This window comes from Choloepus didactylus, chromosome 1 (assembly GCF_015220235.1).
Source record: "Choloepus didactylus isolate mChoDid1 chromosome 1, mChoDid1.pri, whole genome shotgun sequence".
NCBI lineage: Eukaryota > Metazoa > Chordata > Mammalia > Pilosa > Megalonychidae > Choloepus > Choloepus didactylus.
The window spans coordinates 144,795,569-144,846,934 of NC_051307.1; the positions used below are offsets into that span (position 1 = coordinate 144,795,569).

General features: G+C 37.5%; 1 pseudogene; it reads left to right on the top strand.

Moving 5' to 3' along the window:
• The first annotated feature begins 15,250 nt into the window (after positions 1–15,250).
• On the top strand, positions 15,251–21,185 carry LOC119526055 (annotated as a pseudogene).
• Positions 21,186–51,366: the final 30,181 nt, after the last annotated feature.

Below are 51,366 nucleotides of genomic sequence, written 5' to 3' on the forward strand. Positions count from 1 at the left end.
ATCCCATTTTATCACTCTTGGGACATTAATCTGTCAAGTTCTTTTATCTATTTGTGGAAGAATGGATGATGGTTAGCAGGGGGTATTTGTTTAATTGTAGAATACGCAGAATATAAAGACTTTAAGATTCTGGGGACAAAAACCCATTCTCCATAAAGCTACTCAAAAGAGCTCCTTGTGAAACACATTTTGAAAACCAGCACAAGACTTTTGAAAGATGGAAGTCATATTCAGGATTTTCCTTTAAATTTCAGGTTTGGGCCTTGTCACCCTTTTACTTAGAAAGAAAGTCTAAAGAGATTTTGCTCACATTTTATCACATAGCTGATTTTTGGGATGGTCCTGCATGCTCAGACCAGGGAAATGGGACTAAAGAGTTAGAGGGATGAAACAGTTGGGTGGGATAAAGGCAGGAAAGATGTCTTCTTCATCTGGCTTCCACAAGCAGCTGGCTCTCCTTTTCACTCATTTATGTCTTTGTCTGTGAGGCAAGAATGGTGTCCCACACGGAGAGGCACTTGACTGAGGCAGTTGGTCTTTCAAGAAGAAGAGAGTAAAGGGGTGGGAGGAAATGTGTGGAAAGTGTTATCTCACAATGTAGGGAGGAATGAAAAATTTTCAAGGGACTGATAAATTTGCTCTGAACTTTAATGTGAGTAGAATTCTTGTTGGAATTGCTAGGTTGAAAGGTATGTGAATATTTATTTAATCAGTATCATGCAGTCTTAATTTGGTGAGCCAGCCAGGAGACACTTCTCCTTTCTGACTGGAATGATGAGTCATGGCTATTGACTGGGAGGCTTGGCTGTGTGCCTTTGCTTTTCTTCTCAGTTGGCTCATTGTTATCCTCTTCTGTATCCTCCTGCAACACTAGATTTCTGGGGTTCTGACCTGGCTCCCCCAGGGCATAATCTTAGTCTACTCTGAGTTCTCTGGCTCTCTCTTTAGAGGAGGCAGGAGCTTATCTCTGTGCCATGCAAATCCAAAGAGAATCAGAGTGGTGGGTGATACTGCCCTGAGACCTGACTGAAGCTTCTCTCCATGTTGTGCAGAAGTCCATGGGAGACAAATCAAGCCCCCCATTTTTCTCTCTTTCCTCAGTTCTCTGAGACTTCCTCACACTCTCTCCTTTCCTCTCTCTGAGAAAAACCTTTAAATCCTCAATTGCATGATGGCATTTCCTTGCCCTTCAGACCCTTCCTCCTGCTGTATCTGTTCTTCTTTTCACCTCCTCAACAGAGGTCCTCTCTCCTGCCTCCATGAGAGTCTCCTTCTTTACCCTCTATCTGGCTTTTGATGCCTTCTGAGACATTCCATCTTCTGAAACACAGGATTCTGAGCTAAAGATTCTTGTACCAAACCAGGTGTTGTCTTTGCCATTCTAGGGAGTCACCGCTGGTCTATACCCATGGGAACTGAGTGCTTTCCAATGGGGGTATCTCCCCTCCAGGCCTTGAGCCTATAGTCTCTATTGAGACCCATTGCAGTTGAATATAAGGCTCCCCTTCTTCTAGAGCATGCTTACCTTTTAGCCCTCAGGAAACAGAAACTAGAGGACAAAAGTATTCCAAGGAGTCTTGTCCTACATTTCTCTCAGGTGGAGAGGGCCCTCACCTCAGCAGTGTAAGTCTGTACATCTGGGGAGGAACATCCCACAGATGCCCAGAGACTTCACTCCCCATATTTCCAAGGCATTGGGTCAGTGAAGAGGAAGGTCTCTTTGAGAGCAGTGTCCTGGAATTCTTCTGGGCAAGACCTGGGAAACCCCTGGAAGCACAGATAGAGACATCTCTCAGGAAAAGTGTCCTGGGGATGCTTAGTGACTTTACTCCCCATGTTCCTAAGACATTGGGTCAGCAGAAGGAAAAAGCTAGCGCTGATGCATGTTGGGATGCCAAGCAGTCATACTGGCATTAGTGAGGCTCCTCTATTTCCTTTTCCAGAAAAAAATGGGAAATGCCAACAATCATTTCCCCATGGAAGATGCTGGGTCGAGATTCATCCCTGGGAGTCATATCGTGCATTGCCTAAGAGTTACACCCCTGGGAGTCAGTCCTTAAGAGAGCTCAGGGGGAGAGAGAGAGCTCAGAGCCAACACAGACCCAGACACTTGGAGATGCAAACAGAAAGATATTTGGAGACAGCCACTGAAATCAGAACTAGGAGAGAAGCTAAGAGATGAAACCCAGAGTTTGCCCCAGAGAAGGTAAGAGAGGACCCCCAGATGCTTAGAGAAAAATGTCCTGGGAGAATCAAGCAAGGACCCACAGGAGCTGCGACAGAAGCCCAGAGACATTTTGGAGAAACTAGAACAGGGGTCCAACTTCATTCTTTTCCATGTGGATATCCAGTTGACAGCACCATTTGTTGAAAAGAGTGTATTTTTCCCCACTGAATTGTCTGGGCACCCTTATCAAAAATTGACCATAATTGTGATAGATACCATTCCACTGTACTATATGTCTGTCCTTATGCCCTTATGCCAATACGCACTGTCTTGATTACTGCTGGTTCCCAGTAAGTTTTGAAATTGGGATGTGTGATTCTTCCAACTTTGTTCTTCTTTTTCAAGACTATTTGGCTATTCTGGGGGGCTTGAATTTTCATATGAATTTGTCAGTTTCTGCAAAGAACTCAGCTAGAATTTTGATAGGGATTGTGTGGAATCAATTGTGTGAACCAATGTGGGGAGCATTGCCATGTTAATAATATGAAGTCTTCTGATTCATGAACAGGAGATGTCTTTCTCTTTATTTAGGTCTTTAATTTTTTTTTAACAATATTTAAAGTTTTCAGAGTAAAGTTTTGCATTTTTGTTATACTTATTCCTGAGTATATTATTCTTTTTTAATGCTATTGTAAATAGAATTGTTTTCTTAATCTCATTTTTAGTTTACTTGCTGCTGCTGTATCAAAATATAATGTATTTTTTATATCGATCTTGTATCCTACAACCTTACTGAACCCATTTATTAGTTCTAATAGTTTTTTAGTGGATTCCTCAGTATTTTCTATATACAAGATCATATCATCTGCAAATAGAGAGTAATTTCCTTTTTAATCTGGATGGCTTTTATTTCATTTTCTTGCCTTATTGTCTTGGCTAGAACCTTCAGCACAATGTTGAATAGAGCAGACATCTTTGTCTTATTACTGATTTTAGGAAGGAAGTGTTAACATGATAGTGGCTGTGGGTTCTTCATAGATGCTCTTTATCAGTTGAGGAAATTCCCATCTATTCCTAGTTTGTTAAGTGTTTTTATCATCAAGGAGTGTTGAAGCTGTGAATATTCTTGCATATTACTTCTGCTGAACTTGGATATACATTACACACTAACTTCTGCTGGGTATACATGAGGGAGTGGAAAGACTGGGTCATAGGGGCTGTCTAAGTTAAGCTTTAGTAGATTCTGTCCGAAGTGCTTGTACCAATTAATACTCCCATGAACAGCACATGAAGATTCCAACTGCACCACAGAATTGTGCTTTATTAAATCACCAGCTGAGGGAGCCACCTCCTCACCTTTGCCCTCAATGACAGCTGCTTCTCAGTCCTTCTACATACCCAGCACTTTGGCTGGGGGGCAACAGTTGCCAGACTTGGGCAAATGCAGGAGATGTCCTAATTCACCATTCCCAGGGGCAACTTTGGTGGGAATTCAATTTGTAGGGTGAAAGAAATGGTCAGTTTTAATCTTTGCTAACATAACAACTTATTTTTATTTGCCATTTCTTTTGCTATTAACAATATCAAAACACATTTTCATAGGTTTGTCAGTAGTTTGTATTCTGTGATTTTTCTGTTCATATCCTTTACCTTTTTTAAAAAAATAAGATGTTTGATTTTTTCTTATTGGTTTTAATTGCCTTTTGGGTTTTAAACTTTGGTAAGGGCCATACTAATCGCTGCACTCTTATTATGAGAGCATTGCTACAGATTTTGAAGAAGTTACCCCTCTTTTTTTTCTGATTAAAATGGTAACACTTGTTAATTGTAGAAAATTTGGAATCATGAAAATACCTAAAACCTAAAATCAAAATGGAGAAATTATACTCACCTCTGCTCTATTCAAGTCTCTGTCCTCACTCCACTCCTATGTGTTACACACTGTGGTACTTTTCCATGACCACAATTTCAGCTCTTCTTTCCCGTTATCAAGTGAATTGGGGCTCTGCTGACCTCAGCTTAAATTCCAGAGAATGCGAATAATCTTTGCTAACAAAAGAATCACAGAGTTAAAAGAGGCCTTGATGAGATTTCACCCCCCTCATCCTTTTGACCTTGCACAAGATTGCACCAACAACCTTCCAGAAAAACACTATTTCCTGCAATCTCCACCACCTCCCTCCAGAACCTTTCATTTGGTAATCCTGAAGACAGAAATTTTTTTGCAAATATTCATCCCCAATCTCTCTGATGAAATTTAAGCTCACCCCTTCTTGTCACTTTCTCAGATACACAGGCAGCAGCTGCTCACCATCTTTCATGGAACATTCTTGCATATACTTCCATGCTTTCGCTGTAATGTAGGGTCAGAGGAACAGTCTCTTGCAGGACAACAATTGTGTCCCTGAGTTGACAGGGAACTTTTTCTTTTAAACTCATCTTTTTCCATTGAAAAGTTTTTACTTTAGCATTTACGAATGCAGATGCTGAGGCAGACGAACTAGGCTTTATTTTTGGATGTCAGCCTCTCTTTCTCAGCATCAGTTTTTTCTCAGCAAAAATAAAAACATTGTTATTTCACCAATAGACACTGTCTAATGGAACTGTTTTTGGTTCCAGGTATAAAGATAAAAAGTGTAGGGTTCTTATGTGACATTTTGGCTTTTTTTGGATTATTTTTGCTGTGAGGAATGTTTACATTACTTAAGGACAAAATACATTTGAAGAACAAATAAATAGATAAGGAATTATGTGCCTCTTCATGGTATTCGTATTTAGTCTAAGCAGAAATTCATTAAAGAAAGTCTCTATTGCATTTTATTTCTGTGTCAGACTTTGTAACCCTCTGATCACTTGTGTTGTCCTCTTTATATTCCTCAGTTCTTCTGTGTCCACTGTCCAACTATGAACCACTTGGCAAATTTGGGACAATTTAGCTGAGGGTAAAGAATTACTTATCAGCATGAAATATAGCCATTGATCAGAGGTACTATTTTTTCCTAGTTGAGATTTTATGTAACACTGCATGTTTGCAAAGTGCTGTTGGTCACTTTAATCAGGTAAGTATCAGAAAAGTTCTCTGAAGATTTGTATTTTTATTAAATTCAGTCTTATGCCCTGCACTGGATAGTGAAATCTCCAGATCTAACAGAAGACAAGGAGACAGGGTTTTTCACAGTCTGGGGGCAGAGGGAGAGGGGAGGAGAGGGAAGGAGTGAGGCCAAGCGTCTCAACACAGTTTAATGAAACTGACATGCTACAAGGTAAAATTTTCTCTGAGACCTTTAAAAATATAAAGGCAGCATTTGAACACATGGCTTCAAGTTCCTAATCTACTCCTCAGCTGTGTCTAAAGTTCAGTGAACAATACTTTGCTGCCTTAAAGAAAGCACGTCTACTGAGCATTCTTCATCATTGCCAAGGGAGCCAATAAAAATCAGATGCATCAAAAGAATGCAGCCAATGCCCAGGCATCCTGCGCAAACAGTCAACAAAATGACTTCCAAATTTCCAAGAGGAAATTCAACCCCAGAAGGTAACAAATGCAGCAGCCTCAGTGGTTAGTCACAGATCTTGCCTGGGCCTTGTCGATATCTTGATTGTCAGTAACCTAGATTTTAAAAGCACCTGTCCCCAAGGAATAGCTGAACAAAATTCACAGTAGGGCTCAGTGTCTCACCATGCACTGGTGAAGTGTTGTATTTCACAAATCAGCTGCCTTCACATCTCTCACCACTTCATCTTTTCTGACTCATTTGCCTGCTTATCCTTAACTGATTATTTATTCCTCCTAATGGGTGCCCAGGATTCACATGTTGTTATTATAACCTTGCCACCCAAGCTTTCCCTCTAACCTCCATTGTTATCATCCTGAACTTTAAATATTTTGTCTTGGGACTTTGGTTTCCTGTTCACTTGGCACCTCCTCTCTGCATAGCCTGATCCTTACCATGACCAGTTTTCAATCACCTGATCATTCCATTTTAAGTACAGAGTTGACCAGCACAAGATTATGAATTGACCTGGCACTTTTACTGCTTTTTCCATAATGCTAAAAAGCTGAAGGGGAGGAAGCTAAGAGTTAGGAACCTTTGTGAATAGAATTAATGTCACTGAATTATACACTTGAAAGTGGTTAAAATGGGAAATTTTGTATTGTATTTAAATTATCACAATAAAAATGAAAATAAAAACAAAACAAAAACAATAGAACTGTACAAAGAGTGAATCTTAATGTGAACTATGGACATATTTAATAATATAATTATAATAATATTGGTTCATCAATTGTAATGAAGTTAGTGCACTAACGCAAAATGTTAATAATAAAGAAAATTGTGTGTGTGGGGGAGGGTAATATGGGAACTCTGTACTTTCAGCAAGATAATTTCTATAAACCTACAACTGCTCTAATATAAAAAAATAAAAATAAAATTAGGATCCTAAACTTTGGATCACCACTATGAAAGGGCTATTCCTCCAGGGCAGATGGTCTCAAACATCAGCTCACGTCAGAATCACCTGAAGGGCTTGTTAAAGCTCAGATTATTGCTAGTAGCAGACCCTCAGAATTTCTGATTGAATAGGTCTGGATTGGGCTCAGAGAATTTGCATTTCTAACAAGTTCCCAGGGGCTGCTGATGCTGCTGGTCCAGGAACCACACCTTAAGAATTAATTTTGGAGGGTAATAATGCTAATACCAGAAAGAACCACACCTCACAGTTATTGGCCACATATTATATAAAATAAAACAGTGTTCTAAGTGCTTTACTCGTTTTGCCTTTACAACCATTTTTGTTTCCTATTTTCAAATGAGGAAACTGAATCACAGAGAGGTTACTTATCTTTCCCAAAGTCACCTTGTGAGTAAGTTCTGGTGCTGGATTATGAAACTTGATAGTTCCAGAGCCCATGGGTTTAAATTAATTCCTGTAATATGAAGTAACATAGCTGAGGGCTTAAAATGAGTATGTTTCTATACACTTTGCATTTATTCATATATGAACCTACAAAAATTTCTCAGCGATTCTTAAGAAAAATAACCAATGCTGTTAATTTTAAATCAGTTGTTTCATTTTCTCCAGTTCTATACCTTTTTACTTACCGAACCCCAGGGTGATGAAAATGATGAAGAACGAGGCATATCTTAAACATTTTATAATTGAACAATTTAACAAAGTTTTTCAAGTTGAAATTAGGAGTGTTCTTGCATATTTTTCTCTTCTATTTCCCGTTTTGCAAATCCTAACCAGTGTTCAGTAACAATATTTATTTCATGTTCTTCAATAACCTTTGAGGATATGGCTTTTTACTTTTCTTCTCCCAAATGAAGGGCCTTGTCTCTCTCTCTCCCACTGAGGTTTTAATCTGCGCTATTCCAAGAGCTGAAACTGAAAAACATTATTGATTTAAGAGTTTACTGCTTGACTCACTATAAATGGTGACAAATTAGCTCCTCTTGAGTGTCCACACCAGTAACCATGACAATTTAGAACAGAACAAAGAAAGATCTTGATATAATACTACTGTATTTAGCTGAATGAATCAGATATAATTAGCTGAATGATACAGATATAATACTACTGTATTTAGCTGAATGAATCAGATGCCACTGATTGTAGAAAGGACCATTATTTTATGTATCACTAAGAAAGAAAAAAAATGCTGCCAATTAAACCATGACACAGTGTCTTAGCTCTAGTCCTTCTGCAATAATTGGTTACACCAAACTATCATTGTTTGAGAAGTCCTTAATTTATTCTGAAGGCTTTAATCAGTGCTCCAAATTCCTTCAGGTGCCTTTCTTGGCATGGGATATGCCAGTGCTTCTCAAACTTGACCAGGCATACCTAGTCACCTGGGCCTCTTGTTAAAATGCAGATTCTGCTTCAGAAGATCTGGGGTAGGGCTGAGCTTTAAACTCCCAGGTGATGTCAGTGGTGCTACTTGCAGACTACCACACTGAGTAGCAGGTGGACAGGCGATCTTTTACTTTTATCTTCTTAAAATGTTACTCCTCTTCATCTACTCATGGTATCTTCCTTTCTGAAGTCTTGTGAAGCACCTGCTTGTTGCTTTGCAAGAAAACATGAGAGTAGCTCTGAAAGATATGGTGTCACATCTTCCCTAAACTTATGGGGAGTCCCATAAGCAGCATCCAGCTCACTGCATTCAGAGTGCAATGGTTTTCCGAGGGGCCTGATGGTATTTATTTGTTCATTAGTTTGTTCACTTAATAAAACATAAGTGAAACAATAGTAGGACTCTCAACACTGTGTAATCCAAATTTTGAATCTATGTTAAAAACTATGAATACATTTCAAGTTGACTTTTGCAGTGGCAGAAGAATGGAGGTCTGGAAGAACACTGGACCCCAGTAGAAAGTAATCCCAGAACTAAGTTTGAAAATTAAGGCTTCTTCTTTCTTGGTTCCTGTAAAAAAGCAAAACAAGAAAAGAAAGTTATAGTCCCACTATTTCCTAGTATTCATAATAATTAGTTTTTTTCAGTTTGAAAATATTTTCTAATTAAAGAATCTTATTTCATGTTCACGGGAGAGGAACTGAAATGAATTTTTTTTTTTCCAGTTCCATTAAGGGTTTGTGCTCTGATTCCCACCACCAGGGAAAACTAAATAAAATACTCATAGCATCTGCTTTAAATTGAACTTGAGCATATCCTTACTCTAAATCAGGGGCAGGGAGAATTTTTTGTCTTGTGAGTCATTGAACTACTGGAGGGGTGTCATAGATCACAGACTACATGCAAATCAAAAGCAAACACAGTTTTTTGAAGAGAATCATAATGTGTTCAAATTGATTAATTTTAAACTTAAATTTAAAATTGGGCAACATGAATATTTAAAATAAATTTAACAAAACTAAATATATTTCTGTGCTATATTATGGCCAGTTAGAGGAGGGGGTAGAGAAGTAGTGAAAAACAGCAAAAAAAAAAAAAAAAGGTAGGGGTTTAGGGGGTGGAAAGAGGAAGAGAAAAAAGCATACAGACAGGCATACACAAAGTGAAACACCAAGTGAGTGGCTGGGGCTGAGCTGAAGTGAAATAGACACACAGAGCAGGAGCCAAGTCCCATTGTCTGTTATGGGGCAGCCCGGTTTTGATCCTTCTTGTCCTTGTGCACTGAGGGTATCCGGTTCAGCAATCCCGTAGAGCTCTTCCAAAGGCTGATTAAACTCCAAGCATCCTCCCCGTTCTGAACTGGGAACTGGGTCTGCTTTCATTTTCAAACTTCAAAGTTTAATTTTAAAATGATTTTTTTTCCCACCAGACTTGATTTTCCTTGCTCACATAAAGAAATCACTTGTGAGTTTTTAAATCCCTCTTTGTAACTTTAGAGGTGCTCTTTGGGGTGAGATATTTAATATTCCTAAGCAGTTGGGTGGACTTATCTCTATTTTGAAAGAGTTTTCCATTCCATAGTATTCAGAAGTTATAATAATTCTAGTGGCCACATAATTGCCTGAGCCTATCGCCAAACAAACCTATTGTGTTTGGTGTGAGAGTATGCATGCCTAATTAGAGCCTTGTGATGATGTTCTATGATATGAACAAAGGTAATATGTTCCTCTGGGAACAGAGAGTTAAAGCAGACCCTGCTTTCTGCCTTTTGAGGGATCAAAAAGTTTCAGTCACTTTCAGTCACTTCCCACAAAGAGAGGGAAATAGCACTGTGGCTGTATAGCTCACTTCTCCTATTTACCAGGAACTGGATGCAATGAAATTAGGAGCCAGATCCTAGTAACAGGCTGAACTTCTCCATGAGGGTTTTACTGTTCAGAGGAAATGTCTGGCAAATTGCCTGGTGCAGTTGTCATTATAAATAGAAAGTAACTATGGTAGTGGAACCAGTGGCATTGCTATGCACATTTCATAGGTTCTATGAATAGCCATCATTTACCATATTTGAGACTTCTGTGAAGTTACATCATATGAAAGTTGGTAGCCTTTTGACAAAATGTGACAGTGTCTACTTTTCTTTCTATATCACTTGGGGAATTTTTAAAAATTGGAGCAAAAAAAAAAAAAGCTAACAATGATTTAAGTTAAGTACCTGTTTACTTTTTTTTAAACACAGTTTTATTCATATACCATACAGTCCATCCAAAGTGTACAATCAATGGCTCTCAGTATAATCAAGAGCTGTGCTTACATCACCACAATCTATTTTAGAACATTTTCATAGCTCCAAAAAGAAAAACCCCATGCCTCTTGTACCCCATTGCTAATGACACTTAGCTTCAGTGTGGTACCTTTGTTACAACTGATGGAAGAACATTATCTATTAACAATAGACTATGGTTTGCATTAGGTGCATTTTTACCCCATATACCACCCTATTACCAACATCTTGTAGTTGTGACATACATCTGTTCTAATTCATAGAAGAACATTCTTGTATTTATACTGTTAACCACCTTCATCATCCACAACAGGATTCACTGTGTTATACAGTCCCTTGTTTAATCTTCTAGCTTTCCTTCTAGTGATATAACACAACTGTAAACTTCCCCTTTTGACCATTATCACACACATGATTCAGCACTGTTATTTACACACATGATAATGTGCTACCATCACCTTTATCCATTTCAAATGTTAACAATCATCCTTATTTAAAAATTCTGCACAAATTCAGCATCAGTTCCCCATTCTCTATCCTCATTTTATCTTCTGGTAACCTATATTCTAAACACTAACTATATGAGTTTGCTCATTATATTTAGCTCATATTAGTGAGATCATGCCATATTTGTCCTTTTGTGTCTGGCTTCTACTTACTTCTCAAGATTTTTAAAACAAAAACAAGCTTGCTTCACTAGAAACCAGCTGTGTGACCTTGGGTTACTCATTCAACCTCTCTGGGCATCTAAATCTTGAAGGTGGAGAATACGCTTCAACTGGGAAAAAATGTTACAACCTTTATTTATATTTTTCCATCTAAAATGTAAGAAAAAATAAGCTTCACTAATATTTGGTCTATGAATCAACATGGTAAAGGGATAAGTTTTGAAGTGCCTGCATATATATTTTTTTATTTAGAGTATTCACATACCATACAACTATCCAAAGATCCAAAGTGTACAATCAATTGCCCATGGTACCATCATACAGCTGTGCATCCATCACCACAATTATTTTTTTCAATTTTGAGAATGTTTTCATTACTCCAGAAAAGAAATAAAGACCAAAAAAGGAAACTTTTTCCTAACCACCCCCCCTCCATCATTGATTCAGTTTTGGTGTAGTACATTTGTTACTGTTGATGAAAGAATTTGAAATACTACTAACTGTATTATATAGTTTGCAATAGGTATATATTTTTTCCTATATGCCTCTCTATTATTAACTTCTTGTTATAGCATCATACATTTGTTCTAGTTCATGAAAGAGATTTCTAATATTTGTATAGTTAATCACCGACATTGTCCACCAGAAGATTCACTGTTTTATACATTCCCATTTTTTAACCTCCAACTTTCCTTCTAGTGACATACATGACTCTGCGCTTACCCTTTCCACCACATTCACACACCATTCAGCACTGTTAGTTATTCTCACAACAGGCTACCATCACCCCTGTCCATTTCCAAACATTTAAGTTCACCATAGTTGAACATTCTGCTCATAATAAGCAACCACTCCACATTCTTTAGCCTCATTCTATAGCTTTGTAACTTATATTTCATGTCTATGATTTTACATATTATAAATAGTTTATATCAGTGAGACCCTGCAATATTTGCCTTTATGTGTCTTATTTCACTCAATATAGTGCCCTCAAGTTTTCTTCATCAACCCATTTCTTTTAAGATGGTTTTGTTCACACACCATACATTCTGTCCTAAGTAAACAGTCGTTGGTTCCCTGAGTAGTCACGTATTTATGTATTCACTACCATCACCACTATCTATATAAGAACATCTCCACTTTTTCCACAAAGAAGGAGGAAGAGTCAAAGAAGGCAGAGAGACAACAGGAAAAGAAAAGAGAAAGAGAGAAGAAAAACACCACCACCACCAACAGAACAAAAAACATGGCAGCTAGAAAGCAACGAAAGGAAAGATAGCATTAACCTAAAGTAGAATAAAGAGTAACAACATCACCAATGCCAGAAGTCCCATACTCTTCTCCCACCCCCACCCCTATATGCATTTAGCTTTGGTATATTGCCTTCGTTATATTGAAGGAAGCATAATACAATGTTTCCATTAATTATAGTCTCTAGTTTGCATTGATTGTATTATCCCCCCAATCCCACCCTATTTTTAATACCTTGCAATGTTGACATTCATTTGTTCTACCTCATGTAAAAACATATTTGTACCTTTTATTACAATCGTTCTGCACCCTGGGTTTCACTGAGTTACGCAGTCCCAGTCTTTAACCTTCGTCTTTTGTTCTGGTGTCCCACATGGTTCCAACCTTCCTCTTTCAGTCATACTCACAGTCATCTTTGTTCAGCATATTTACATTGCCATGCTACCATCTCCCAAAATTGTTTTCCAAACCTCTCACTCCTGTCTTTTCCTTTCTGTCTGCAGTGCTTCCTTTAGTGTTTCCTGTAGAGCAGCTATCTTGTTCACAAACTCATTGTCTGTTTGTCTGAGAATATTTTAAGCTCTCCCTCATATTTGAAGGACAGTTTTGCCAGATATAAGACTCTTGGTTGGTGGTTTTTCTCTTTCAATATCAAATATATCACCCCACTTCCTTCTTGCCTCCATGGTTTCTATTGACAAATCCGCACATAGCCTTATCAAACTTTCTTTGTATGTGATGGATGGCTTTTCTCTTGCTGCTTGCAGGATTCTCTCTTTATCTCTGACGTTTGATGATCTGATTATTAAGTGTCTTGGTGTAGGCCTATTCAGATCTATTCTGTTTGGGGTATGCTGCGCTTCTTGGATCTGTAATTTTATGTCTTTCATAAGAGATGGGAAATTTTCATTGATTATTTCCTCTATTATTTCTTCTGCCCCTTTTTCCTTCTCTTCTCCTTTTGGGACACCAATGACTCGTACAGTCCTGATTTTCATTTTGTCCTTAAGTTCCTGGAGACATTACTAGTATTTTTCCATTCTTTTCGCTATCTGTTCTTTTGTGTGTAGGCTTTTCAGATGCCTTGTTCTCCAGATCCTGAGTGTTTTCTTCTACCTCTTGAGATCTGCTGTCATATGTTTCTGTTGTGTCTTTCATCTGTTGTGTTGTGCAGTTCATTTCCATAGATTCTGCCAGTTGGTTTTTCGAACTTTCAATTTCTACGTTATGTACACCAAGTGTTTTCATTATATGGTTCATCTCTTTTGCCATATCTTCCCTAAACTTTTTGAATTGACTTAGTATTAGTTGTTTCAATTCCTGTATCTCTGCTGAAGTGTAAGTTTGTTCCTTTGACTGAGCCATAACTTCATTTTTCTTAGTGTAGGTTGTAGTTTTCTGTTGTCTAGGCATGGTTTCCTTGGTTACCCTAATCAGGTTTTCCCAGACCAAAACGGGCTCCAGTCCCAGAAGGAAGAACTATTCAGTATCTGGTTTCCCTGAGGGTGTGTCTTAGAAAATTGGTACATCCTGTGAGGCCTCAAGTCACTGTGTTTTTCTGCCCAGCAAGTGGTGCCTGTCAGCATGTAACTCCAGACTAGTGTAAGGAAGTGGGCCCATGGCTGTTTTCCCCAGGCTCTGGGGTCTGGTTCTGAATGAAAGGCAGATAGTAGAGCTGGGCCCCACCTCTTTCTCTTTGGAATGATAGACCCCCTAGGGAGAGATCATTAGCATTTGAATGGTCTCTCTCTGCCTGTGCTATCTCCACCCTTGTCTGGGTCAGAGTGCTGGGAACTGAAAATGCCTGAGGCTTTCTCCACTGAGCCAAAACAGGGACAGAAAGCCCCCTTCAGGGCCAGTCCACGGCCACCCTCCAGCTCTCCAAGTTCAGTCTTCACCCAAAGTCTCTGTCTGCTTGTTGGGGATTTGTAGCTTGTATCAAGCAATCCACATTTGTTAATTAAAACCCCAGTTGGAGCTCAGCTGAGGTGTATTCACTTGCTCAGAGAGAGCTGCTCTCTAGCACCACAAAGCTTTGCAGCTCGGGCCATGGGGGAAGGGGGCTCCCGGCTTGGATATGCAGTTTTTGCTTACAGATTTTATGCAGATTTTATGCTGTGATCTTGGGCATTCCTCCCAATTCAGGTTAGTGTATGATGAGTGGATGGTCATGTTTGTCCCCCCGCAGTTATTCCAGATTATTTACTTGTTGTTCCTGGTTGTTTATTAGTTGTTCCAGGGGGACTAACTAGTTTCTTCTCCTTTCTATGCTGCCGTCTTAGATCTCCAAGGACATATGATCAAAAAACAAAACAAAACAAAACATAGAGATTACTGATCTACACCTTTCAAAGACTAGATTTAGTATTTTTTCAAATTGCTGATTACAGCCTGTTGGTGGGTTGTACAATCAATTTAATGGATTTTTAAAAAGTGAAATAAAATAAAATAAAAAATATCAAAGTATATTGCTCATAGTAAGGATTAAATATTGTTCTGTGAAACTTTTTTTCCAGATAAACACATGCCTATGTACTGGGTTGTAATGTAAAATATATTTCCTATTGTGGTTTAAAACAATGGAAAGCAACTGGACTAGAGCAGTGACTCCCAATGTGTCGTCATCTGACCAGCAACAGCGTCACCTGGGAACTTGTTAGAAATGCAAATTCTCAAGTCCATTCTGGAATTATTGAATCAGAAACTGGAAGTGGAGCTCAGCAATCTGTGGTTTAATGAATGTTCCAGGTGATTCTGATGCATGCTAAAGTTTAGAGCCAGCGGCCCTAGGTCTTGGCCCATTGTAAAAGTTTGTAAAAGGTTGGGACTCTATTATTCATGTAACTAAGGCAGTGCTTTCAAGCTTACCTGATCATAAGAATCACCTGGGGTGGTTTAAAAATGCCTCAGAGATTCTAACTAAGCAAGTCTGGAGTTGGGCTTTGGAATCTTATTTTTAAAAAACATTGCTTGGTGATTCTTGTCATCAGTCAAGTTTGGGAAAGACTTTACCAAGAAATATGGACAGGGATGTGGAGAAATTGGAACCCTCGTATACTGCTGATAATGTAAAATGGTGTAGCCACTATGGAAAACAGTTTTTGTCTGTTCCTCAAAAAGATAAATGTGAAATTACCATATGATCTGACAGTTTCATTCTTAGATACTCCCAAAGAATTGAAAGCAGAGAGTCAAACAGATACTTGTGCAACTATGTTCATAGCAGCATTATTCATAATAGCCAAAAGGTGGAAAGAACCTGTGTCCATCAACAGCTGAAAGGATAAACTAAATTTGATATATACATACCATAGAATATTATTCAGTCATAAAGACCGTCAAGAGGAACTGAAGTACTGATGCATGTTACAACATGGATGGACCTTGAAAACATTATGCTAAGTGAAAGAAGCAAGACACAAAAGGACAAATATTGTATGATTCCACTTATATGAAATACCTAGAATAAGCCAATTTATAGAGACAGAAAACGGATTGCAGGGCACCAGGAGATGGGGGGCTGGAATGGGATTTATCCTTAATGGGAACAGAGTTTCTGTTTCTGATGAAAGCATTTTGGTAATGGATGGTGGTGATGTAATTACTGTAAAAGTAATTCATGCCACTAACTGTACACTTAAAATGGCAATTGTTTTGTTTCATATATGTTAGCACAATAAAAAGAAATAAAATAAAAAGAAATATGGAGAATAGCAAGACTGTTTTTGAAAAGTAACTATTTTACAGAACAGAAAACAGAGAAACCAAGAAGAAGGAAGAAAAATAAGCTGTTTAAGTCAGAACGTGAAAAGCTAAGAATTATCTAAACATATCCAAACTAATGAAATGAATTGCTTTCACTTTGAGAGAGCTGAAACTAAGAGATTCTCTTCTGAAAAGCTTGGTGTGGAGTTCAGTATAGGACTTCAAGTTTAGCATTTAGCTAGTGCTCAAGAAATGCTAATTGAAAGGAGCCTTGCATGTCTACAATATCTATCCCTTAGGCAAAGTCTCCCAGCTCCACTGAAGGAGCCACTAGGGGAAATTCTCTGAAATTCTCTCACTGTGTGGATTAGACAAACTTGAAATTCTTGGGTGGGGCAGACACCCCACTTTCAAAAGTAATGATCACAACCGACTTTGTTTTGTTATTGCTAAAACTGCATTCTCAGGTGATTTGAATTAGAAATAAAATCTTTAAAATATAGAAAAAGTATTTATAATATAGAAGAGTGATGCCTGCACACTATCAAAATATTCAATAAAAATGTGTATAAAAATCTGAGCATCTTCTAGCCCCCATAAAGATCTAGCCAATTCTTTTGAAAGCCAGCAGATTTTAAATGTTTAATTTTACATTACCAAACTTACTTGACCACAGAATACTGTTAAAATTGGAATGTATTATAAGTGATTATACAAGAATACACAGCAGACAATGTGTACTTGGATTAAAGGAGACAGCTAAAAGATGACTTCTGAACAGATTAATACTGCAAGAAATTATATAAATTCAATTTATTACATTTTAAATCTGTATAACAGGAACAATAATAAAAATGAATGAAATGAAATCATCATATTTTACTAAGAAGAAAGTATATTGAGATTAAGTAAAACATTTTTACATAATATGTTTTTAAAAATGGGACATAAAAATACTCTCAAAATAAAAAGTGCCATTTTATCACATAGCTTAATAGTTGCCATACTGTTTTGGGGTTAAATCTTATATTTGGTAAAACATCAAGTTCGTTGCCATATGTTCTCATTTCAGCACAATACAAGAACACTTTTTTATACAAGAACACTGTGACAAAGGAAAGAAAGGCATGACTGGAGTACAAGCTTTTTATGTCTTCATGTAGTCTTAATTTAGATGCTTTAAAAATCTTTAATTATAGCCTATTTGAGAGATCTCTGTTGAGTTTTCTAAAAGCTGATGGCTACAATTATTCATTTTTATGTCAGTGTATTCAACCATTTTGACCTCTTAATTCACATAAGCTTTTGAACAAGACTGTTTTGCATTTAAAACTTTCTTCTTTCAGCCTTAGATCCATGAGGAACAAGTTTGTGTAAGTGTTTAATAATACAATAAACATCAAATAAGAATCTTAAAGGTAGGTGGCAATTATGAAGTAAGACAACCATCATGAAGCCATTGTCATCCAGGAAAGAATGCACAATGAGATAGAAGTATGGCTTCTGACGCACTGGTGTGCTCAGAAATCAAAGTCATATACTCACATATGAGGTTATTTTTCTCCTGCAACTTCTTCATCTTCTGGGTTAGGAGTAAACCTTAGTGTTCTCTGAAGCTCTATGGTTTAGGACACAATTGTCTATTTAACAAGGGAATAAATAAATAAATAATAAAATGCTATAGATTTAACTTTGGAGTCAGATTTTTTTCTGATATTGGAATTGAACTCTTGAATCTGAATTATTCAGCCAGGACTGAGGCCTGGGATGAATATTACTTTACTGAGATTCTGTTACTAATTCAGTTAATATTGGGGTTGGGGGAGACCTCTCCATCGCTCAAGGCTTTATAACTTTGTGTTATAGTCTACGGAAGCATGTTTGGTATTTATTTCACTTAGCCCTCAGAAACCCTATGAATTAGGTATTATTGCCATTTTACAGATAAGGAAACTGATGCCCAGAGTGGTAACGTGACTTGAGCAGGTTCCCTAGAATTCAAACCCATATTTGTCTGAATTCAAGCCTGTGCTTTATTCACCATGTCAGGAGTCCCCATGCTTCAATAATTCACCTACCACCAAGATTTTTGCCATATGTACCACTGCTTTATTTCTTGGTTGTATTTTTACATGGACTCACTTTTTCTTTTCGTTTAGATAAACTTCTTTTAAAAGGAAACTTTGTATCAGTGATCATCAAAGCAGGCTAGGAAGATTTTACAAAGGGAGCCATGCAAGAATAGTTTTAAGGCAAATGATTTCCAGATCCTCAAATTCCACAACACTCTTGCCTAAAAGATCTGCCTGAGAAAGTGTCCTTCCCTTCTATTCTAGTTTGCTAATGCTGCCGGAACGCAAAACACCAGAAATGGATTGGCTTTTATAAAAGGAGTTTTATTTGGTTACACAATTACAGTCTTAAGGCCGTAAAGTGTCCAAGGTAACACATCAACAATTGGGTATCTTCATTGGAGGATGGCCAGTGGTGTCTGGAAAACCTCTGTTAGCTGGGAAGGCACGTGGCTGGCATCTGCTCCAGACTTCTGCTTTCAAAATGGCTTTCTCCCAGGACGTTCCTCTCTAGGATTCAGCTCCTCAAAAATGTAACTCTTAGTTGCTCTTGGGGCATTTGTCCTCTCTTAGCTTCTCTGGAGCAAAAGTCTGCTTTCAAAGGCCATCTCCAAAATGTCTCTGTAAGCTGAAGCTCCTCTCTCAGTTCCTGTGCGTTCTTCAAAGTGTCCCTTTTGGCTATAGCAAGCTCGCTCCTTCTGTCTGAGCTTATATAGTGCTCCAGTAATTTAATTCAGACCCACCCTGAATGGACGGGCCAACACCTCCACGGAAATTATCCAACCAAAAGTCTTGTCCACAGTACGTTGAATCACGTCTCCATGGAAACACCCAAAGGATTCCAAAATCTAATCAACACTAACGTCTGCCCACACAAGATTGCATCAAAGATAATGGCATTTTGGGGGACATAATACATCAAACTGGCACACCTTCTCTCTTCACCCCCATTCTGTTCTGTACAGCCTTGCCTTTGCTGTCCAAACAAAGTAACAATTTGGAATATCAGCTTAGGTATTGATTATGAACAAGTTCTTTTGCAAAACAGGTATTTTCTCATTTTTTTTGCTTTCGGCAAAATTGAAGAAAGACCTAATTGAGTTTTCAGCTGGTTGATCGCTAAAAATAATTTCTGATGAGAGATTACTTTATGAATTTTGGCAGAGAACTCAAAGGAGTTCAAAGATGGATGTGCTATAACAAAATGTCTCCAATTCCTATCTACCAATTCATGTCAACAAGATTTCTCAGAGGCAAAATCTATAAAATAGAAAAATAGAAATGGAATTAAAGCTGAATCTATCTCATTCAACCAATTGATAAAATTAATCCTTGGATGTACAAATTAACTTAAAAAAACACTACCAGCCACATTCTTCTTACTAAGATTTTTGTTTCCAGTACAACTTTTTAAGTTTAAAAAATTATTTATCATAGATCATGATATATTTTGGCTATTTGAGCAATTGCATACTAAAATAATTATAATAATAACAATTGATAAAATGTATTTTAAACACCTATGTTAACACCTAACACAGGTAAGAAAAATGTATTTTAATTTATAAACTTTTTTTTAGCAAAGTAGAATAGAGTGATCAACAAAAAACTTTCAAATCTAAAAATATACTGCATGGAATCAGAGTTTCTTAACTTCAGCACATTATATGGCAGATAATTCTTTGTTATGAGAGGCCGTCCTGTGTATTTTAGGATGACTAGCAGAAGCATTCCTGGCCTCCACCAACTGGATACCAGAGGCACCGCCCAATCAGTTGGTAACAGTCAAAAATTTGTCTAGATGTTGCCAAATGTATCCTGGGGGGCAAAGTCACCCCTGATGGAGGACCACTGCATTAGGGTCAAATTCTGTTGGAGGAGTGGAATGGTGGTGTAGAAAACAGGAATTCAAGGAGAAAAGGAACCATGTGGAATGTCTGCCTGTTAAAGAAGAGCTTGCTCATTTTTGGATGATAATGGGTATCTAGTCACTATGGGATTTCGATTCTACTGGATAAGTTTAAATATGAGAGGTGGCACCTCTTTTTTTTCTTTTTAAATTGAGTTATATGAGCTATACAGTTGAGTGTTGATATAACATTTCTATTTCAAGATATTTAAAGATACCAATTTTTATAATAACCTGGATATTACATCCTTTGCATCTATTAACATTTATACTAAATATTTTTGGCAACCTAAAAATATGCAAAAGGATACAGAGTTATTCAAAATTCTTTTAGGACTATATAAGCAAAAAAGAAAAAGCTTGAAGACTACTGCTTTATATCATTATGTATTTGGAAAACCATTTTTACTTGCCATAAAAGTAAAACCAAAAGAAAAATACAATAGAAATAAGACAATGCTATTAAATGTTACTAAATTCCACCTAGTTGCCAAGGAGCCCTCTAAAGGCTCTGAGCCTGAGCCTTGCATCTGTTTATTAAAAAGGAAGAGGCAGTTCCAGGCCAGAGGCGTTGTCATTTGAAGCTTCACAGGCATTGCAGTCAGGACTTTGGCCATGGTTGTGGCTCCTCAGACACTAGGCCTCAATCAAGTGGCTTATAGATTAGAACTGTTAATACTGTAACACTATAGCAACATTTCACCTGTTCAGATCCACTGGTACAATACGTCAAATCCTCTACCTTATGAACATAAGAAGCCAAGCTTTTTCAATCCAGGAAAAGAACTTACCTCAGTTTCAGTAAATGAAGGTATTCCAACCATACCAAGCCCAGTGACCTCACCAGTCTTATCTTGCTGACACTATGGGGAATCTATAACAAATATAGGAAAGCAAGCATATTAGGAGCTGCTAGCATTGGAAAGGGACTCAGAAATGTTCTTAAGATTTGGATGTTCATCTGCATCACACCCATCTGAGACATCAAAAGACCCAATAGAAGATGAGAAGAAGCCAGTTGCCTTGCCTCCTACTACCACTGTGGCAACACAGACCCTTCCACACAGCAGTTCTGGCTTTCTTGATTCTGCATTGGAATTGGATCACAGGATTGATTGCAAACTCAGAGATGGTCTTGTGGAGAGCCACTATTGGTCAGCTGTCACATTGCATACAGCCTACTGCTCATCCTTGGATATTGCCATCTTTGTTTTAACCTTTGTATACAAACATGAACACAATAATGATGCAAAATGCAATTTATATTGAATCTGAACACTTGAAGGACAATAATGGCCCAAAACTGATTTTTTTTTTCTTGGTTAAAATATGTGAGTCAAGACATGGAGCTTTCAGGTTTAAGTACCTTTTGTTTTGGTTAAGGCAAGAAATACCTGAATTAAAAGCAGTTTATTTTATTTAAAAAACAAAGCTTTTTTTTCATTCTTAAAGAAGTTATTTGCAGTTTTAATCATTTTGATTACGAATCTGACAGAAGCCCTTGTAGAGCATCATGCAAGAAAGACCTAAAGTGAGGAAAGTTTGGGTGAACTGCATGTAAAAGTTATAAAGCATGATCTAATTTCTTCTGAATATAAAGGCATATCAATGAGTTGAATCTAATGTATTCACCAAAATATGTCATAAATGTAAAATGGTCAAGGTCCAGGGTATTGTATGTGAGCATCATAAGATGATATCACTATTTTAGTTTCTATGACAACTCCCATCTCTACAATTCCATTGAAATAGCAGTATAACAGACTTAGTGTTTTGAATTTAACTTGTTTATAAAAGCTAATGCTGGAGGAAAGAAGATGGCAGCATAGAGAGGAATGGAAGTTAGTTAGACCCCCCTGGAGCAACTAATAAACAATCGGGAACAACTAGTAAATGATCTGGAATAACTGCTGGGGGATGACCGCGAATATCCACACATCGTGCATCAACCTGAACTGGGAGGAATGCCTGAGACTGCAGCATGGAATCTGTGAGTAGAAACTACAGATCTGAGCTTGGAGTCCTCTTCCCCCATGGCAGCCAGAATGGGAAAGCCTCGCCATGACAGAACGCAGAACTCTCTGAAAAAGTGGATATACTTCAGTCCAGCTGCAACTGGGGTTTTAATTGGCAAACGTGGACTGCTCAATGCAAGCTGCAAATCCCTCAAAAGCAGACAGAGACTTTTAGTGATGACTCACCTTAAAGAGCCAGGGGACTTCTCTGTCTCAGAAGGCAGAGCCCAGAGGACCGGGTGCTATTTCCAGCCAATGGGTGAAACTGGGGGTTGTGGACTGACCCTGAAAGGGGGCTTTCTGTCAATTTTTCTCTCTCAAACTGAGCAGTTCAGTGGAGAAAGCCTCAGTCATTTTCAGCTCTCAGCACTCTGACCCAGACAAGGGTGGAGATAGCAGAGTCAGAGAAACAAAGAGCCTATTTAAATGCAAATGAAATCTCTCTGGGGGGGGGGGTATCTTCCCTAAGAGGAAAGAGGTGGTTCCCAGCTCTGCTACCTGCATTCCATTCAGAAACAGACCCCAAAGCCTGGGGGAAAACAGCCATGGGCCACACCTCCCTACACCAGTCAGGAGCTACAGGTGCTGGGCAGGTTAGGAAAAGCACAGCGGCTTGAGGCCTCACAGGGTGCATCAGTCTTCTAAGACACATCCTCAGGGAAACTGGAAACTGAATATTTCCTCCTTCTTGGACCTGAGACTGTTCTGGTCTGGGAAAACCTGATTGGGGTAACCAAGAAAACCAGATGCCTAGACAACAGAAAACTACAACCCACACTAAGAAAAATGAAGTTATGGCCCAGTCAAAGGAACAAACTTACACTTCAGCTGAGATACAGGAATTGAAACAACTTATGCTAAATCAATTCAAAAAGTTTAGGGAAGATATGGCAAAAGAGATGAAGGCTACAAAGTAAACACTGGGCATATATAAGGTAGAAATCAAAAGTTTGAAAAAGTGACTGGCAGAATCTATGGAAATGAAAGGCACAACACAATAGATGAAAGGCACAACACAAGAGATGAAAGACACGATGGAGGCATATAACAGCAGATCTCAAGAGGCAGAAGAAAACACTCAGGAACCGGAGAACAAGGCAACTGAAAGCCTACAGACAAAAGAACAGATAGAGAAAAGAATGGAAAAATATGAGCAGCATCTCCAGGAACTTAAGGACAAAACAAAAATTAGGAATGTATGAGTCATTGGTGTCCCAGAAGGAGAAGAGAAGGGAAAAGGGGCAGAAGCAATAATAGAGAAAAAAATCAATGAAAAATTTCCATCTCTTATGAAAGACATAAAATTACAGATCCAAGAAGCACAGTGTACCCCAAACAGAAAAGATCTGAATAGGCCTACACCAAGGCACTTAATAATCAGATTATCAAACATCAAAGACAAAGAGAGAATCCTGAAAGCAGCAAGAGAAAAGCAATCCATCACATACAAAGGAAGCTTGATAAGACAGATTTCTCAATAGAAGTGCAGATTTCTCAATAGAAACCATGGAGGCAAGAAGGAAGTGGTGTTATATATTTAAGATACTGAAAGAGAAAAACCACCTACCAAGAATCCTATATCTGGCAAAACTGTCCTTCAAATATGAGGAAGAGTTTAAAATATTCTCTGACAAACAGATGACAGAATTTGTGAACAAGAAACCTGCTCTACAGGAAATACTAAAGGGAGCACTACAGACAGATAGGAAAAGACAAGGGTGAGAGGTTTGGAACACAATTTTGGGTGATGGTAGCACAGCGATGTAAGTACACTGAATAAAGATGACTATGAATATGGTTGAAAGAGGAAGGTTAGGAACATGTGAGACACCAGAAGGAATGAGAAAAGATAAAGACTGGGACTGTATAACTTCGTGAAACCTGGAGTACTCAATAATTGTCATAAAAGGTACAAATATGTTTTTTCATGAGGAGGGGGAGCAAATGAATGTCAGCCTTGCAAGGTGTTAAAAATAGGGTGGTATTTTGGGGAAAAATACAATCAATGCAAACTAGAGACTATAATTAACAGAAACATTGTATTATGCTTCCTTTAATGTAACAAAGGCAATATACCAAAGCTAAATGCCTGTAAGAGGGGGGATATAAGGGAGAGGTATGGGACTCTTAGCATTTGTGATGTTGTCTGACTCTTTATCCTACTTTAGTTTAATGCTATCTTTCCTTTTGTTGCTTCCTAGTGGTCATGTTTGATTGTTTGTTTTGTTTTGTTTTTGTTTCCTTTTTCTTTTTTCTTTTTCTTTCATCTCTCTGCCTTCTTTGACTCTCCCTCCTGCTTTGTGGAGGAAATGGAGATGTCCTCATATAGATAGTGGTGAGAGTGGTGAATACATAAATATGTGACTATCAGGGAACTATAGAGTGTTTACTTAGGACAGAATGTGTGGCGGGTGAACAAAACTGTCTTAAAAAAAACGAGTCAGTGAAGAAACCTTGAGGACACTATATTGAGTGAAATAAGTCAAACACATAAGGACAAATATTGCAGGGTTTCACTATGAACTAATTATAATATGTAAACTCATACATATGAAATATAAGATACCAACAGATAGAATGAGGCTAAAGAATGGGGAGCGGATTTTTATTATGAGCAGAATGTTCAACTAGGTTGAACTTAAATGTTTGGAAATGAACAGAGGTGATGGTAGCATGTTGTGAGAATAACTAACAGTGCTGAATGGTGCATGAATAGGGTGGAAAGGGGAAGCTCAGAGTCATGTATGTTACCAGAAGGAAAGCTGGAGGTTAAAAGATGGGAATGTATAAAACAGTGAACCTTGTGGTGGGCAATGTCCATGATTAACTGTACAAATATTAGAAATCTCTTTCATGAACTAAAACAAGTGTATGACTCTAGAAATAGAAGTTAATAACAGAGGGGCATATAGAGGAAAAATATAGCTATTGCAAACTATATACTACAGTTAGTAGTATTTTAACATTTTATCATCAACAGAAACAAATGTTCTGTACCAATACTATGAGTCAGCAATGGAAGAAGGGTGATTAGGGGTATGGGAGGATTTGAGTTTCTTTTTTTGTCTTTATTTCTTTCCTGGAGTAATGAAAATGTTCTAAATATTGAAAAAAAAATTAAGTGCGGTGATGGATGCACAACTGTATGATGGTACCAGGGGCAATTGATTGTACACTTTGGATCTTTGGATAATTGTATGGTATGTGAACAATCTCAATAAAAAAATAAATTAATTAATTAAAAATAAATGAATAAATAAATCAATAAATAAAAAAGTTAATGCTAAAAAGGAAAAAATATTTGAACTACTCTATTTAAAAATGTATTACGTCTGGCTAATTGCTTTATTTCATTGTATGAAACTTTACACTTTTTAATTGTTTTTTTAAGCATAATTTAGGACCACAATTATTTTCTATTATGTTAAGACCTTTTTTCTCAGAACTTCATCTTCGTACTCTTCAGATTAATATACAGACACTGTGGGATTCTTTCAGTATTTTTTCATTAAAATCTTGTGGTTTCACACAAATTAAAAAAAAAAAAAAAGGAAGAGTAAGCCAGTGTTTAGAGAAATGGTAAAGGTACAACGATACAAAATTGAGGAGGCCACCTTGATCTAATCAGAAAAAATGAAAGATATTTGAAATTTGAGTATGTTTCTATGTGAGTCATTGTTATATTTTGCTGGCTAAATGCCTACACAGCACTTAAAGTCATCTCACATTTTGGGAAACTGCATGATACCATGTGGTAACTGTTCCCAGATAGTTTTAAGCCATACAGAGCCAGAGCCAGGGACTGAACACAGGCCCTTTGACGCTTAGTCCATATACTTCCTATAGCACAAAAGAAGGAAATAATCATTCTTGGGCCCTAGATTTTGGACCAGAGAACAAATCTTGAGCATGGTTGCCCTCTGTTAGGTTAGTGGCTGACAGTGACTCATTCTGAGGTGAAGGATTAGAGAAAGGAGAAACTCTTCGATATTCAAATTTCCAGGGGGAGGTGAGACAGATATGAGGCAAAATTAAAGTGCCCAAAAGACAGATAGTGGCCAGAAAACTATGTTAATGTAACTGAGGAGTAAAAGTAATTTGAAAATTGTGAAAATGTAGGTGTGCCGGTTTGGATGTGTTACTCCCCCAAAACGCCATTTTGTTTGATGCAATCTTGTGGGAGCAGATGTATTCATGTTGATTGGGTTGGAATCCTTTGATTGAATGTTTACATGGAGATGTGACTCAATCAACTGTGGGTGAAATGTTTGATTGAATTATTTCCATGGAGATATGGATCCTGCCCATTCAGGGTGGGTCTTGATTGAATCACTGGAGTCTGATAAAAAGAGCTCACAGATAGAAGGACTTCAGAGCAGCTATGGGTGACATTTTGGAGAGCAAGCCAAGAGAGACATTTTGGAGATGGCCATTTAAAGCCAACTTTTGCTGACACTTTGCTCTGGGGAAGCTAAGAGAGGACAAAATGCCCCAAGAGCAACATTTTGAAGAACATGTAGGAGCTAAGAGAGGACCTGGAACACAGCCTGGGATCAGCAAATGCCAGCCACGTGACTTCCCAGCTAACAGAGTTTTTCCGGATGCCATTGGCCTTCCTTCGGTGACAGTATACTTGTGTTGATGCCTTGATTGGGACATGTAAATGGCCTTCAGACTGTGAATTTTGTAACCAAATAAACCCCCTTTATAAAAGCCAATCCATTTTTGGTATTTTGCATAATGGCAGTGTTAGCAAACTGGGACAGTAGGCCTCTCGGGAAACTGAAGTTATTTGATGGCTGTCTATTTTATTCCTCTTTTATTTACTCATTCTGAGGGCCCTGCAGCACAGGTCAGTGATAGCCACAGACTGATGCTTACATGCAGTTGATCTAGGGTTAGATGCAAGAAAGATTGGAGATGGATTTAAGTGTGAATTTGAATAGTAGAACCCTTTCAGACCAAATACTGATTGAAACACAAATTTTATGCTCAAATTAGAAGACATGTTTTAAATGTGGGTTCAAAATTAGTTTGGAAATCATCTTTAGACAGGGATTCTATAATTTATTTGAAAACTAGCCCTCATTTAAAATGTGTTAAAAAATAATCAGATACTATGCACCCACTAATGTGATGCTGTATGAGGCAATGAGCACCATATAGGAAACTTCTTTCCAGAAATGTGAAACTCGAATCTAATAAAGACTCTAGAAATAACTTCTATATATAGAAAATGGGGAAGGGCAGAGAGAAGAAAAAGTTAAATGACACTATTTATGCTGGGATTTTCTTTAAAATACTTCAGCAAAGAAAACAAAAAGTAAAAGGAATACATATAGTTTCCTTGGCTGCTGTAACAAATTACCACAAACTTAGTGACTTAAAACAACAGAAAATTTTCATTACTAAATAAAAACAAAACAAACAAAAAACAAACCAATGGAAATTTATTTCCTCACAGAAGTCTGAAATCAAGGAGTTGGCAGAGATGAAAGTTCTGAAAGTTCTAGGAGGAGAATCCATTCCTTGCCTCTTCCAACTCCTGGTGGTTGCAGACATTCCTTGGCTTGTGGACACATCACTCTAATCTCTGCTTCCATGGTCCTTTTGCCTCCCTCTTCTAAGGATACATGTGATTCCATTTAGGGTCCACCTAGACAATGCATGATAAGCTCCTCCTCTCAACATTCTTAAACACATCTTTTGCCAAATAAAGTAATATTCACAGATTTGGGGGGTTAAGTCATAGACACATCATCTTGAGCGCCACTGTTCAGCCAACTATAGAAAGGAAGACAAAATCTTGAAAACTGATGAGTTCGAGTAATGAGCATTTACAGGTTTCAGTTTTTGATAAGTTTGTAAAATTCAAAATAAAAAAATAGGATTTCCACTTCTGGCAATAATGGAGTAACTGAGACTAGAATTAACCTTCTGCCATAAAGAAATAGGAAATTGGACAAATAGCTCGAATGACTGTTTCCAAACATGGGACAAAAGACATCACAGACTTGGATACCTGACAAAAGGAAAATAAATGAGATGAGCCCTATGATCAACCTAGCTTTCTGCCTAGAGGAAATTTCCAGAGCACTACAAAGGGAGAAGTCTCACAGAATTGAGAAGACTGAGACTGGTGTTTGGGAAGGCTGAGGTAGCTGGAATTTTCAGGGCAGAGTGCTAGATAGAGGGGAGAAATATCTCCAGAAAACTGCATGGAGGTCCCCTTGAGTATATTCCTCATTACCAAGTTTTGTATGTGTGGGATGAAACTGTACGAGTCTAGGTAAAGAACCATCAGGGATTTGAAAGCTGAGCAGTTCCCAGGGCCACTTTAAATTCCAAACAGCCAGAGGATAAAGTCCTCATTGAACACTTAGGCTTCCCATCAAGAACACAAAGGACTTATACCTTAGAAGTTGGGGCTAAACTTGCACCAGAGTAAAGGATACTTTATAACTGCCCTAAAAAGGTTTAAAAACAACCTTCATAAAAGTCAAGCTGATTTTCAATTTACTTACATACAAAGTATGACACTCTTTAAAGGAAGTCAATAAAATCTAGTACTCAGGAATTAAAATAATTAATGTCTACCATCCAATCAAATTGCTAGACACATGAAAAAGAAAGAATATATGACCTAGAATCAAGAAAAAATAAGGAAATAGAAATATACCCAGAAATGACAGATGATGGAATTAGTGGGCAAGGACTTTAAAATACTAGTATAAATATGTATACAACACATATATATATGTGTGTGTGTGTGTGTGCGTGCACACATGCTCAAAGATCTGACAGAGAATATTAACAAATGAAGAGAAAAATGGAAAAATATAAACAAGAACCTACTGAAACTTTTAGAGATGAAAATTACAATATCTGAAATACAAATTTTACCATATGGTCTTAACAGCACATTAGACACTGTAGAAGAAAAGATCAGTTAATTTGGAAGACCTGGCAATAGGAATTATTCAACATGAAGCACCAAGAGAAAAATAAAAGGCTGAAACAAACAAACAAAAAAGACCTCAGTGATCTGTGAAATAACATCAAACAATTAGTGAAATTGGATTTCTAGAAGGGGCAGGGGGGCAGAAAAATATTTGAAGAAAATAATGGCTGAAATATTTCCAAATTTGATTAAAAAAACTGTAAACCCACAGATCCAAGAAACTCAATGATTTTCAAAAAAGATAAAAATGTATCAAATAGTGATGGAGAGAAAATTTAAACACAGATAAAATTACTGCAGTAAGAGAAAAACAATTCATCATTTACAGAAAAAAACATTGGAATTAATGGCTGATTTTTCATCAGAAACAATGGAGGCCAGGAAGCAGTGGCATGACCTCTTTCAGTGCTGAAAGAAAGAAAAAAACAATAACTAAGAATTCTATATCCAGCAAAATTATTCTTCAAAAATGAAAGTGCAATAAAGACACCCTGAAACAAATATTTGAGAGAATTCATTGCTAGTAGATTTGCCTTAAAGAAATACTAAAGGAAGTGCTTCAGGATGAAAAGAAATGACACCACATGGTAACTCAAATCTGCACATAGATAAGAAGAGCATAGGAAAAGGTAAATATATGGTTAAATATAAAAGAATATGTGCTTTTATATTTTTCTTTCACTCTTTTAATGTATATTTTCTTTTAATCTTTTAATGTATATAAAAGATGTAAGATTACATAAAGCAATGATTATAATCTTGTATCATTGGGTTTATAACATATATTGATGTCATATATATGACAATAATAGCAAAAAGGAGGGGGGAATGGAGCTATATTAGAGCAAAATTTTTATAATTTTACTGGAATTATATTAGTATTAATCTGAAGTAGATCGTGTTAAATTGAGATGCATATTGTAATCCCTAGAGCAGACACTAAGAAAATAACTCAAAACAATTTAATAAAAACCAACAAAGGATTTAAAGCAGTGAACTAAAAACCATCCATTAAACAAAAAGAAGACAGTAAAACAGGAACAAAGGAGCAAGAAAACATGAGACATACAGAAATGGCAGACACAAATTCAACCATATAAATAATGACATTAATTATGAATGGACTAAACAGTAACAGAAAGACAGATATTGTCAGACTGACTAATAAAAGTAAGATCTAACTATACGCTGTCTACAAAAGATACACATTAGATTCAAAGACACAAAAAAGTTGAGAGTAAAAAGATGGAAATAGATATACCATGCAAACAGTAACAATAAGAGAGCTGGAGTGGCCGTATTTATAAACTTTAAGATAAGACATATTACTAGAAATAGAGGGACATTTTAAAATAATAAAAGTGTCAATTTTCCATGAATACATAACAATTATAAATATATACACACCTAACAACAGAGTTCCAAAACACATGAAGCAAAAATTGATAGAATTAAAAAGAGAAATATACTATTAAAAAATAACAGTTGGATACTTCAGTACTACAGTCTGATAAAATATCAGCAAGGATATAGAAGACTTGGACACCACTCTCAACCATCTTGATGTAACTGACATTTATAGAACACTGCACCCAATGACAACAAAATATCCATTCTTTTTAAGTGCATATGGAATTCTACATAATAAACCATAAGCTCAATAAATAGACACAAGTCTCCATAAATTCAAAAGGACTGAAATCATGCAGAGTATGTTCTCTGACTACAACATAATTAAATTAGAAATCAAGAACAGAAAGAAACTTGGAAATACTAAAATATTTGTAAATTTAACAACATAATTCTAAATAACTCATTGGCCATGAAGGAAATTAGAAAATATTTTGAACTGAATTAAAACAAAAACACAACAAATCAAAATTTGTGGGATACAGTGCAGAGAGGGAAATATGTAGCACTAAATGCATACATTAGTAAAGAGGAAAAGTCTCAAATCAATAGTCTAAACTCCCACTTCAAGCACCTAGAAAAAGAAGAGCCAAATAAACCCAAAGAAAGCGGAGAGAAGGAAGTAATAAAAAGAAGAGTAGAAATCAATGAGTTTAAAAAAAGAAAAAAACAGAAAATCAATCAACCATAAGTTGGTTCTTTGAAAAATCAGCAGAATTGACAAAACTATACCTAGACTAACCAAGAAGAGAGAAATCACATATTTCCAAAATCAGGAATGAGAGGTGTTCATCATTACCAACCCCATAGAAATGAAAAAGATTATAAGTGAATACTATAAATAACTTTATGCCAGCAAATTAGACCACTTAGATGAAACAGAAAAATTCCTAGAAAGATATCAATTACCAAAACTGACTCAAATCCCTGAGTGCCTCTTTGTTGCTCAGATGTGGCCCTCTGTCTCCAGCTAAGCCACCTCTGTGGGCGATCTCGCTGCCTGCCCCCCTACATGGGACCTGACTCCCAGGGGTGTAAATCTCCCTGGCAATGTGGGATATGACTCCTGGGGATGACTCCTGGCGCTGTGGGATTGAGAACAACTTCTTGACCAAAAGGGCGATGCAAAATGAGATGAAATAAAGCTTCAGTGGCTGAGAGATTTCAAATGGAGTCGAGAGGTCACTCTGGTGGACATTCTTACTCACTATATAGATAACACTTTTTAGGTTTTAATGTATTAGAATAGCTAGAAGTAAATACCTGAAATTTTCAAACTCCAACTCAGTAGTCTTGACTCTTGAAGACAATTGTATAACAATGTAGCTTACAAGTGGTGACTGTAATTGTGAAAACCTTGTGGATTGCACTCCCTTTATCCTGTATGGATGGTTGAGTAGAAGAATGGGGGCAAAGACTGAATAAAAAATGGGGGGGGGGTGAAGGGGATGATTTGGGTGTTCTTTTTTACTTTTATTTCTTATTCTTTCATGTGTAAGGAAAGTGGTAAAAAATAGATTGGGGCTATGAAGGCATAACTATATGACGGTACTGTGAACAGTTGATTGTACACCATAGATGATTGTATGGTATGTGACTATATCTCAATAAAACTGAATTTAATTTAAAAAAAGTAAGTCAACAATGGGGGGAGGAGGGGAATGTAATGTTTTGGATATTCTTTTTTATTTTAATTTTTATTTTATCTTTTGGAGTAATGAAAATGTTCAAAGATTGTGGTGATGAATGCACAACTATATGATGATACTGTGAACAACTGATTGAACACTTTGAAGGATTCTATGTTATGTGACTGTATCTCAATAAAATTGCATTAAAAAAACTGACTCAAGAAGAATTAGAAAACCTGAATCTACCTATAACAGGTATGGAAATTGAATTAGTAATCTTAAATTTTCCCACAAAGAAAAGTCCAAGCCCAGATGACTCTGTATTAGTTTCCAATTGATGAGTAACAAATTACCACAAACTAAGAAACTTAAAACAACACCATTCATTAGCTCACAGTTTTGGAGGTGAGAAGTCTGACATATATACTTCTGAACAACCTGCTCAGGGTATCACAAAAGGCTGAAATCAAGTTGTCAGCTTGACTAGGTTCTAGACTGTAGAACTTTAAAAAACAATTCCATTCACAAAAGCATCAGAAAGAATAAAATAATTAAGAACAAATTTAAAAAGAGAAATGCAAGAATATATACAAAATTAAGTCAAAATGGATCACAGAGCTAAATGTATAAAATGTCAAGAAGAAAACATGGGAAAAAACTCTTTATGACCTTGGAAGATGCAAAAAATTTAATCTTTTAGACTCAAAAAACATGAACCTTAGTGAAAATTTGAGAAATTGTATTTCATCAAATTAAAATATTCTGCTCAAAATGAAAAGAAGGCAAATCACAGTTTGGGAAAAAATACTTGCAGTACCTACATCTGACAAAAGATTGTATCCAGAATATGCAAAGACATTTTATAGTTACATAATAAGAAATCAAACAACTCAAAATATTTGAATAGACACCACATGAAAAAAATATAAAATGCCCATTAAGCACATGAAAAGATGCTCAACATCATTAGTTATAAGGACAATGCAAATTAAAGTCACAGGGAGATACCAGTATACATTCCTTTGCTGTCTAAAGTTAAAGGGTGATAATACCAAGTCCTGGCAAGGATGCCGACCAACAGGAAATCTCACTGAAAATGTAAAATATATAAATGCTTTGAAAAACATTTTGGCAAGTTTTTTTTTTAATAAAGTGAATTATACATTTGCCATATAAGCCACTCCTAGGTATTTATCCAAGAGAAATGAAGACATATGCCACACACAGGTTTGTACATGAATATTCATGCAACTTTATTCATATCAGCCCCTAATTAGAAGAAATCCAAATACTCATCAACACTGAATGGACAAATTGTGATATATCTATAAAATGGAATATCACTCAGCAATAAAAAGAAATGGATTACAACATGAACAAGCTGGGTGGTCAATGGTTAGACATCCCTGAAGATCAGGAAAGTGATTAAACTAGAGGAAGGGGTAGCAACAGATAAGATGGAATTTAACAAAGGATTATGAATACTGAATATCTATATAATTTTCTTCTTCTTAGTTGCCAGGGTATTAGAATAGCTAGAAGGAAAGAATTGAAATGGTGTAACTAACCCATTGCATCCTTTGAAATTTGTTCTATAGCCTACTTGTTAAATTGTAATTTGAAAGTTACCTCCTTTTTGTTTACATATTATATTTCACAATAAGAAAATAACTGTCACATTGTCACCCCTCACAAGCTACATTTTTTATACAATCATCTTCAAAATTCAAGGAAATTGTGATTGGGAAAGCCATATGGACCACACTCCCCTTTGTCCAGTGTATGGATGGATGAAGAGAAAAATGGGGGCCAAAAAAAAAAAAAAAAACAAAAAGAAAAAGAAAAGGCATCCATTGTTCTTTTTGCTTTGATTGTTCTTTTTCACTTTAATTTTTATTCTTATTATTTTTGTGTGTGTGGTAACAGAATGTTCAAAGGTTGATTTTGGTGATGGACGCACAGCTATGTGATGGTACTGTGAACAATTGAATGTGCACTTTGTATGGCTCCATGGTATGTGAATAGATCTCAAAAAAATTGAATTAAAAACAGGAAATAACTGAAACTCTGATACTGTAACTCATAACATTTTTTGAAAATTTCTTATATAACTACTTGTTAAATCATACTTTGAAAGACATTACCTTTTTGTATATATGTTATATTATACAATAAGGAAATAACTGAAACTGTGGAACTGTAACCCATAAATTCTTTGAAATTCACTACTTGTTAAATTGCACTTGGAAAGTTATCACTTCTGTGTACGTATGTTATATTCTACAATTTAAGAAAATAGTAAAAAAAAAAAATGAAATGAATAAGTGATTTGTACATCATGTATAAACTCCGAAAACACTGCCCTGAGCAAAAGGAGTCAGGTCCAAAAGATTCATACTGCATGATTCCATTTATAGGAAATTCAAGAAAAGGGAACTCTAAAGTGCCAGAAAATATCTAAGGCAGGGGGTGGAAGGGACTCACAGCAAAGGGGCTGGAGGGAACTTGTATAGATATGTTCTTCATTTTGACTGTGGTTGTGGTTACATGATAGCATATATCTGTCAAAGCTCACCAACCTTTCAATTTAAAATAGGTGCATTTTATTGTACAAATTATACCTCAATTTTATAAGAGGCTATTTTAAATAATGTTTCTCTTCTTCAGTTAGTCTCCTTGGAGTACCTAGATTCTAACCACTTTTTTCTATGTTTTAATCCACTCAGCTTTCCCCTGGGGGTAGGCAGTTTTGTATTTTGGTACACAGGGTCCAAATAAAAGAAATACAACCCAATGAGAGCTTATCAAGGAAATGTCAATATATTTGAAGGATAAATGGAATCTGGGTTTTGGAAATAGGGATTGAGTTTTTAGTCTAATTACATAGCAGAAAACCCTGACTTTTACTCTTTGTAAGCTTCAGTTCCCTAATTTTTACAGTGAAAAGACTTTATACACATGGCTCAGCCATCTTTCTGTCTTATCCACATGATATGAAGGCAAAGGACTCAACAATGTTGGCAAATGCTATTCTTATTCTGAAGAAATATTTATGCAACTAGACAAAAATGTGTGAAGAAACAATTTGGGTTATAGGAAAAAAATCAAGTACCATCTAAATGTCCATTAACAGAAGAATGTCACGGTCTGGGCTTATTATAGATTGTGATGCAGCCATTTAAAAGAGTAAAAAGGCCCTGCTCCAATCAAGATGGCAGAGTGAGACACTTCAGATCCCTGTGCCCACACAGAAAATTTGGACAACCAGCAAGAACTGGTTTCTTAAAGCTTCCAAAAATAGCTAAAGTATCACAGTAACAGGGCTAGCACTAAATCAAGGAAAAGGCTATTTAAAAGCAGTAGGATCTTCTGGGGCCCTGTCTCGCCCCACCCCCACCCCTTGCTGGCTTGGTAACTGCCTGCAGTTCCACTGCAGATCCATGGCCCTGGTTCTGGAGGGAGCGCAGTAACCCCCAAGCACATACAGGGAATTTGTATGTCTGGCCCAATCTGTTTGGTGGTGGCCTGAGAGACTCACTGTTCAAGAACTTGCTCTGTGTGTAGAAGGTAACTCACCAAGCTCTCCTACAGAATGTTGTAAGATAGAAAGCAAATCATGGTGCCTAGGGCACCATGACTTGCCTGGGGCACCATGACTTGTTTACTTAGGGAAGGGGGGATATTTCTATCTGTGCAAATGACGGAATCCATAGGGCCATATGCACATACCCAAGGCAAGAAGCATGTGCAGAAAGGATCAGGGAGGCACTATACTTGGGTCTGGAAATTTCCTATATATTTCCTATATAGATATATATAAATATTTATATATATATAAATTTCCTATATAGATAAATCCTGAAGGAGAGCCCTTGTACAGGTCAATCTGCAAAGACTGGGATGGGAAGCTGTTTCCTACTTTTCTTTTTCTTTCTTTCTTTCTTTTTTTTTTTTTTTTGGTTGTTGTTGTTACTTCCTGATATCCAAGGAAAGTTCTGTCATAATACTAGTTGGATACAAGCTTAAGGAATAGAAGCCTCAGAGTTTAAATTCCAGTAATAACACATTATAATATCAAAATGAGGAGCGAAGTTGTGAGACACACAAGGAGGTGAATGGATCCTGTAGACAGCATTTTGAGTGAATTATGCCAGAAACAAAGGCAAACACTATAATGCCTCATCGATATGAACTAACTACAATGTGTAAACTCAGAATTAAATCTTAGAGCACAATCTAACAGGGAAATGATTATTGTAATGGTCCCTAGATTGTAAGCTCTTACAGCAGTCAAATCTATTCCTGAATTGTAATGGCTATTTCCAAACTCTGAGATGTTGATCCCTTGGTGTATAACCTGATTGGTCTCTGGAACATTGGGTACCTGTGTGATACCTGAAACTTGAGCTAGAGCTCGGCAGATATGAATGTCAGTATTAATGCATATAGCAACTGTTAAAAAAAAAAAAAAAAAGAAGCTGAAAAACAGCCCGGACTTCAATTAGAGATATGAATGAAGCAGATCTGGTTAAGACTAGGGCAAATCAGGCCAAAGGGTAAAGGTTGAAACTGACTGTGTTTTAAAACTTCAACTTCCATATGAGACCAAGGGAAGAAACGTTTATTTGTTTTAGGATCTATATTTTCTAAACAATATAACAATATAACTTCTACGTTCAGTTTGTTCAAACACCACAATTACACTGAACTTCGAATCGAAAGTGAGATATGGTAGGTCTGTATAGGTTAGAGTGAAATAGCAACACATCCCAAAGTAATTTGGGCAGAGAATAAAAATATATATTTAGGGCCCCCATGAGGGGCTGGGGGAGGATGCAGTGGTGTTGGACTTCCTCACCTGAATTGTTACTGATGTTCTCAGAAACATGGGGGACTGACGGCTTGACTCGCTGAGCCCTCTGTCTTGGGGCTGGCCCTATGGAGTTTGTCACTGCAAAGAAGAGGCTAAACCTGCTTATAATTGGGCCTTAGACTCTCCCCCTGTGTGCCTCTTTGTTGCTCAGATGAGGCCCTTTCTCTCTAACTAAGCCACCTTGGCGGGTGATCTCGCTGCCCTCCTCCGCTTCATGGGACCTTACTCCTAGGGGTGTAAATCTCCCTGGCAATGCTGGATATGACTCCCAGGGATGAATCTGGACCTGGCATCATGGGATTGAAGACATCTTCTTGACCAAAAGGGGGATGTGAAATGAAATGAAATAAAGCTTCAGTGGCTGAGAGATTTCGAATGGAGTCAAGAGGTCACTCTGGTGTACATTCTTACATGCTATATAGATAACACTTTTTAGGCTTTAATGTATTGGAATAGCTAGAAGCAAATAACTGAAACTACCAAACTCCAACCCAGTAGCCCTGACTCTTGAATATGATTGCATAACAATATAGATTACAAGGGGTGACGGTGTGATTGTGAAAAATTTGTGGATCACACTCCCTTTATCCAGTGTATGGATAGATGAGTAGATAAATGGGAACAAAAACTAAATGAAAAATAGGGTGGGGTGGGGGGGATGATTTGGGTGTTCTTTTTCATTTTTATGTTTTTTTCTTATTCTGATTCTTTCTGGTGTAAGAAAAATGTTCAAAAACAGATTGGGGTGATAAATGCATAACTATATGATGGTACTGTGAACAGTTGATTGTACACCATGGATGACTGTATGGTATGTGAATATATCTCAATAAAACTGAATTAAAAAAAATCAAAATATCCAGGTTCAACAAAGGCTATAAAACATACAAAGAAACATGAAATAACACACCAGACAAAGGAAATTAAAGCATTAGAAACCATCAGTGAGGAAGATCAGACCTGAGACACACCAGACAAATACTGTAAGAAAAAATTGTACTAAATATGCTCAAAGAGCAAACAGAAAACATAGACAATGAACAAAAGGAAATCAGGAAAACAATAGATAAAGAATATTTTAGTTTGCTGGCTGTTAAAGCAAATGCCATGAGATGGGTTGGCTTACACAATGGGAATTTATTGACTCACAGTTTAGAGGTTAGAAGTCCAAAATCAAGGCATCATCAAGGTGACGCTTTCTCCCAGAAGAATGTGGCATTCTGGGGTGGGCTTCTGGTGAGCCTTGGTTCTTGGCTTTTCTGTCACATGGCAATGCACATGACAGCCTGTCCTGGCTTCCTGTGGTTCCATTGACTTCTGGCTTCTTCCTGTGGCTTTCTTTCTATGTGGCTGAATTTCATTCTGCTTATAAAGGATTCCAGTAATAGAATTAAGATCCTTCCTGATTCAGTTGGGCCACAGTGTAACTGAAGTAACCTCATCACACTCACAGGAATGGGTTAAGATTAAGAACATGTTTTTCTGGGTTATATAGCCACAAGCCACCCAAACACAAAGAAAATATCAATAGAGAGATGGAAATTATGAAAAGAACCAAACGGAACTGAAGATCATCATAACAGAAACTAAAAATTCTGTTCAAGTGCATATTGGAGAAGGCAGAAGAAAGAATCTGTGAATTTGAAGATAAGAACACTGAAATCATTCAGACCAAGGAGCAGAAATAAGAAAGAATGAAGGAAAGTGAACACAACCTGAGGAACCTGTGGGAGGCCATCATGTATACCAAAATATGCATTGTGGGAATCCCAGAAGGAGAAGAAAGAGAGAAAGGGGCAGAGAGAATATTCAAAGAAATAATGGCTGAGAACTTCCCAAACTTAATGAAAGACACGAATATACACAACTGAAATGCACATCAAACTCGAAATAGGATAAACCCAAATATACCAACATTGCATCATATTATAATCAAACTGCTCAATGTTAAAGAGATAATTCTGAAAGCCACCAGAGAAAAGCAACATGTCACATACAAGGGACCCACAGTAAGATTAAGTGCCATTTTCTCATTGGAAACCATGAAACCAAGAAGGCAGTGGGATGACATATTTAAAGTACTGAAAGCAAAAAATTGCAACCCAAGAATTCTATATCTAACAAAACAGTCTTTTAAAAATGAAGGAGAGAGGCGGGGCAAGATGGCAGACTGGTGAGCTGTATGTTTTAGTTACTCCTCCAGGAAAGTAGGTAAAAAGCCAGGAACTGCGTGGACTGGACACCACAGAGCAATCTGTCTTTGGGCATACTTCATACAACACTCATGAAAACGTGGAACTGCTGAGATCAGCGAAATCTGTAAGTTTTTGCGGCCAGGGGACCCACGCCCCTCCCTGCCAGGCTCAGTCCCGGGGGAGGAGGGGCTGTCAGCTCCAGGAAGGAGAAGGGAGAATTGCAGTGGCTGCTCTTATCGGAAACTCATTCTACTGATTCAAACTCCAACCATAGATAGACTGAGACCAGACACCAGAGACTCTGAGAGCAGCCAGCCCAGCAGAGAGGAGACAGGCATAGAAAAAAAACAACACGAAAAACTCCAAAATAAAAGCAGAGGATTTTTGGAGTTCTGGTGAACACAGAAAGGGGAAGGGCGGAGATCAGGCCTTGAGGCGCATATGCAAATCCCGAAGCAAGGCTGATCTCTCTGCCCTGTGCACCTTTCCTTAATGGCCCTGGTTGCTTTGTCTATTAGCATTTCAATAACCCATTAGATCTCTGAGGAGGGCCGTTTTTTTTTTTTTTTTTTTTTTTTTTTAAATCCTTTTTGCTTTTTCTAAAACAATTACTCTAAGAAGCTCAATACAGAAAGCTTCAAAGAATTGAAATTTGGGCACGTCAAGTCAAGAGCAGAACTAAGAGAGCTCTGAGACAAAAGGCAATAATCCAGTGGCTGAGAAAATTCACTAAACAACACAACTTCTCAAGAAAAGGGGGGTGTCCGCTCACAGCCACCATCCTGGTGGACAGGAAACACTCCTGCCCATCGCCAACCCCATAGCCCAGAGCTGCCCCAGACAACCCAGTGTGACGGAAGTGCTTCAAATAACAGGCACACACCACAAAACTGGGCGTGGACATTAGCCTTCCCTGCAACCTCAGCTGAATGTCCCAGAGCTGGGAAGGGGGAGCAGTGTGAATTAACAGAGCCCCATTCAGCCATCATTTGAGCAGACTGGGAGCCTCCCAACACAGCCCAGCAGCCCAGAACTGCCCTGGGGGGACGGCACTCACCTGTGACATAGCACAGTCATCCCTCAACAGAAGACCCGGGGTGCACAGCCTGGAAGAGGGGCCCACTTGCAAGTCTCAGGAGCCATACGCCAATACCAAAGACTTGTGGGTCAGTGGCAGAGACAAACTGTGGCAGGACTGAACTGAAGGATTAGACTATTGCAGTAGCTTTAAAACTCTAGGATCATCAGGGAGATTTGATTGTTAGGGCCACCCCCCCTCCCCGACTGCCCAGAAACACGCCCCACATACAGGGCAGGCAACACCAACTACACACGCAAGCTTGGTACACCAATTGGGCCCCACAAGACTCACTCCCCCACTCACCAAAAAGGCTAAGCAGGGGAGATCTGGCTTGTGGAGAACAGGTGGCTCGTGGACGCCACCTGCTGGTTAGTTAGAGAAAGTGTACTCCACGAAGCTGTAGATCTGATAAATTAGAGATAAGGACTCAACTGGTCTACAAACCCTAAAAGAACCCTATCAAGTTCAGCAAATGCCACGAGGCCAAAAACAACAGAAAATTATAAAGCATATGAAAAAACCAGACGATATGGATAACCCAAGCCCAAGCACCCAAATCAAAAGACCAGAAGAGACACACCTAGAGCAGCTACTCAAAGAACTAAAGATGAACAATGAGACCATAGTACGGGATATGAAGGAAATCAAGAAGACCCTAGAAGAGCATAAAGAAGACATTGCAAGACTAAATAAAAAAAAAGATGATCTTATGGAAATTAAAGAAACTGTTCACCAAATTAAAAATATTCTGGACACTCATAGTACAAGACTAGAGGAAGTTGAACAACGAATCAGTGACCTGGAAGATGACAGAATGGAAAATGAAAGCATAAAAGAAAGAATGGGGAAAAAAATTGAAAAACTCGAAATGGACCTCAGGGATATGATAGATAATATGAAACGTCCAAATATAAGACTCATTGGTGTCCCAGAAGGGGAAGAAAAGGGTAAAGGTCTAGGAAGAGTATTCAAAGAAATTGTTGGGGAAAACTTCCCAAATCTTCTAAACAACATAAATACGCAAATCATAAATGCTCAGCGAACTCCAAATAGAATAAATCCAAAAAAACCCACTCCGAGACATATACTGATCACACTGTCAAACATAGAAGAGAAGGAGCAAGTTCTGAAAGCAGCAAGAGAAAAGCAATTCACCACATACAAAGGAAACAGCATAAGACTAAGTAGTGACTACTCAGCAGCCACCATGGAGGCGAGAAGGCAGTGGCACGATATATTTAAAATTCTGAGTGAGAGGAATTTCCAGCCAAGAATACTTTATCCAGCAAAGCTCTCCTTCAAATTTGAGGGAGAGCTTAAATTTTTCACAGACAAAGAAATGCTGAGAGAATTGCTAACAAGAGACCTGCCCTACTGGAGATACTAAAGGGAGCCCTACAGACAGAGAAACAAAGACAGGACAGAGAGACTTGGAGAAAGGTTCAGTACTAAAGAGATTCGGTATGGGTACAATAAAGGATATTAATAGAGAGAGGGAAAAATATGGCAAACATAATCCAAAGGATAAGATGGCCGATTCAAGAAATGCCTTCACAGTTTTAACGTTGAATGTAAATGGATTAAACTCCCCAATTAAAAGATATAGATTCGCAGAATGGATCAAAAAAAATGAACCATCAATATGTTGCATACAAGAGACTCATCTTAGACACAGGGACACAAAGAAACTGAAAGTGAAAGGATGGAAAAAAATATTTCATGCAAGCTACAGCCAAAAGAAAGCAGGTGTAGCAATATTAATCTCAGATAAAATAGACTTCAAATGCAGGGATGTTTTGAGAGACAAAGAAGGCCACTACATACTAATAAAAGGGGCAATTCAGCAAGAAGAAATAACAATCGTAAATGTCTATGCACCCAATCAAGGTGCCACAAAATACATGAGAGAAACATTGGCAAAACTAAAGGAAGCAATTGATGTTTCCACAATAATTGTGGGAGACTTCAACACATCACTCTCTCCTATAGATAGATCAACCAGACAGAAGACCAATAAGGAAATTGAAAACCTAAACAATCTGATAAATGAATTAGATTTAACAGACATCTACAGGACATTACATCCCAAATCACCAGGATACACATACTTTTCTAGTGCTCACGGAACTTTCTCCAGAATAGATCATATGCTGGGACATAAAACAAGCCTCAATAAATTTAAAAAGATTAAAATTATTCAAAGCACATTCTCTGACCACAATGGAATACAATTAGAAGTCAATAACCATCAGAGACTTAGAAAATTCACAAATACCTGGAGGTTAAACAACACACTCCTAAACAATCAGTGGGTTAAAGAAGAAATAGCAAGAGAAATTGCTAAATATATAGAGACGAATGAAAATGAGAACACAACATACCAAAACCTATGGGATGCAGCAAAAGCAATACTAAGGGGGAAATTTATAGCACTAAACGCATATATTAAAAAGGAAGAAAGAGCCAAAATCAAAGAACTAATGGATCAACTGAAGAAGCTAGAAAATGAACAGCAAAACAATCCTAAACCAAGTACAAGAAAAGAAATAACAAGGATTAAAGCAGAAATAAATGACATAGAGAACAAAAAAACAATAGAAAGGATAAATATCACCAAAAGTTGGTTCTTTGAGAAGATCAACAAGATTGACAAGCCCCTAGCTAGACTGACAAAATCAAAAAGAGAGAAGACCCATATAAACAAAATAATGAATGAAAAAGGTGACATAACTGCAGATCCTGAAGAAATTAAAAAAATTATAAGAGGATATTATGAACAACTGTATGGCAACAAACTGGATAATGTAGAAGAAATGGACAATTTCCTGGAAACATATGAACAACCTAGACTGACCAGAGAAGAAATAGAAGACCTCAACCAACCCATCACAAGCAAAGAGATCCAATCAGTCATCAAAAATCTTCCCACAAATAAATGCCCAGGGCCAGATGGCTTCACAGGGGAATTCTACCAAACTTTCCAGAAAGAACTGACACCAATCTTACTCAAACTCTTTCAAAACATTGAAGAAAATGGAACACTACCTAACTCATTTTATGAAGCTAACATCAATCTAATACCAAAACCAGGCAAAGATGCTACAAAAAAGGAAAACTACCGGCCAATCTCCCTAATGAATATAGATGCAAAAATCCTCAACAAAATACTTGCAAATCGAATCCAAAGACACATTAAAAAAATCATACACCATGACCAAGTGGGGTTCATTCGAGGCATGCAAGGATGGTTCAACATAAGAAAAACAATCAATGTATTACAACACAATAAAAACTCGAAAGGGAAAAATCAATTGATCATCTCAATAGATGCTGAAAAAGCATTTGACAAAATCCAACATCCTTTTTTGATAAAAACACTTCAAAAGGTAGGAATTGAAGGAAACTTCCTCAACATGATAAAGAGCATATATGAAAAACCCACAGCCAGCATAGTAGTCAATGGTGAGAGACTGAAAGCCTTCCCTCTAAGATCAGGAACAAGACAAGGATGCCCGCTGTCACCACTGTTATTCAACATTGTGCTGGAAGTGCTAGCCAGGGCAATCCGGCAAGACAAAGAAATAAAAGGCATCCAAATTGGAAAAGAAGAAGTAAAACTGTCATTGTTTGCAGATGATATGATCTTATATCTAGAAAACCCTGAGAAATCAACGATACACCTACTAGAGCTAATAAACGAATTTAGCAAAGTAGCGGGATACAAGATTAATGCACATAAGTCAGTAATGTTTCTATATGCTAGAAATGAACAAACTGAAGAGACACTCAAGAAAAAGATACCATTTTCAATAGCAACTAAAAAAATCAAGTACCTAGGAATAAACTTAACCAAAGATGTAAAAGACCTATACAAAGAAAACTACATAACTCTACTAAAAGAAATAGAAGGGGACCTTAAAAGATGGAAAAATATTCCATGTTCATGGATAGGAAGGCTAAATGTCATTAAGATGTCAATTCTACCCAAACTCATCTACAGATTCAATGCAATCCCAATCAAAATTCTAACAACCTACTTTGCAGACTTGGAAAAGCTAGTTATCAAATTTATTTGGAAAGGGAAGATGCCTCGAATTGCTAAAGACACTCTAAAAAAGAAAAACGAAGTGGGAGGACTTACACTCCCTGACTTTGAAGCTTATTATAAAGCCACAGTTGCCAAAACAGCATGGTACTGGCACAAAGATAGACATATAGATCAATGGAATCGAATTGAGAATTCAGAGATAGACCCTCAGATCTATGGCCGACTGATCTTCGATAAGGCCCCCAAAGTCACCGAACTGAGCCATAATGGTCTTTTCAACAAATGGGGCTGGGAGAGTTGGATATCCATATCCAAAAGAATGAAAGAGGACCCCTACCTCACCCCCTACACAAAAATTAACTCAAAATGGACCAAAGATCTCAATATAAAAGAAAGTACCATAAAACTCCTAGAAGATAATGTAGGAAAACATCTTCAAGACCTTGTATTAGGAGGCCACTTCCTAGACTTTACACCCAAAGCACAAGCAACAAAAGAGAAAATAGATAAATGGGAACTCCTCAAGCTTAGAAGTTTCTGCACCTCAAAGGAATTTCTCAAAAAGGTAAAGAGGCAGCCATCTCAATGGGAAAAAATTTTTGGAAACCATGTATCTGACAAAAGACTGATATCTTGCATATACAAAGAAATCCTACAACTCAATGACAATAGTACAGACAGCCCAATTATAAAATGGGCAAAAGATATGAAAAGACAGTTCTCTGAAGAGGAAATACAAATGGCCAAGAAACACATGAAAAAATGTTCAGCTTCACTAGCTATTAGAGAGATGCAAATTAAGACCACAATGAGATACCATCTAACACCGGTTAGAATGGCTGCCATTAAACAAACAGGAAACTACAAATGCTGGAGGGGATGTGGAGAAATTGGAACTCTTATTCATTGTTGGTGGGACTGTATAATGGTTCAGCCACTCTGGAAGTCAGTCTGGCAGTTCCTTAGAAAACTAGATATAGAGCTACCATTCGATCCAGCGATTGCACTTCTCGGTATATACCCGGAAGATCGGAAAGCAGTGACACGAACAGATATCTGCATGCCAATGTTCATAGCAGCATTATTCACAATTGCCAAGAGATGGAAACAACCCAAATGTCCTTCAACAGATGAGTGGATAAATAAAATGTGGTATATACACACGATGGAATACTACGCAGCAGTAAGAAGGAACGATCTGGTGAAACATATGACAACATGGATGAACCTTGAAGACATAATGCTGAGCGAAATAAGCCAGGCACAAAAAGAGAAATATTATATGCTACCACTAATGTGAACTTTGAAAAATGTAAAACAAATGGTTTATAATGTAGAATGTAGGGGAACTAGCAGTAGAGAGCAATTAAGGAAGGGGGAACAATAATCCAAGAAGAACAGATAAGCTATTTAACGTTCTGGGGATGCCCAGAAGTGACTATGGTCTGTTAATTTCTGATGGATGTAGTAGGAACAAGTTCACCGAAATGTTGCTATATTATGTAACTTTCTTGGGGTAAAGTAGGAACATGTTGGAAGTTAAGCAGTTATCTTAGGTTAGTTGTCTTTTTCTTACTCCCTTGTTATGGTCTCTTTGAAATGTTCTTTTATTGTATGTTTGTTTTCTTTTTAACTTTTTTTTTCATACAGTTGATTTGAAAAAAGAAGGGAAAGTTAAAAAAAAGAAAAAAGACAAACAAGGAAAAAAAAAAAAAAAAGATGTAGTGCCCCCTTGAGGAGCCTGTGGAGAATGCAGGGGTATTCGCCTACCCCACCTCCATGGTTGCTAACATGACCACAGACATAGGGGACTGGTGGTTTGATGGGTTGAGCCCTCTACCATAAGTTTTACCCTTGGGAAGACGGTTGCTGCAAAGGAGAGGCTAGGCCTCCCTGTATTTGTGCCTAAGAGTCTCCTCCTGAATGCCTCTTTGTTGCTCAGATGTGGCCCTCTCTCTCTGGCTAAGCCAACTTGAAAGGTGAAATCACTGCCCTCCCCCCTACGTGGGATCAGACACCCAGGGAAGTGAATCTCCCTGGCAACGTGGAATATGACTCCCGGGGAGGAAGGTAGACCCGGCATCGTTGGATGGAGAACATCTTCTTGACCAAAAGGGGGATGTGAAAGGAAATGAAATAAGCTTCAGTGGCAGAGAGATTCCAAAACGAGCCGAGAGATCACTCTGGTGGGCACTCTTACGCACACTTTAGACAACCTTTTTTAGGTTCTAAAGAATTGGGGTAGCTGGTGGTGGATACCTGAAACTATTAAACTACAACCCAGAACCCATGAATCTCGAAGACAGTTGTATAAAAATGTAGCTTATGAGGGGTGACAGTGGGATTGGGAATGCCATAAGGACCAAACTCCACTTTGTCTAGTTTATGGATGGATGTGTAGAAAAGTAGGGGAAGCAAACAAACAGACAAAGGTACCTAGTGTTCTTTTTTACTTCAATTGCTCTTTTTCACTCTAATTATTATTCTTGTTATTTTTGTGTGTGTGCTAATGAAGGTGTCAGGGATTGATTTAGGTGATGAATGTACAACTATGTAATGGTACTGTAAACAATCGAAAGTACAATTTGTTTTGTATGACTGCGTGGTATGTGAATAAATCTCAATAAAATGATGATTAAAAAAAAAAAAAAAAAAAAAAAATGAAGGAGAGTTTAAGACATTCCCAGATAAACAAAAGCTTAGGGAGTTCATCACCACTAAACTGGCCTTACAAGAGATGCTAAAGAGAGTTCTGCAGTTTGAAAGGAAAGGACAGTAGACAAGAGACCGAAGCTATATGAAGAAATAAAGATCTCTGGTGAGAGTAATGGCATGGGCAAATATAAATTCCAGTACTATTGTATTTTTTTGTTTGTAACTCCACTTTTTACATTCCACAGAATCTAAAAGGCAAATGTACAAAATGTAATGATAAATTGGTGGTTTTGGACTCATAATGTATAAACACATAATTTGTGACAAGAACTACATAAAGGTGGGGGGACAGAGGGGTATAGGAAGATAGTTTGTGTATACCACTGAAATTAAGCTGGTACAAAAAGCAAATGCAATTATTATAGATTTATGATGTTAAATTTAAGCCCTATGGTAACTACAAAGAAAATATTAGAGAATATGCAAGCTCATAGAGACAGAAATTAGAGTACAGGTTGCCAGGGGTGTGAGACAGGGGGAATGGGGAGTTAATGCAAAGTGGAAATGGGAAAGTTTTAATAATGAATGGTGGGGAGGATACTGCAATACCATAATTGTGATTAATGCCATTGAATATTATGCTTGGGAGAGGTTAAGATGGGAAAGTTTATGTTGTATATATGTTCCCAAAATTTAAAAAAGAAAGAAAGAGCAACTAAAGAGACAAATGACAATTAAATGCAATAAATGATCCTGGATGGGATCTAGCAATGTAGGATAAAAGGCTAAAAAGGACATTACTGGGATGTGAAAAAATTGGAATACAGACTGGAAGTTTTATATTAGTGTTAAATTCCTTGAACTTGATAACTGCACTTCAAGTAATTATATAAGTGAATATCCTTATTTTTAAGAAATGTATTTGGCAGTATTAAGTGTTCAAGGAGCATTAGGTATATATACCACCTACACTCACAAGTTCAGCAAATGGATTGGTAAGTAGATGGACAGGCAGACCAACAGTCAGATGAATAGAATGATATGGCAAATGTGGCAAAATGTGAAAACTGGTGAATATTGGTATCTGGGGGTGAGAGGATAAGGGTAGGTTGGACTCTCTGTATGGGGTTTGTATTATTTTTGTAACTACCCTGTAGGGTTAAGAGTATTTCAATATAAAAATGTAAAAAAAAAAAACAAATAAAACTGAATAGCACAACATTGAAGAGGCAAATCACAGCAGGCTTATCATCCATTCTCCATCTAAAAAATTATCTGAAACAGATATTATGCATGGAGTCAAAATCCTTTTTAAAATGGCTTTGAAATGTGGGTTACAAACAATACAGAAATCAGTGGCCTAGCAATGTCTTCATCACAGTGGATATGATGTATATGCAGCTTCTCCCCACCAATGATTATGCATCTGGAATTAATATTGTGGGAGGCCCCTGCTATGTACTTAGTGAGTTCCCCAGGAACACCTGTTGAGAGATTAAATAAATGAATTAATAAAGAAAAAAGAAGAGTAAAGAAGATATCTAAGTGCTTATGGAAGGACGACCATGATCACTGTAGATTAGTGTAAAAAGTTAGTTGAGAAGAATATGTTTAGTGTGATCCCATTTATGTTAAAAAACAAAAATACAATATGTGTTTGTATCTCAATTATATGCAGAGAAAACAGACTGTTAGCAGAGATTTACTCTGCAGAGTGGGAGGATGAACAAGGAGATGAGATTTTTAAAAAATAAATTTATTCATTGACTTTTTCAATGATCATGTGGTGTTTATTAAGAAAGCCCACATTCTAACAAACAAACAGAACAATCAGCACCTGTCCCCCTCACTGAAGCTGCTGAAATAAGAGATACCGATAAACTGATTACAGTCTGCTTAGGTGGTCTGTGGATGGAGACTTACCTTTCTTCGTTTCAAAGAAGCTATATTGCGATATTATTCTCATCTTGCCAATCCCACATGGCCATCTCTTGAATCACAGAGCCTCCTCAATAAAATCAAACAGATGAATCAATGAGTAGGAACAATTTGGGTACAACTTCAACATAATTTGTTCCAGAAAAGGAACTCTCTTCCTGTGGTGTGAAAAACATGGAGTATGAAGTCATAGGGCTTAGATCTAGTTCTACCACTGACCAGATCTGAGACCTTGGGCAGATCACAAGCTCTCTGGATTCTTTGAACCTGTTTCCATATCTGACAAAGAAGCAAAATAATGGCTTTCTCAAGCCTTACTAGGGTAATTGTGAGGACCTCATAAGATAAGGGGAAAAACAGATTTTGTCAGAAGTGCTGTAAAATTTGGTAGTTATTATTATTATTATTTAGAGAAGGTGGGTTAACTCATCTAGGTGATCTGAATTATTATAGGTGCTATTCCTAGGGCCAAAAAAATCACCCAGTCTTTCCCTAGAGCTTCTGGTCAAAAAGGGGTTAAGAGTATAGCTTCAACTGGATGTTAAAAAAAGGTAAAAAGGAAAGCAAGAGCAAGCATTTCTTGCTTGTTACAACACGTCTGGTCCTGTGAAGAGGGTTACATATCTTATTTTGTTTAATCCTCACTACAAGCCTATGATTTGGTTATCTTGGGCTACATTTACAGTTCAGAGAACCCAAGATTAAAGAATTTGTAATATAGGTATGAACTCTCATTTATTTACTTGTTTGTTCATTTAATCAGAGTATTAGGTACCAGGAATATGCTAGGTAAAGTATAGAATATATAGGTACTAGGAATACAATTGAATTCTGCTCTCATAGAACTTACCTTTGAGAGGGACCTGGTTTGACATTTCTTAGCTGTCAAAAGCAGAGGGGGAATTCTCATTCAATTTTACACCACTCAGCTTCTGGCTCTAAACCCCGGGGTTTCCTAGGTTGCTCACTTTAAATCCCATCTGGGGGTCCCAGAATCCTGATGTTCTCCTACCCCTGGGAAATGACACCCCATGGGGCTTCTCACTCCTTACCCTGAAATTTTTGAAGATCCAGGTGGAGAAGCTTGTATTAACTAATTTTTCCTCCTAAGGTGTGATTATCTGAGCCAAGCAAGCCTCCAGGAAAACCGCATCCCTGATGAGTCAGCTGTCATCATGGCCATTACCTAATGCTGAATTGGGACTGGTTCCGGAAGCTGAAGTCAGTGAAAAAGCCAAGACTCACAGGTTTGGAACTTGAGATTGCTGGAAGCACCAGGCTGACTGTATTTCTGCAACCAGTGCCAAGTCTTCATTTGTTCACTTTCTCTAGAGAACAGGGCAGGGCAGCCTTTAGGAGTACTATTTTTAAAAGGCCAGCGTTCCTTGGAAGGGACTCCTTTTATATCTTTCTTGGTGAGTGCTTTAACAAGGATAGTCAACTGGGGGCAGGATGGGGTAGGGGAGAGGGAAGGAAATGCTGGCCAATTTTGGTTAGATCTAGCTTATTCTAGTAAGATAGTTTAGGAATTGGGGTTGGTCAGTTCTAGGCTGACTCAAGTTCCTTCATTAATAAACATTAAGGGGGCTGTCTAGTGATCACAAGACTTCAGAGTTGTAGAACAGGATAAGGGGATACAAGCGGGGCTAGTCATGAGGTTTTTACAATCACAAGATAAAGGTTATATAGTTATACAATCATTATCAACAAGGCACCTGGGTTACAGTTCAGTGAGTTTTGGTAATTTCAGGTATTTTCTTTTGGCTATTCTACAGTATACTAGAGAGTAAGAAAAATGCATCTATATAATGATTCAGTCACAATTATTTGCTAACTCAATTTCTTGGTTACAGTATTGTTGAACTTTAATGCTCTCCTTAGAAGTAAAGCTGCAAATGCTAAATGTTACCCACCCCTATGTGGTCTTTCTTATCAAATTTTTGGCTCTTTCCCAGCTCAATTTGGCAGAAAGTAAGCACACAAACGTTCATTGCTCATTTTTGTAACTCGTCACTCTCTCGATCCTTGGGCACTCTGACCTGCTTTTTCCTGCTGCTGCTGCTGTTTGTGAATCAGTCCCCACTGTGCCCAGATACGGGCTTCCTGCCCTATTCTTTCAAGGTGCTCTTGACTCAGAAGTGACTCCCAGTCCTTGCAATATACAGAGAAGTCTTCAGGTCACCATTTCCTGTCATCAGCTATTTAAAATTACTATTTCCTGGCTTCTCCCTAACAACATCTTAAATATATTATCTTAAATCAATTTATTTCATTATCTCTTCCTTCTTCCCAGGATAAAATATGAGAGTAAGTCTTCCTTTCTTTTTTTTTTAAATTCCTTTCTAAGTACTTAGCTCATTATTTTGAAAACTAGGAAATAAAAGGAAAGAATTAAATCCCTGCCTTTTGTATATGAACAGTACCTCAGGACAGTTGACAAGGGCAAGTTACTCTTAAGAGAAGTATTTCACTCATGAGTGAGGCAAAATGATAGAATTAATAGTCTAATGGGTATAGGACTTGATGATCAATGCTGTTTACATCACAAAAAGAGACAACCAGACATTATGCAATGGAAGTATATACCACCCCTTATGAATTCATCTAGGCAAAATAAGAACCTGAAGCAGATTAGGCTTTTAG